Source organism: Caretta caretta, chromosome 15, assembly GCF_965140235.1.
Source record: "Caretta caretta isolate rCarCar2 chromosome 15, rCarCar1.hap1, whole genome shotgun sequence".
NCBI classification, from domain to species: domain Eukaryota; kingdom Metazoa; phylum Chordata; order Testudines; family Cheloniidae; genus Caretta; species Caretta caretta.
The window spans coordinates 4,355,550-4,427,162 of NC_134220.1; the positions used below are offsets into that span (position 1 = coordinate 4,355,550).

The 71,613-nt window shown below is 50.9% G+C and overlaps 1 long non-coding RNA gene across 1 annotated transcript; it reads left to right on the forward strand.

The window, feature by feature from the left end:
* Window positions 1-48,828: 48,828 nt before the first annotated feature.
* On the forward strand, window positions 48,829-50,820 carry LOC142069359 (uncharacterized). The gene is made up of 2 exons (XR_012665151.1): window positions 48,829-49,571; window positions 50,156-50,820. It is a non-coding gene; the product is annotated as an uncharacterized LOC142069359 (long non-coding RNA).
* Window positions 50,821-71,613: the final 20,793 nt, after the last annotated feature.

Consider the following 71,613-nt stretch of genomic DNA (forward strand, 5'->3'; position numbering starts at 1 on the left):
GAAGCGACGTTAAAGCGCTGCCGTGGCAAAGGACCCTGCTTAAAGCGCTGCCCCTTTTGCCCCCCCAGGCTGGCAATGGGGGGGAGGAAAGGAGCAGCTGCCCCAGGGCTCTGGCCACTCCTGCAGTAGTGGCAGCAGAGGCTGGAGCCTCGGGCCCTTTAAATCGCCACTGGAGCCCCAGGCGGCAAGGGCCAGGCAACGTGGAAGGGCTGGCTGGGGGACGCTGACCAGCAGCCCCGCCCCTTCTGCCCGAGGCCCTGCCTCTTCTGGGGGGGCCAGGACCGGCCTCCCATACTGGTAAGTTTTCAATTTTACTTTCACCCCTGGCTTTGAGGCCTGGCTGTGGGGGAAACAGAGCTCAACGCTTCTGAAATAATGTCATGATTAGTTGTGTCTGATCTCTGAAGCCACCAGTGCCTGGAGGGCGCAGGGGAATACGGGGGGGAAGCAGGGACATTAGGAGGGAAGGGAGCTGAGACAGCGCTAGGAAATGGATGGCCACCCCACTGCCGTAGGGGTGAGGAGAGGATGAGTGGAGTCTCTGCTGAGCCGCCAGGGAGAGGCAGGCGTGTTCGGGTGCATTGAGGGCTTGTCTTTTCAGCCTGAAATGATCTCACCTGCTGGTGGAGGGATGGCGGGGAGCGGAAAAGTCAAGTGACTGACTACAAAATATGATTTGGGGGGGTTTAAAATGTCATGGCCTGGGGCCCAGTCTGGTGATGTTTTGGGGTTTGACTCGTGAGTTTGGTCCCTGGCGGCTGGCGATCTGTGTGTGAGGGTGGCTGGTCTGGCCTCGAGCCCCTGCCCACTTCGTTTCTCTGCCTGGCTCCATGCTCTGCCCAGCTCCTGCCGGCTCTTGCCACCTCCAGGAAGGGCTGTAGGCCCAGAAATACACCCACCGTCTCGAGACACATGGGCCCAGCTGCCGGTTCCCGCCCGCCCGCCTGGCACGCTGCCCTGCACCGCGGGGAGGCAGACAGAGCCCTGCTCTTACTGGCTTCGCTGGCTGCAGCATCCTATGACCCTGGCATGGCGGGCTGGCGGTTCCCCTGTGTTCCAGTCACAGGCGCCAATGTTTCCTTTTTCCTGGGGGTGCTTAACCCCTGCTTTGCCCCGAGACCCTGCCCCTACTCCGCCCCCGCACCCACATATTTTTTTCTATGTGTGCTCCAGCCCCAGAGCACCCATGGAGTCAGCACCTGTGGTTCCAGCCATGGAAAGACAAAGCTGCCTACACCAGCTGGAGGAGAGAGTGGCCTAAATGCTCCACAGCCTTATTGCGCCCGCAGCTCAATGGATCAGCCCCCCAGCACCGAATCCAGCCTGCCTACCCTCTCCCCAACCCTGCTGGGAACCCTCCGCAGCCTGCCCCACCCCATCTCTCTCTGTTTGGAACATGCAGTGTGAGCCGTGTGGTGTCCTCATTGGGGTGCACCAGCAGCTTCATGGGCTTCTGTGGGCCTGTGTGAATTCTCCCTAGCTGGGGATCTGGCCGTAGGTTACTTAATGCCACAAACTAGCTTTTCTTGTGACATTCTGCAGCTGCCCCATTCCTGCTTACTCTGAATTCAGCCTGCTCCCCATCACTGACAGCAAGCAGCCTTCTGCAGGAGACAGGTGTATAAACATCTCGGTTTCAGGCTGTTTATCCAAACCCAACGGAGCGGTCTCGGAGGTCAGCCATCACTCAGCACAGTGACCTTAGCACCAAGGAGGAAAGCCCCATATAAAATGCCAGCCCCATCTCCGCATGCTCCCCAGAGACATTCATTTCTCCTCAGCTGCCTTGTCAACGGTCAGTAAAAACATGACAGCCTGATTGAAGGTGGGGGTATTCTAGGTCAGAGCTGCAATCCTTCCCTGCTTAGCTGGACCCCTGGCCTCGCTCGGGAGACCGCGCTGCATGGGGAGAAAGGGGATTTCTGTTCGTCTCGGCTCGTTTGACGTTCTGGCCGGGCCGGCTCTAGGCACCAGCAAAACAAGCAGGTGCTTGGGGCAGCGCATTTCGAGGGGGGCATTCCGGCGCCGGCCAGGCCGCCCCTCGAAATGTGCCCCCGCCGCCCCAGCTCGCCTCCGCTCCACCTCCGCCTGCTCCCCTGAGCGCGCCGCTGGGCTCGGCTTCTCCCCCTCCCTCCCAGGCTTGCCGCGCTCGGGGGAGGCGGCGGTGAGCTGGGGTGGGGAGCGGTTCCTCTACCCCCCCGTTACTTCCTGCACTCCCCCCCGACCCTCGCTCACCTCTGCTCCGCCTGCTCCCCTGAACGCGCTGCCCTCGCCGGAGAGGGAGGGGGAGAAGCGGAGCGGCGGCGTGTTCAGGGGAGCAGGCGGAGCTGCGGGGAGCTAGGGCGGGGGAGCTGCAGGAAGCAATGGGGGGGAGGAAATGGGGAGGAGGAGGCGGGGCCGGGGATTTGGGGAAGGGGTTTGGAAGGGGCGGAGTTCGGGCGGAGGGGGGGACATGAAAAAAAAGCGGGGGCAGCCAAAAATTTTTTTGTAGGGGTGGCAAAAACCCTAGAGCCGGCCCTGCATTCTGGAGACTTGGCTGCGCTTTGAGCAACTGCACAGAAAAGAGGAGAAACTCTATGAATGGGGATCCTACAAGAAACCCCAGCAGGGCTGGGCCAGATGTCGGCTTCAGTGGCTGAGAATCTCTTCAGGAGATTTATCCTCACAGCAGCTTGGGAGGGAGCACAGGGCTATTATTGCCATGGGAACTGAGGCCCAGAGAGACTAAGGCCCAGATTTTTAAAGGTATTTAGGTGCTGCTGCACTCAGTGTTGCAACACCTCAAGGATTTAGGAGCCTAAGTCTCATTTTCCAAAGGGATTTAGACACTTAGGAGCAAAAATCCCAGAAGCTGAAATCCCTTATATGTTTTTGTCCTATTAAATGGTAACTTCCAGTGATGCTCTTAACATCGACTCCTTTTAAAAAAATCCTGTGATGCTTATTGTCTCAGTATCTTGTTGCAGTGAGTTCCACAGGTTAATTATGCACTGTGGTTAAAAGCAAAATAAAAGTGTTGACTTGTATCATTTTGAAGGAGACCTGCCTTTTAATCTCATTGAGTGTCCCCTTGTTCTTGTGTTAGGAAAGAGGGGAATTGAGAGCACCTGATGCGTCTTCTCTAGCCCATTCATTGTTTGACATACATCTGCTCATGTCCCATGTCTACGGTATGGAGTCCCTATCTCCCCTCACATGGGCTTCTCTCCAGGCCTCTATCATTTTGTCTTGTTCTCTGGACTTTTCCCTTTCACTCCTCATGGTGAACCTGCAAGGGGAAGGATCAGAGGGAAGCTCACAGTACCCCTGGCACCCATCCATCTCCATGGCTGCAGCGTGGGAGTGCAGGGTGATCACGCTGCATGGGACAGGTCATGCCGGAGCTCCGTGCTCAGAGGATTTTGCAGGGGGGAAGTGGCAGAGTGAGGATGGGGGCGCTGTGGAAGAAAACGTGTTTGTGGTGAACTGGGTTCACATAGGGCCTGCACATTATGCTGGACGTGTAACGAATGTAGTAGCTTATCAGAAACCTCCCAACTCATTTCCTTAATAGCCTTTGCACCTGCCTAACTGGAATAAATTCCATTAATGCATCAGGATACTATTTATGCTCAATTATGTTCCTGCTAATAAATCGAGCCCTCCGCGAGCGCCCCTGCCCTCTGCCAGACTCTGTTCCAAGGGAGATTAGGGGGCAGGAAGAAACACAACCTGCAGTTTGTTCCTGGAATCTATAATTGCTTGTCTGATGAATGCAGCACTTTAAGGAAGGTGAATGCTCCTGCCAGGGGATGTCTCTCTTGACCATACTGAGGACACACACATCATCAGCCGCAATACTAAGGAGAGATGCCAGCTCTGTTGGTGCTTTTCTGACCACAGGCTGGCTGGGGGCCAGCAGCCAGGGGGCAGAAGGAATGCAACTGCCCCCGGGGACCAGGCTTCCCTGTGCCCATGGTCTCAGGAGGGGCTGCACGTTCCTTCCTGTGGGGTAAGGAGATACCAATACCTCAGTGTCTTTTGAGTGCAGAAGAAAGGATCACAGAGATAAAGCTCATGACAGGTGCCCTTACCCACAGTGCCCTCTCCCAGGGGCACAGCTCACCCTGGAGATGACCTTCAGCCCTGCTGTAAGTGAGAGCACTACAACTGAAGTGAGAGGGAACTGGGGCTGCCTTCCCTAGGAATGAGTTTGGCTCTGTCTTTTTAAAGACAACCTGTGCAAATGCACTGAAGCGTCCATGTGGAGAGCGAGCATGTATAGATGTTTCCTTGGCTCGGTCTGGAAAGCAACCGGCTGCAAATCATGCAGCTGGCTCATGGTGAAGGCGCAGAGGGGCTGGTTGGGTCCACAGGGCAGGGGTCCTATGAAAAGGTCCGGAGGGCCTGGGGTGGAGAGTGGGCGGGGCGTGCCCTCTCGCAGAACCCGGTCAAGGTAAGCCTGAGCAGCAGGCGGTAAAGTGGCCCTCACCTCCTGAAGTACGCGCTGGGGAATATGCGGCCTGGAGAGCCCCATGTGCTGAGCAGGTGGCAGGGGATCCAGCCAGTCTCCCTGGTTGTAGTCCGGGAGGTCTCCGACTCTGGTGACTTCTGCCAGGACCAACCTCTGGTGCACTGAGGGGGACTCTGTCACCTGCACACAGAGCTGGGGATTATGTAGCAGGGGCTCCTTGAGGAGATCTACCCCCTCGGTGGCCGCCACGGGCCTGGTCACCGAGAACAGTTTCCAGGTCCGGAGGACATCCTGGTAGAAGACCGGCAGCCCGGAGAGGTCTCATAGAAGACCTCTCAGATGGAGATAAAGGAACTGCCAGTTGTATCAGAGCCCTCAGACGTGGCGCAGGAAGGCGTGTGCCAGTACTTTCCACGCCGGACTACCTGCACCATAAAGGAGCCTCTGCAGGGCCTGGAGGTGGAAGATGTGGGCCTAAGTGCTCAGGCACTTCAGGCTCTGTCCTCCCTCCTCCAGGGGCAGGTGGAGGACCCCTGCAGAGACCCAGTGCACTCCTGGCCAAAAGAACTCCAGAATCACCATCCGGACGTTGGCCAGGAAGTCGGGGGCCTGGTCCAGGGTGTTGAGCCGGTGCCAGAGCATGGACAGGACTAACTGATTGAGCACCAGTGTCCTCCCTCAAAGGGAGAGGCACCAGAGTATTCCTGTCCATTTCCAGAGCCACTCTGTCACCCTTCCCTCTAAACCGTGCCAGTTCTTCAGCGGAGACAGATGTAGAAAGGTAAATGCCGAGATAGAGCAGCGGACCTGTGCTCCACCGGATGGCCTGAAGCGCGGGTGGGAGGGAGGTCACCTGCCACCCGTCCCCCACCACCAGGCCAGAGCTCTTGACCCAGTTGACTCAGGTGGAGGAGGCTGCTGAGTAGACACCCTGGCAAGCCTCCACCTGCACCAAGTTGCCGGGGTCCTGGACCACAAGGAGCACGCCATTGTCATACGCCGACAGGACCAGACACAGCTCCAGCTCTCGCAGTACCAGTGCCGTCAGCCTCAGACGGAGGAGACAAAGGAAGGGCTTGATCGCCAGAGCATACAGCTGGCCGGAGAGGGGGCACCCCTGCTGTACTCCTTGCCTGAAGCTGACCAGCTCGGTCCGGGTCCAGTTGAGACACTCTAAAGAGGTGTACAGCACCTGGAGAAAGCCTACAGAACCGGAGTCCGAAGCCTAACGCTCGCAGAGTGCCCAGGAGATACCTGTGATCCACCCTGTCAAACGCCTTCTCCTGATCCAAGGACAGGAGGGTGAACGACAGACCAGCCCTACACCCAAGCTCCAGAAGATCCCGGACCAGATACAGATTATCAAAGATGCTACGGCCTGGGATGGTGTAGGTCTGGTCTGGGTGGACCACGTCTGACAGCACGTACCCCAGCCACAGTGAGGTGGCTTTGGCTATGACTTTGTAGTCCGTGCTGAGGAGCAAGATGCGATGCTAATTCCATAAGTCGTGGAGGTCCCCCTTCTTCGGCAATAAGGCAAGCACAGCTCGCCTGCATGAGAGAGGGAGGACCCTGCTCTGCAAGGACTCATGACAGTGATGAGGTCTGGGCCAAGGACGTCCCAGAACACACGGTAGAACTCCACGGTCAGCTCGTCCAAGCCCGGAGATTTATTGGTGGGCATGCAGTGGAGGGCTTCCGAGAACTCAGCGAGTGTGAGAGGCAGCTCTAGCCAGTCTCAGTTGCCTGCACTGACCGTCGGGAGCCCGTCCCAGAGCACTCTGCAAGCATTAGGATTGGTCAGATCTGGGGAGAAAAGGCCTGCGTAGAAGGTCCTGGCTCTCCTGCACATCTCTACCAGATCCGTGACGGAGGTGCCGTCTTCTGCCAGAAGATAGGTGACATGTTTCTTGGCCCCGCTCCTTTTCTCCAGGGCATAGAAGAAGCGGGAGCTGCAATCTATCTCCCAAAGGAGGCGGATGCAGGATCAAACAAAGGCACCCCGGGCCTGATGGTCCTCGAGGGCCCAGAGCTCCTTCCGCTTCTCCCGGCATGCCCTACAGAGGGATGGATCCTTGGGGCTGGTGGCCAGACGCCTCTTCAGCTCTAAGACCTCCAGTTCCAAGTGCCCTATTGCCGCATCCCTCTGTCGGCTGGCGCCCCAGGCATAGTCGTGGCAGAAGAGCTGGGCGTGCACCTTCCCCACGTTCCACCACCACCGTGCCAAGGAAAAGGCATGCTTCTGCTCTCGCCAGGCCAGCCAGAACTCCCAGAAGGATGCCACAAAGCCCACATCCTCCAACAAGCTGTTGTTAAAATGCCAATAGGCCGGCCCCGGCCTCTCCGCGCTGAGAGAGGCAGTCATGGTGGCTAGATGATGATTCAAAAATGGGGCAGGCCGGATGCTGGAGGAGTGGGCCCATGAAAGATGGAAATGTGACAAGTAAATGCGGTCCAACCGGGAGTGGCACGACAATGGGCCTCCACCCGGACAAAGGTGAACGTTGAGAAGTCGTCCAGGTGGTGGTCGCGCTAGATGTCCACCAGGGAGTGATGGTCGACAATCTCCCTGAGGACATCCGCGGCAGTCCTGCTCCTCGAGGGTGGTGTTAAAGTCCCTGCCCAGAACCAGGCACTCGCAAGGATCCAGAGAGCTGAGGAAGGCGGACATCTGCTGAAAGAAACGCAGCCACTCCAGGCCTGATGTCTGGGCATAAGCGTTGACAAAGTTGATCACAAGCCCCTCCATACAGACCCGGAGGTGAAGCAGGCAGCCCGGCACAGCCTCAGCGACCCCCAGCACCTCGGGCTGTAGATTGGGGGAGAACAGGGTAGCCACTCCAGCTGTATGAACTGTGAGATGGCTAAAGTAAACCCTGTCCCCTCATTCCAGCCGCCAGCTATCTTTGGCAGCCGGATCCGTATGGGTCTCCTGCAGGAAAACCACAGAGTACCCCCCCAAAGGAAGGAGAGCACCTGACACCTGCAGAGACCCATCCTACAGCCCCAGGTGTTCAGTGTTGCAAAGATGATGGGTGCCATGAAGAGGGCTGGGGGGGATCCTCGCCGGCAGGGACACTCACGGTCCCCATTGGGCCATGCAGCAAACCGTGTCCTACCCCGTAGATGAGCAAGGAGTCACAGAAGCTGCAGACCTGCTTGTAGGCCACGTCTTCAAGAAACTCCCGTAGCTCTTCTCTCAGTGTACGGGGGTCCAAGGTCACTGGCCCCCGGCCTTCCTCCAGAGGGGCTCCTGGCACAGCCCCGTGGCCCACCGAGACAGGCAGGCAAGGAGCAGACCTCCGGCGTGGCACCCAATAGGCTGGTGCCACGTGGCCCGCCTCAGACTTCGGCTCAATGAGGGGCAACGGAGGGAAAATAGCAGCCCCTAGTGGGTCGGGACAGGGAAATACAAAAGCCGCTCCCTGGGAGGTCAATTGCTCCACACCAACGAGGGGTGCCCCTGGTGGCTCAGCTCCCGGCCACATGGCACTGGCCATCGCCTCAATAGGCTCGGTGGCCGTCAGCAGGGTGCCATCTGCAGCTGGGTCAGTGGAAGAGTCCAGGGGCTCCTTGGAGGTGGGAGCAGAAGCAACAGTTGGGGGAGGGAGCATGGGGAGAGAGGGACCGGGGCGAGGTCACTCAGCTCAAGGCCCGCTGGCAGAGGGTCGTCCTCCCACTGTGTGATGGGTGTCAGACCCCGGGCCTCGATCTCCTCATAGATGGAAGGGAGATCACCACCCACCACCCTGGGATTCTCCCCGCCAGCACCCGAAGCAACGCTCGCCTTGGGGCTTGTGGGGGCTCCAGATGGAGGGATGGCATTTAAAGGGGCAGAAGGGGCTCCATCGAGGGCCTACCCCGTGGAGGGATGGCGCTTCTCTCCGGTGCTGCCATGTCTTCCCCAGCCGGCACCGGTGGATGGAATACACACGGGGCAAGGTAGAAGGCTCGGCATCAGTGCCCCCCTTCCTGGTCTTCCAGGGGGGTCTCCACATCAGATGGAAGGAGTGGAGCTCGAGCCTTCCGCTTGCCCTGCTTCCCCTGTACTAAGGCCCAGCCCTCCATGGTATCATCTGGGGGCTGGTTAACGGGTTGAGTCAGGGGGCAGGGTCAATGGCTCAGGGACTCGGGGAGGTAATGGTGGGGCAGCACAAGGGAGGAAAGATTCCTCCTGGGGCGGGCCCTCTCCCATGCCTGGCGGTACCCCTGCTGAACCCTCCTCCACAGGCCCTGCTAGAGTGCACGTCTGGGCACGCTGGAGGAGGTACCCCTTGGGCCCAAGAGGGAGTGGTGGTGGACTGGGAGAGGGGAGGGGCGGCTTCAGGTGCCAGGCAGTCAGGGGCGTTGGCGATGACGGGCCCAACGCCTTGCCAGGACTCGGGGCTCTCGGACGCTCCTCCTTGCTGGGCCAAGCGGCAGTCCCTCTGGACCTGCCCCATTGCCCGGCAGAGGTAGCACCGGGCATCCCCCATAGAACAATGCACCCGGTAGCAGTCCCCCTGGTAGGGGACCAGGAAGGACCCGTCGAACACCTCTCCACCATGCGCCGCCGCCGGCAGTTGAAGCTGCACCTGCCGGCGGAATGAGAGGATGTGACGGGGGGGTGTCTTTGCAGCCCAGTGGGAGAGGGCTGATAATGGAGAGGGGTTTCCCCAGGGTGTAGAGGTAAGGCAGTAGGGCAGCATTAGGGAGGAAGGGAGGGACAGAGGTTAGGACCACCCGGACACCCAGGTCTTCCAGGGAAACAAACACCCCTCCCCCCACACCGCCAGGCCCTTTCTACCACCTCCTAGGCGGAGGCCTCCCATGCCAGGAAGAAAATGATCTTCCCGTACATTATAGAGGCTGCCACGTTGGCCGTGGGCCCCACCACCCTTGCCAACGCCCTCAAGTAAGTTTCCACGTGGGGTGAGGCGGGCACCAGGAGGCAACGGACGCTGTGCTTCCTGGTCAAGGTGGGAAAGGGGCCTCGGCCGCTATAGATGGTAGCGGAGGTGGTGGGTGGGAGAGATGACATAGCGGCAGATGGGTGGGCTGCCACCACCTGGGCGTACGCCCTGGGGGCCTGGGGAGGGGCACCCGCAGAGCTGGTGGAGGGAGCAGCGGGGAGGGATGCCACGGCCAGTGGTGGGGCTGTGGCAGTGGGGGCAGCCCCTGCCATGGAGGGCTTAGTTTTTTAGCAGGGCCATTACACTTCTTCTTACCCTGGCCCTTCCCGCCGGCTGGGGGTCTCCCCCAGAATCAGAGGGGGCGAGGGACGTGGCAGCAGTGGAGGTCACCCCATTGCCCGCTGTTGCTGGTGCCCCAGCGGGGGCGATAGCAGGTGGCTCGGCAGTGGCAGTCGAGGTAGAGGCTAAGAGGGTTGAGGGGGGGCAATTGGGGGAGGAGTGGCGGAGGTCTGCCAGAGGGGTTCCACCTGCCGTGTCCCCTTCCATAATAAGCAGGGAGGAACGGAAAGGGAAGGGAACACCAGAAGGAGGGGAAATGTGGATCAGGCTGTGCTAGGCTGCAGGCAGGGGAGGAGGATGCTGAAAAGCGGGGGAGCTATTAAGGACTTGTGGGGGCGGGGTCAGTCACCGACTCAGGGAGGGTTTCCGGCTCCTCTAGCTGCAGTAGGGGAGGGGGGGATATAACAACATTGGGGGGCGTGCAGTGAGACAGGGATTCAAACTAAAGTGGGGAGGGGCACAAGCGCATGGGAGGGGGCATGGACGCACGGCGCAAGGGGCTAAAGAGGGCAGGGAGAACCCCAGGGGGAGGGGGACAAGCAGGCTGGAGGTAGGACAGGGAAACCAAGGGGCTAGCTTCAGAGGCTGGGACGGGGCAAACAAACAAAGGCTGCAGAGGGAAAAGGGTGGGGCAGGCAAAAAAACTGAAGCTAGTAAGGGGGGGCTGGGGCAAAGGGGAGAGGGAAATGGGGCAAGTAGCAAGGGGCAAAGCTGTGGGGGGCAGCCTAAGGGGGGAGGGCATGTGCACCCATGTGCGCCTGTAAGAAAGTCTTTGTTTGGGCTGGCTGCTGCTTCAGGCCCAGAAGGTGCTAATAGGGGGCGGCAAGCCAAGCAAGCAGCTGAGTCCCAGAGGCAGGAGCTTGAGGCAGATGGTAAGTGTCCACTGGGGGTGGTGAAGGGGGCAGTGGTGGTGGGGGTTGGGGGGACACAGATGGACCAGTGGGGCGAGCTCCATGCCACACCCCCTGCATCCCCACAAACACAGTCAAAATCCCCACCACAAGAGCACAGTTCGAAAGTTACTCAGTCTTTGAGGGATAACAAGCTAATTCTACAGTGGTCTACAGGGTTAACAAGCTAATTCTTGCAAAAAGCCCGCACATGGTCACGGTCTCAGTCTTGTATCTCAGCCAAAAATGGAATAATTCAGGCCATTACCAGAACTAGCAGGGGGGGGCGAGTGCAATACACAAGCCCCGGAACAGCCAGTGGAGCGGCTCTGGGCAATCGCCGAGGTCATTTAGATGGAAACAAATTCAAGTCTTGTCGGGCTGCACAGCCCCTCTGAGCGACACCCCATTAGATCTCAACAGTTGACACCAGCCAGCTGCACAGCCCCTCTGAGCGACACCCCATTAGATCTCAACAGTTGACACCAGCCAGCTGCAGGTGCCTGATTGCAGTGTAGCCATGCCTTGCGGCGTCTGCTTTAAACACAGGATCATCCAAACCACAAAGTGCAACCATGTCAGGGACTCTTTTAATTCTTAGCAAGCAGGTAGGTGGGTGGCCATGACAGCAAAGGGAGCAGGGGCATGCTGAGGAGTGTCTGGTTGTCTGTCCTGCTGGCATGCCCACCAGCCCTGCGGAGTGGAGGAAAAAGAGTGTGGGAGCTGTGAGACCGACCAACAGAGCTGGTTCTGTGAAAAGAAATGCTTGCAACATGACAGGAGCTATGGGACTATGGGGCCTGATCTAAGCCCATTGAGGTCAGTGGGGTCTTTCCATTGAGTTTGGGGGGTGCTGGACCAGGGCCTGGATCTCTGCAATGGCATCTTAAGATGAAAGTGTTAAGAATACAGTACTTGGAGGTGGGGAGGAAGGAATGCATCGCACCGTAGCCCCTGTGGTGCTCGTTCTGTGTAACTGACCCAGCTCGGCTCCCTGGCAATCTCATGTACGTCTACACTCCGGTGCTGCAGCTGGGCCGCTGTAGTGTAGATGCCTCCTACATCGAGGGATAGGGTTTCCCCTCATCATAGTTATTCCACCTCACGAAAAGGTGGTAGCTGTTCGATGTAAGACTTCTTCTGTCGACCTAGCTGTGTCTGCAGTCAGGGTTAGGTCACTCGAACGACTTCACACAGGGTGCAAGATTGGCCACACTCTGAGTGGTAGAGCTAGGTCAATCTAGTGTTCAGGTGTAGACCAGGCTTAAGACAAGCCTATCTTTAACCACTGCAAGGCATTTCTTCCATAGAGCACATGCCCTGTGCCACATGTAACAAGCAGAGCAGCGTGGGTGACTTTGTTCAGGGTTACCTGGCGTATCCTACAATCACAGGAGTGGTGCCCAGGAGTCAGGTGATGTGTGTTGTACCAAGGCAAATGACAAGTGAGAGAAATGGCCCTTTGTCCTTCTAGCAAAGTGCAGCCAGAAAATGGAGGATCTTTCGATAGCATTTGTCATGGTTCCCTCCCCACTCTGAACTCTAGGGTACAGATGTGGGGACCTGCATGAAAGACCCCTAAGCTTATTTCTACCAGCTTAGGTTAAAATTTCCCCAAGGCACAAAGTCTTTGCCCTTGGATTAGTTAAACGCTGCCACCACCAAGTGATTTAACAAACAATCAGGGAAAGGACCACTTGGAGTTCCTATTTCCCCAAAATCCCGCCACCCCCAAGCCTTTACACCCCCTTTCCTGGGGAGGCTTGAGAATAAAAAAGATGAGCACAAACCAGCCTTGGATTTTTAAGACCCCCCAAAAACAATCAGATTCTTAAAAAACAGAACTTTATTAGAAGAACAAAAAATATAAGAGAACAACTCTGTAAGATCAGAATGGAAGATAATCTTACAGGCAGTCAGATTCAAAACATAGAGAATCCCCCTAGGCAAAACCTTAAGTTACAAAAACAGGAATACACATTCCCTCCAGCACAGCGAATTTCACAAGCCAAAACAAAGAAAACCTAATGCATTTTCTAGCTAGATTACTTACTAACTACAGGAGTTGGAGGGCTTGCATCCTTGATCTGTTCCCGGCAAAGGTATCACACAGACAGACAAAAGCCTCCCCCCCCTCCAGATTTGAAAATATCTTGTCCCCTCATTGGTCATTTTGGGTCAGGTGCCAGCCAGATTACCTGAGCTTCTTAACCCTTTACAGGTAAAAGGACTTTGCCTCTGGCCAGGAGGAATTTTATAGCACTGAATACAGAAAGGTGGTTACCCTTTCCTTTATATTATGACAGCATTGGAGCTGATGGATATGTTCTCTAGAGCCGAAAGAGCATTGGCCTTACCTGCTGTGAAGATGGCTGGCCCACAGAGAACAACGGGGGAATCATACACACGTAGCTGCGTGGCGAAGGCACTGCACCGCAGCCCAAGGGCTGGACCGCTTGGTATGACCGGACTGGGATGAAGCTGTTATCATTCCTGCAGAGCCCCCAGAACACAGCGTACGATGCTCCATCCCAGGCCTCAGGTCATGCTGTGATCAACCCCCATATTATTATTGTGACACCACACCTAGATCAGGGCCTGTTGTGCCAGGCACTGTACAGACTGTAACGCAGTTCCTGCCCCAAAAAGTGGATGCACAAAAGGGGTCAGTGCCTCATTCCCTGTGTTGGGCACGTAAGCCCCAGAGTCAGGACCAATGTGAGGCACAAAACTCATGCTGAGCCCCGCAGGTGCCTAAATTCACTCGACATCGCTGTTTTTGCAAGTTCCCATGGTGTCTTTCTCCTGCCTCTGGGTGTGCGCCCTGCTGACTCCCTGTGGGCGCCTGGGCGTCCGTCTCCCACCTAAGCCCCAATGTGAGTCACAAACCAGGGGAAGACAGGAGACAGGTCGCCTAACTCGCTGGAGGGGCCTGATTGCATAGGTGTGCTCAGTGGCTGCCTCAGGCGAGTTCACTCAAAACAGCTGGCAGGGGAGGAGAATGACAACATCCTTTATCATTCTTAACCCAGTGGTGAGGGCACTCACCTGGGCTGTGGGAGACCCCTGGTTCAAGTCCCCAGGGGGACACGGGATTTGAACAGGAATCTGCCACCTCGCAGGTGAGTGCTCTAACCACTGAGGCGTGGGATAGTCTGTCCCCAGTGATGAGAGAGACAGAGAGAGAGGTACAAACATGTGAATGACTCTCTAGTCTGGTGGCGATCCAGGGCATGGGAGATCCAGTCCCCTGTCCCAACGATGTTTTCATCATTTCTCCACGGTACAACAGCTTCACCAGGACAGATCTGGAGTCTGCGGGTCACTGTGCCAGGGCTCCTGGGACTTTTATGGGTGTTTCACACCAATTTACTTGCTTCCACCCAGGAAATTTCACCAGAGTTTTTTGCTTTTCTTCTGAATTAGTAAATATTTCCTGGGAAGCAGCTGCAGGTGCCCAATTACTGCTGAGTCCCCAAGAGGTCTCTGGGTTAGTTAAGTTAATTAATAAGGAATGCAGCACACTAACCGACTAATGGGAAGGGAATGTATTGCTCTCCTTGACTCTGGCTTTAAACAAGCCTTCGCTCCTCCAGATGCTCCTGACATGCTGATGGAGGAGCAGAGTCTAAAAGAGAGGGAGGGGGAAGGAGACCCAAAGGGGCTGGATTCAGGCTAGGCTGCTAACTAAAAGGTGTTTATGGATGGAGAGAAGCAGGAGATGAAGCAGGGCCTTCAGGCCAGAGCTGCCTAGCTCTGCTCCCCTCCCCTGCTCATGGTTGCGTCAAGCATCCCTTTACTGGTATTGTTTGTGCCGGGAGTCCAGTCCATGGGGAGTCCTCACACATAGCACATGGCAGGCAGGTGCCAACCCATTATCTTTATGTGGGTCACAGACGCCTGGGCCCAGGTTCCTTCCCACAGAGCCACCAGGCAGGATTTCTCTCCTCTTCCTTCTTGCTGGCGGCTCCCTTTCCGTCCTTTCTTCTTGGTTAGCAGCTGGGCTGCTGCCTGTCCCCAGCCTGGCCTCCTTCCGCTCACATGCCCCTTCCGCATTGCCAGATTCATGGCTGGAGGCTTGTCCTTTGCCCCGTCCATTGGGCCAGCAGGTGATATTGGTCGCGTTTCCTTTTCTGTGCTCCAGTCATCCACTGCTGCTTCCTTGATTTTTCCCAGGGGTCTCATAGGCTGCTGGACCCTCTGCCCCTTAATGGAAGGAAGGAGGGCTTGTGGCTAGGGCTCTGGACTAAAGCTGCGTGGAGCTGCTTTCAGTGTCTGGCATTGCTGCTGTCTGCTGGCCTGCTCTCCAGAAACTCACATAGCCATCAACTTTGAAGATTGGCCACTGTTTCTGGGGAACTCAGCATGAGGCCCCATGGATCTGGCTGTGCACCCACGGCTCCCATGGACTGCAGCTGCTGTTCTGAGTGCTCAGTATAACTCAACAGCTGCATCATAAAGAAGGATCCGACATGGCTGCCCCGCTGCATTCAACAACATCCGCTTCTAAATCAGGCGGGAACTGATGTGGGTGGCTGGTGGGAAGAAGCAGGACTGTAATCGGAGGGGTGTGATTTTGCTCTGCCAATGATGCCGACCTATATTGCCTTTTATTCAAACATTGCCTGCTTCCTCCCACGCCACCCCCATAAGAATGTGCAAAGCCATCAAATCCCCCTCCTCAAAACGCACCATTGCTGTGATGCCCACAGAGTGTTTGACATGGCCAGGCAGTTGCAGTACCGTGACATTAATGATTATCTGGTCCTCCCCCGGCTTCTGGCTATGTCCATCCCTGTCTCTCCCCAGCTAATCTGATTGTCAGATCTTTGGGCCAGGGACTCTGTTCATTAGGTGTGTGGGGCCCAATTCCTGACGGGGGCCTCCAGGCGCTGCCACAGCACAAATAGGAAAGAGTAGCAAGGAATGATTTCATGGTCTGCTATCTCTTGATCTGACTGGAGTAAAAGAGAAGGCGTGTATAATATGGCATTCTGAGATTTCTCCCCGGGTTGCACCACTCATATCTAGCCTGGGTGAATCATGAGCTACAGAAACCATAACACTTCCATGGGCTCTTTCGCAGCATGGCAGTGCTATTCAGGCAGTTATCTAGCACTGAATGCACCAAGTCCTGGAGTTCAAGGGTGTCATTTTCAGGCCTGAACCTCTGGTTTTATTGGGTCACAAAACGATCTAGAATGGAAGCAATTTCAGCTAAAGCAACGACCTGGGTTGGCTGGTCTGGCTGTGTGTCCTGATGCCTGCACTAGGCTGCACTCTGCTGATAGTGCAAAAGGGCTGGGGAGTTTTGAAGAGACTCTCCATATCCCCTTGGGATAATTAAACTGATCTGCTCTTTTCCCCCACAGCTGGAGCAGTCAGGCTGGGAGTGATAGGCTGGAAAGCTACAGAACAAGTTTCCAGCAAACACGCGACTGGCAGCATCGACAGGACTCATTAGAGGACTCACTAATCATTAGTGTGTACGCTGCTTTACTGAACACACTGAAATCCTTTGGTGTCAATTAAAAACACCATGAAACTTGTCTGTGTGATCAGGCACCGAACATTGACGGCAGGAGCTCTCCCCACCGCTACAGCTAGCCCAAAGGAGACCCTTGCACACACAACTGGAATGCGAAATTTGCGCGTGCAGTTTAAGAGGCAGGTTGGGACAATTTGACTTCTGTGTCTAAAACATGTGTTCTCCCTGGAGGGGAAGGGGGCCTTGTGCATAGGGCGCTGATCTGGGTCCAGTTCCTGCCTCTGCCATGTAATCATGGGGTGACCAAGTCATGTTATCTTCTGGGCCTCAGCCCCCCACTACGTAGCAGGCCCAGTACAGGTAGTTGCAAGTAGCAGTTAAGAGCCGCAGTCACAGACCAGGACCCAGTGTCCTTGACACAGAACAAAGACGACCTTCCAGTCTGAACAATCATACTCTATAATGATAACAACATTTCCTGGCCCCGCCCTTTGTCTGTCTTGTCGATTTAGGCTGTAAAGCCCGAATGCACTAAAGCAGCTAGGCATTGTAACACTGAGCAGCGCAACATCTACCCGAAAGACACATGTGCGGCAGGGAACTGCCTCAGCTAGCCACTGGGAGCTGCTGACCAGAGGGGGCGTGCTAAGAGAAAGGTGCTTATTTCTGCCTGGAACCCTGTTTGGAGAAGAGGGTGAGGAGATGGGCCACCCTCATAATTCTTAGCCTGGTGGTCAGGATACTCACCTGGGCTATATGAGACCCCCAGGTCACATCCCTCCTCTGCCTGGGAAGAAGGAATTTGAACAGTGAGTGTCCTGGAGATGCTGCAAAGACAGGCATAGCCAGACCTCATTCAATGGGGCTGGGAGCTTTCTCCAGCCAGTGATGAGTGGGGCTCAGATTCACTTTTCTTTCATTCCCTTTCTTCCCCGTTTTCATGTTAAATGCGATTGTCAGCATTTTCATAGAGCAGGCTGAACCAGCAGGATGTGCTTTTCTTGGATGCACATGGCTGAGAGACATGACCAGCACATGAGTCTGCATGGACAGCAGTGCATGGAGCCTGTGCCACAAGAGATGAATTAACTAGCCCAAGTAGGCTGGCCTAGCAGGGAGACTGAACCCTTGGCCTCTGCTGAGGTTCCCAGCTGCAGGGTTTTTTAGCACTGATAGTGATGGAGGTTCTGTGACATGGACACTTGTCTGCTAGGAGCTGGAGTGTGACAACCAAGCAGGTCTCTGGTCATATTTGATCTGTGTGTTCCATTACCAGTCCCCTGAATGACACAGCCCCCAGGACATGCCACCCAACCTTCTAAATGAAGATCGTTGAATGGGAGCCCATGAGCATAGCTCTTAAGCCCGCTGGAGGATTACTGCCTCTACCCTCTGGACCAAGGTTGCTGCCTTCCAGCAACTCCAGCATCTGCCAGCTTGGGATACAGAAGATCATAATTGAGAGTCAAGCCCAGGCCTTATGTTTGGGGCAATAAACAAGGTATTGTTATGCTGGAAGGTGTTGATGGCAGCCATCAAGTTGGTCTTTCATCTAGAGACAATTACAGACCTAGTTAAAGCTGATGAGTGTGCTCAGCATCTTTCATTCAGGCTAACTAGAAAAAGCAATTACATTCTCCCTTTCCATAGTGATAGCTGGGAACAATAAGAAGTCACCCCCAAGGCAGTGGAACACTTGGTGAAGCCTGAGCAGAGGTAAACTGAATGGGCTGAGGGTTTTTCCTGGGACTGATTGCAAATGCAGGAACTCATGGATTGTTTGACTGCAGCAGTGTGTGTCTCTGTGTGTAAGAGACAGAAAGCAACCAGAAAGCCCGCAGTCTCTGGGAGAAGCAGCCATGGGTGTAGCCCTGGGAAGAAGCTGCAAGAGAGGGGTTTTTTGTGTATGGGACTTGCTGGAAAGGCAGACTTGGATTTCTGAGCAAATAAGTTGCCTGCTCTTTGTTTCCACTGTGTTCAGGGAAACAGGACTTTGTGTGTGTTCTTTGTAAACAAACAGGATTATACCAACGACATACCTGACTCGTAGCATCAATTTCTCCACCTAACAGAAACAGCCCAGCAAGTCCCTGCATAGTGGCAAGACTGCTCAGGTATGTTGGGCAAAATACACCTCCCAGTCTTGTCAGCATCGCTCGTGCTTTCAGTGGAATGTAACGCACAGACAGTGCCGTGCTGAGCCCCACTAACGCTGTGGGTGTGTCAGTCCAGGGGACTGTTTTGCAAGCATTGCTCTGCTTGTTCGCTTTTAGAGGGGAAGGGCTAATCTACAAGCCCAGCCCAGGCCCACAGGAAGCTCGGGCTGCAGTGGCTGCTTTGTAAACAGGATAAAAAAGCCAGAGACGATCTGACTGCGGCTGTTTACTAATCTATTCCAAACAGTCCGCGGGAGCTCAAACTGGGCAGCATCATTTCTGGCACACAGAGAGGCTTGCAGCAACTTTGTATTTCTACACAGAAGCTGTCTGGCGTGTGCTCAGCTGGGGATAAGTAAACCCTGGGTTCTGTTAATGAACTATGCTCGCAAAGGGGGTGAGTAAAGATTATCCAGATGACACTGTCTGAGGGTTCCTGGTGGAGCTGTAAAGGAGAGTCGATCAGGCCCAATAGCTGACATGGGCCTGCCAGGACTGGTCCCTTGGGACTACCCAGAGGTGGAGCCTGTGTGCAGGACACCCCATGCACAGCTGCTGCCTGCTAGACTTTCCAACCTGGGTTTGCTCTAGCCTGGCTCAGCCCAAGCTATGCAGCGGGTCATGCCAAGGAGGTGGACACTGGCTAAATTGGTTAGTCTCTAAGGTGCCACAAGTACTCCTTTTCTTTTTGCGAATACAGACTAACACGGCTGCTACTCTGAAAACTGGCTAGGGTTGCCACTCATCTGGGCTTTACCCAGACAGTCCATAGAATCATAGAAGAGCAGGGTTGGAAGGGACCTCAGGAGGTCATCTAGTCCCACCCCCTGCTCAAAGCAGGACCAAGCCCCAATTTTTGCCCCCGATCCCTAAATGGCCCTCTCAAGGATTGAACTCACAACCCTGGGTTTAGCAGGCCCATGCTCAAACCACTGAACTATCCATCCCCCTCCAGTTTTTGGCTTCTGTGTCTGGGTGCCATTTAGGATTGCCAGGTGCATGGTTTGCTACCAGAAAGTTCAGTCCAAAAGGTGACCTGGCAGTGTCCAGTCAGATGTACTGACTGGACACCAGATGCCCAGTTACTACAGGGCGGGGGAAGATGCTAGGTCATTAACCTGCACCAGCCCCTGTTCAGCCAGGGCTGCCTCCTACCTGCAGGCAGGCTCTTTGTCAGGCTGCAGCAGCTCCCGTCTCAGCCCTAGAGCAGAAGGAGCCCAGCAAACCCAGCTGAGGTGGGGGGCAGGAAAGGGAGCTGGAAAGGATCCAGTGAGTGAAGGTGGGTGGTGGGAGAAAGAGCAGCAAGTGATAGGGGTGGGGTCTTGGGGGAAGAGGTTGAGAAGGGGCAGGGCCTCGAGGGAAGAGATGGAGCAGGGGCAGCAAGGCCTTAGGGGGAAGAGGCAGGGTAGGGGTCAGGGCCTTGGTGGTCCGGTTACCAGCAGTTAGAAAGGTGACAACCCTAAGACTGCCTGATGCAGCTGAGATCTTAGCATGTAAGAGCCTGGATAGATCGGGATTGGCTGGAATAAAGCACCTTAAAGGCAGTGAGGTAAACTGAGGGAAATTAGTAGGAGGAGAGGAAAGGCAAGGCAGGGCAGGGCAGGGCAGGGCTGGTCTGGTCTGGTCTGGTCTGGGAATTGGCGTACACTGGTAATAAGGGGAGCGCGCTCCCTGAAGGAGTAACAATTGCCTCACTTTGTCCTGGCCGCATTAAGGAATTAATAGAATAAACCACCCCAATGTCAGGATGGGCTGCCACAAGTGTGTGACATGAGAGACAGCGCGGCGAGCCTGCTCTTCTGCAGGGGAGACCTCGGTGGGGGAAAGCAATCCAGCTGAGGAGAGCCCAGCTTAACTCTGCAAATCAGCATGCTCTAGGAACTGAACAGAGCTGGGTGGCCTGCTCCCTCTCCCCCTCCACTCCCTGCCTCAGTGCAGCTATGTACACACCAGGACAACCAGCACGGAGGGGAGGGAGTCACTGGGAGCAGTCCCGTACGCTGGCAAATGTCCCTCAGCAACACAGGAGCAGACAGGAAGGTTCAGGGGCCTGTGCACAGCATGGAAATGGCTCAGGGATGCATGGCAGTTCTGGGGCCTGGAGCAGGTGTTGTATAGAGGGCTACAGGGGGCTGGTCAGGAAATGGGGGGTGGGGGGTAGCACCCACTGCTTTTCACTGTACGGGGTTCGCAGCCTGGTAATGAGATGGAGAGCACACAGTCTCCTCCCACAGAGATGGGATGCTCACAGCAGCCCCACAATGGCAGGGTCTCTCTGTGCTGGATATAGACCCCCCCCCCCCGCCCTCCAGGTTTGCCTGGGTGCTCAGCAACTGGCAGCTGTGGGAGAAGGCAGCTTCATGGTCCTTTTGGTAGAGGGAGACTGGAGGTGCAGAATGTACAGCACAAATCCCAGCAGAGCTTGCCTAGCTGAGACAGAGAGCCATCGGCGCCAACCCCCAGGGCAAGGGCCTGGAAGCGGCTGGGAAGGCCGTCCTAGTGGATGGGGCAATGGCCTGGGACGCAGGAGGGCTGGCTCAGCCCCTAGGTGCCCTGTGTGACCTTGAATGTTCACTGGGCCTCATCTCCGCTGACTGCAAAATGGGGCCTCCCAGAGGGGCTATGAAGATAAAATCCATGAATCCCCGTGAGGCTCGGGTACCTAGAGAGGAAGACAGGCGCCACCTAAACCAAAATGGAACCAGATTGCTGGCATGTGTAAAAGGTTACAGGGGGTGGTTTAAATTAAGGGCTCGGGGAAAGCTGACAGATGGGGAGAAGCACATGGGTCATACAGAGAAATCCCAAAGGGGAGGATTTATTTATAGGATACTCTATATCCTGGTAAAGAGGAGAGGATAGACGTTGATAAAGTACAGGTAGGAATTGAAGAGAAACAGTCAAATGAAAAAGAGTCCCATTCAATCACATCATGGGAAGATGATGCTTTTTGCTTTTTTTGCCTCTGTCTTCACTAACAAGGTCAGCTCCCAAACTGCTGCGCTGGGCATCACAGCATGGGGAGTAGATGGTCAGCCCTCTGTGGAGAAAGAGGTGGTTAGGGACTATTTAGAAAAGCTGAACGTGCACAAGTCCATGGGGCCGGACGAGTTGCATCCGAGAGTGCTGAAGAAATTGGCGGCGGTGATTGCAGAGCCATTGGCCATTATCTTTGAAAACTCGTGGCAAACGGGGGAAGTCCCGGATGACTGGAAAAAGGCTAATGTAGTGCCCATCTTTAAAAAAGGGAAGAAGGAGGATCCTGGGAACTACAGGTCAGTCAGCCTCACCTCAGTCCCCGGAAAAATCATGGAGCAGGTCCTCAAAGAATCAATCCTGAAGCACTTACGTGAGAGGAAAGTGATCAGGAACAGTCAGCATGGATTCACCAAGGGAAGGTCATGCCTGACTAATCTAATCGCCTTCTATGATGAGATTACTGGTTCTGTGGATGGAGGGAAAGCAGTGGATGTATTGTTTCTTGACTTTAGCAAAGCTTTTGACACGGTCTCCCACAGTATTCTTGTCAGCAAGTTAAAGAAGTATGGGCTGGATGAATGCACTATAAGGTGGGTAGAAAGTTGGCTAGATTGTCCGGCTCAAAGGGTAGTGATCAATGGCTCCATGTCTAGTTGGCAGCTGGTGTCAAGTGGAGTGCCCCAGGGGTCAGTCCTGGGGCTGGTTTTGTTCAATATCTTCATAAATGATCTGGAGGATGGTGTGGATTGCACTCTCAGCAAATTTGCGGATGATACTAAACTAGGAGGAGTGGTAGATACGCTGGAGGGCAGGGATAGGATACAGAGGGACCTAGACAAATTGGAGGATTGGGCCAAAAGAAATCTGATGAGGTTCAATAAGGATAAGTGCAGGGTCCTGCACTTAGGACGGAAGAACCCAATGCACAGCTACAGACTAGGGACCAAATAGCCAGGCAGCAGTTCTGCGGAAAAGGACCTAGGGGTGACAGTGGACGAGAAGCTGGATATGAGTCAGCAGTGTGCCCTTGTTGCCAAGAAGGCCAATGGCATTTTGGGATGTATAAGTAGGGGCATAGCGAGCAGATCAAGGGACGTGATCATCCCCCTCTACTCGGCATTGGTGAGGCCTCATCTGGAGTAGTGTGTCCAGTTTTGGGCCCCACACTACAAGAAGGATGTGGATAAATTGGAGAGAGTCCAGCGAAGGGCAACAGAAATGATTAGGGGACTGGAACACATGACTTATGAGGAGAGGGTGAGGGAACTGGGATTGTTTAGCCTGCAGAAGAGAAGAATGAGGGGGGATTTGATAGCTGCTTTCAACTACCTGAGAGGTGGTTCCAGAGAGGATGGTTCTAGACTATTCTCAGTGGTAGAAGAGGACAGGACAAGGAGTAATGGTCTCAAGTTGCAGTGGAGGAGGTTTAGGTTGGATATTAGGAAAAACTTTTTTACTATGAGGGTGGTGAAACACTGGAATGTGTTACCTAGGGAGGTGGTAGAATCTCCTTCCTTAGAAGTTTTTAAGTTCAGGCTTGACAAAGCCCTGGCTGGGATTGATTTAATTGGGGATTGGTCCTGCTTTGACCAGGGGGTTGGACTAGATGACCTCCTGAGGTCCTTTCCAACCCTGATATTCTATGATTCTATGATTCTAAGATAGACAACTAAATACTGACAAGTTTTATAAGTGCTTGTATACAAATGCTAGAAGTCTAAATACTAAGATGGCTGAACTTGAGTGCCTGGAATTAAATGAGGATATTGATATAATAGACATAACAGAAACTTGGCTGAATGATGATAATCAATGGGACATGGTAATATGGTAAAAAAATATGTAGGAGTGATAGAGCAGGTTGCATTAGTAGGGGAGTGGTGCGATATGTGAAAGAAAGCATAAAGTATAGTAAAAATGTAAAATGAATCAAACTTGTATCACAGAATCTCTATGGATAGAAATTCCATGTTTGAATAATAAGAGTATAGCACAGGGGTGGCCAAACTACGGCCCACACCACATCCAGCCCTCCAGACATTTTAATCCGGCCCTCGAGCTCCAGCCAGGAAGCATGCAGTTCCCAGAAGCAGCAGCATGTCCCTCTTCCTGCTCCTATGTGTAGGGACAGCCAGGGGGCTCCGCACACTGCCCCTGCCCCAAGTGCTGCCCCCACAGCTCCCACTGGCCAGGAACCACAGCCAATGGGAGCTGTGGGGTGGTACCTGCGGGCAACACACAGAGCCACCTGGCCATCCCTCCGTGTAGGAGCCAGAGGGGGGACATGCTGCTGTTTCTGGGAGCTGCTTGAGGTAAGCGTCGCCCGAAGCCTTTACCCCTGACCCGCTCCTGCGCCCCAACCTCCAGTCTGGAGCACTCTCCTGCACCCCTAACACCTTATCCCCAGCCATACCGCAGAGCCTGCACCCCCAGCTGGAGCCCTTACCCCCCTGCCCCTGCACCCAACTCCCTGCCCCAGTCCGGAGCCCCCTCCTGCACCTGAACTCCTCATTTCTGGCCCCATCCTAGAGCCCCGACCCCGCAGCGAGAGCCCTCACCCCCTCCCACACCCCAACCCCCAATTTCTTGAGCATTCATGGCCCGCCGTACAATTTCCATATGCAGATTTGGCCTTCGGACCAAAAAGTTTGCCCACCCCTGGTATAGCAGCACCTGACCAGGTTATGGTGATGGTGAGTGTCAAATGCTCAGGGAGATTAGAGGGGCTACAAAATCAGACAACTCAATAATAATAATAATGGGGGATTTCAACTATCCCAAGATTGACTGGAAACATGTTACCTCAGGATGGAACGCAGAGGTAAAATTTCTATACACCATTAATGTCTGCTTCTTGAAGTAGCTAGTCCTGAAACCCACAAGGGGAGAGGCAATTCTTGATTTAGTCCTAAGTGGAGCAAAGGATCTGGTCCAAGAAGTGAATATAGGTGAACTCCTTGGTAATAGCGACCATAATGTAATAAAATGTAACATCCTTTTTGGGGGAAACAAGCCCACCACAGTAGAATTTAACTTCCAAAAGGGGAGCTACACAAAAATGAGGATGCTGGTTAAATGGAAATAAAAAGGATCAGTCAGAAGTGTAAAATGCCTGCAAACTGCATGGAAACTTGTTGGAAACACCATAATAGAGGCTCAAACTAAACGTATACCCCAAATCAAAAACAAAACAAAACAAATAGTAAGAGGACCCCCCCCCCCCAAAAAATTGGCTAAACAACCGAGTAAAAGATGCAATTAAAGACAAAAAGACAGCTGGCCCTGATAAGGGGGCTGGAGGCCAGGAGCTACAAACTCTCTCTCTCTCTCCCTGTGGAGCGGGAAGGGCCTAGCTGCCTGGAGCTCAGGTTACTGGGAGCAGAACAGTGCTGGGGAAAGGCAAGAAGAGTTGGTGAGCTCCAGCCTGGTAAACCCCCCAGGGTACAGATCTTGTTAAAGGCCAAAGGAGGTACTGGGGTTGCAAAGGTGCAGCCCGGGGTTAGGCAGAGGCAGCAGGTCCAACCCCCTTGCCAATGATGAGTGGCCATTACCTTGCAGTTTGCCCCAGTGAGCGGGGACTAGATGATGACTGGATTCCACTGAATGCATCCGATGAAGTGAGCTGTAGCTCATGAAAGCTTATGCTCAAATAAATTTGTTAGTCTCTAAGGTGCCACAAGTCCTCCTTTTCTCTTTGTGAATACAGACTAACACGGCTGCTACTCTGAAAAAAGTAGCCAGTGAGGCAAGGTGGGTGAGAGGGTTCGGGGTTGGGGAGACCCAGAGTGTGGGGCTACTGCAGGGCAGAATCTCAAGGTAAGGGGCACCGGGGTCCAGGAGGGACAAGGGGGCCTAAGGCAGGTGATGCACTGGCCAGAAGGAGGGGCTCTGGAGCTGGACAAGAGCTAATTCCCAGATGACCAGCAGGAGATGCTGTGCCGGTGAGTCTTGACTTTGCTACAGTAACCTAGCCCTTAAATGAGCCTGTGTACCAGATGACTGTAATGCTAATTTTAAAAATGGGCTCCAGAAGCAATCCTGGCAATTACAGGCTATTAAACTGAACTTCAGTATCAGGCAAATTGGTTGAAACTATAGTAAATAACAGAATTATCAGACACATAGAGGAACAAGATACATTATGGAAGAGTCAACATGACTTTTGTAAAGGGAAATCATGTCTCACCAATCTACTAGAATTCTCTGAGGGGGTCAACAAATATGTGGATGAGGGTGATCCAGTGGATATAGTGTATTTGGACTGTCAGAAAGTCCCTCACCAGAGGCAATTAAGCAAAGTGAGCAGTCATGGGATAAGAGGGAAAGTCCTCTCATGGATTGGTAACTGGTTAAAAGACAGGATAGGAATAAATGATCAGTTTTCACGATGGAAGGAGGTAAATAGCAAGGTTGCCCAAAGATCTGGACTGGGACCGGTGCTGTTCATATTCATAAATAATAATGAATAATAAACACATTCATAAATAATCTGGAAAAACTGGTAAGCAGTGAGGTGCAAAGGCTGAGGATGATACACAATTATTCAAGATAGGCAAGTCCAAAGCTGACTGCGAAGAGTTACAAAGGGATCTCACAAACCTGGGTGACTGGGCAACAAATGGCAGATGATAGTGTTGATAAGTGCAAAGTAATGCACATTGGAACACATAATCCCAACTATACATACAAAATGAGGGAGTCTAAATTAGCTGTTACCACTCAAGAAAGATCCTGGAGTCATTGTGGATAGCTCTCTGAAAACATCCGCTCAATGTGCAGCGGCTGTCAAAATAGCCAACAGAATGTTGGGCACCATTAGGAAAGGGAGAGATAATAATACAGAAAGTATCGCTATATATTGCCACTATATAAATCCATGGTACGCCCACACATTGAATACTGTGTGCAACTCTGGTCGCCCCATCTCAAAAAAGATATATTAGAATTGGAAAAAATACAGAGAAAGATAACAACAATGAGCAGGGGTATGAAACATCTCTCCACATCAGGAGAGATTAAAAAGACAGGGACTGTTCATCTTAGAAACAAGATGACTGAGCAGGGATCTGAGAGGTCTATAAAATCACGACTGGAGGTGGGGAAAATGAACAGGGAAGTGTTATTTACCTCTTCACATAACACGAGAATCAGGGGTCACCCAATGAAATGAATAGGCAGCAGGTTTAAAACAAACAAAAGGAAGTGCTTCTACACACAACACACAGTCAACCTGTGGAACTCCTTGCCAGGAGATGTTGTGGAGGCCAAAAGTATAACTGGGTTGAAAAAAGAATTAGAGAAGTTCATTGAGGGTAGGTCCGTCAATGGCTATTAGCCAAGATGGTCCGGGATGCATCCCTATCCTCTGGCTGTCCTGAAGGTTATGTCTATGCTGCAGTTAGACACCCGTGGCTGGCCTGTGCCAGCTGAGTTGGGCTTGCAGGGCTCAGGGTACGGGGCTAATTGCAGTGTAGACATTTGGGCTGGTGCTGGAGCCTGGGTTCTGGGACCCTGCAAGGGGGAGAGTGCCCACATATGGACAGACACTCAAGAACCCTTAGCTATGTGAGGAGAGGCAGGTACTCAGGAGACACTGTCGATGGTGTGTGTGGATGGGTGCAGAGGACACAGCTGAAAGAAAGAAAGAAAGAAAGAAAGAAAGAAAGAAAGAAAGAAAGAAAGAAGAGAGGCCAAATCATGTTCTTCCTAGGTATGGGAAAGGGTCGGACATCCCCGTTGTCCCAAGGTGACTATGTGAGGGACTATGGAGGGGATGTGTTAAGAGGGATGCATCTGAGGTGAGGTCCAGCTAGCAGAGGCCCAGTGGCTGCAGAGCTCGATGACCAGACTCGCTCTCAGCTTACAACAGACACACACATCCTGGCAGCCGCGGAGAACACCCAGCCCTAGCTTTTCAACGGAGCGGGGCCTGCAGGCTGGAATTGTTAGTAGTAGTGGCAGCCATATTGCCATAGCGGCTAGGAGCCATAGACATAGGCCAGGACCCCACTGCGCCAGGCATTGTACAAACACAGGACAAATCAATAGTCCCTGCCCCTGGCAGCTGACAGTCTAAGTCATGATGGATCTGCAAAGCCGGGCTACAACTGCCATCAGCCCTGTCCCCACTGAACCAGGAGGGGTCCAGGCTCGGTTTGGGAGTGGGAGCCCCATGGCAGGAGGGAGCTGGAGAGAAGCTCCGGGAACTGTGGACAGAGCCACATGTGGAACAGGCCGTGACAGATGGGTGTTACAGCTGGGTGCAGGTCTGTGTGGGGCATATGGGGGAGCATCAGCTGGGCAGGGAGCCAGTGCAGAGGGGCCCCAGTGAGAGATGCTAACTGAGCCTAGCTTGACAACCTGGGAATGCTTCTTAGCTGGAATAGAGACTGGGCTGGAGAGGGCAGCTCAGGCACTGGCCCTGCCAAGACCTGACTTCTGATAGCACTGCCCCAGAGGCCCAAACAGGAACCACTACTCCTCACTTTGAACTGTAACTGCTTAAGCCTCTGCACCTAGGGGATCTGCAACCTTCCCTCCCAGCCCTAGTAACATTGGCTTTCCCTGAGCTGCCTGTCTGAGCGGTTACTGGGACCCGCCTGGGCTGGCGCCTACAAGGCATAGCTGTTGAGGCAGCTACGCTGCTTGCCTCTGAGACATGGTACCCCAGGCACAGTGCTGGCACCACAGGGGCCTGGGGTGCAGAGTAACCCCAATAATTACAAAGAGCAGAGACAACATGTGGGTGCAGACAGACAGCTGGGGGAAGCCAAGGAACCAAGAGGGATCGACGTCCCTCCAGATCCTGAGCCTGGAGAGTGGCGGCAGGGAAGTGAGCAGACCCTCAGCCCGTAGCTTGGACAGAGTGTCCCAGCTGCCTTCCTGCCACATTGGCTGCCCCTGTACCCTGCTGTCTGTTGGACAAACAGTCGGAGGATCCTAGCCAAGATGAGCGAGGCTATCTAACAGAGGGCAGGCAAAGCCAGCTGGGCCACAGAAGTGAGGGGGTGGGGTGGAGGCCAAACACACCCTAGTGCTCTCCAGCTGAGGCTCTGTCAGCCCTTTACATACGTTATTGTACAGACAGACACTGAGCCTGACAGTCCCATTAGCTACCTAATCTACCTGGCTGTCTGCCGTCTCTGCTCCCACTGCCGGCCGCTGGGCTCTTGCTGCAGCCCCAGGCACTGCGGTATCAAGTATTGGTCCCATTTCTGTACTTGGGCAGACTGAGGCACACGGAGTTGGTGTGATAGATAGTGCTGGGACCTGCTCAAGGGCAAACAGCAGGTCAGTGGCAGAGGTAGGAATTGAGTTCTCCTCTCAGCTGTACTGGTTACACCCCAGGGGGGCAGGGCCAAAGGCACTCTTCCCTCTTTCTGGATTGGGTATAATGCCCAGGAGGCCTGGTTCTGCCCCTCCAGCAAGTGGTTAACCACTGGGAGTTACTTGTGCCCTGCAGTGAGAGATGAGGACCACAGCAAGCCTAGAAGCCTGCAACACCTCTGTGACTCCCCGACTCTGTGGAGCTGGGGGGCTGGCTGACCCCCTTCTCCAGAGAAAATAGACGAGCCAATAACAGCATCTCCTTAACGCCTAATACAAGGGGCCGGGGACTGAGAGTGGAGCCAGCAGGGAGGTGGGGAATTGCACAGTGTTCTAATACACTTCTTTGTTCTCCAGTCCATGTGCTGCACATTGTGATGAGGGTCTGGTGGTAGCGAGTAATTTATGTATTTATTATGCCCTCTGGCAGTGCTGGTTTACTAAAGCTGTCCCTTTTTTATGTTGATCTTTTATCCCAATGGGAACCGATCTCATCTATCTTTAAAGGAGGCAGAATTATTTCATATTTCTTAAATAGGAGTTTAAGTGGAATGATGTAGATGGAGGGGAGCTTGCAAACACAATCATGTTTAGGATCTTAAATAAAAAATACCTTTCTCAGGAGCTCATTCTGGAGGTGATTTTTCTCTCAGGCTTCCCACAGAAAGCATTCGTCTCTAAAGGACTTTTTTTTTTAAAATCTCCAACCAATTCAGAACACATTTTTCCTCTGTAATTTCCTCCATCGTAGCTCTGCATTGAAGAGAAAGCTTTTCTCAAGCAGCCGCTATGTATACAGATTGTTTTCATTGACATTAAACTGGGTGCACAGACAACAGCCAGCAAGGAGCAGTTCATGGCATGAACAGGCTGTTGAGGGGAGCTGGTGGGCTCCCTACCTCCCATGCAGGGAGGGGATTTCATGCAAGTTGCAGTGATGCAGGCGCTTGCCCCTTCATGCCTTGATTGTCAGCCTGTTACCCTCCATTCCCCACAGGCCAGGGTTAGATCCCAGCCTGTGCACTGTAGGGCATGTACTGGGACATCTCGGCAGCAATTCGGAACAACACCTAGCTCCTATAGAGATCTCAAAGCACTCTGCAAAGGTCAGTAGCATTATCCTCAAATGGGGAAACTGAGGCACAGAGCAGGGACGGACAAGATGTGCAGGTTCCTAACTTCTGATCATTTTCGTGGCAGGGATCAGGGCCTGCAGCAGAGTCAAGTCTCCTGGCAGCCCAGCAAGCTCCGTGGCCTGCAGCAGTGTTACCTGACTGGGCAGGAAGGGTAGCTGGCTGGCTTTCAGCCCAGCTGCAGCAGCTGCTCCATGTTTCTAGGCCTGCAGCTGGCATTCTCCTTGTGCCTGCTGCCCCTTGCCTTGCTCCTGCTCACTCCTTGCTACCTCAACTTGCTCCTGGCTCTGGCTTTCTCATCCTGACCCTGCTCCTTGACTCCTGTTCTGACCCTTGGCCTGGCTATTAGTTCCTGGTTTTGGCTCTGACTCCTGGCATGACTACTAGTTCCTGAGCTTAGCCCCGAAACTGGATCTGCTTTTTTTAGACTTACATAGAATATCAGGGTTGGAAGGGACCTCAGGAGGTCATCTAGTCCAACCCCCGGCTCAAAGCAGGACCAATCCCCATTTTTCCCCCCAGATCCCTAAATGGCCCCCCTCAAGGATTGCTAGCTAGTAAGTCTGCTGCTATGAAAAATGATATTTGTAAGTCTGTTAATATCACTTTTCACGGCAGCAGACTTGCTAGCTAGCTGGGAGGCAGTGAAACGTGACATTAACAAACATACAAATATCACTTTTCACAGCAAATTTACAAAGCTGGGGGACAAATTAAGCCCTGGATGGGGAGGTGGGTAGTGAGGCAGTGGAGGCCAGAGCGATAGATGGGGGCTGGAGGAGGCAGTGGGGCTGGGGGAGCTCGTGGGGGCCAGCTGGATGGCTGGAGCCTGCCACCCACCGCCCACCACCTGAAACCAAAAAAGCAAAAGAAATAACAACAAAAGACAAGAACATGCAAAGCACCTTATTTTTGTGTCTATTCTGTTGAGGTCCAGTAAAGAACAGAGGCCACAGTCCATTATTTGTATGATTGAGTCTGCCAAAACCCCATCCGTACATGAACAAATGAGAATGACTTGGACATGGATATGTGCATACTTATTTGTTTTTCCTAAAGTTGATTAAATATTTTAGGGAAAATGGTCAGAGCGGCCACCAGCAAGAGTTGGTGGCTGCACTCTGAGGCCACCAAAACAATTGTTGTGAGAACCCCAGGGCTAGAAACTCTTTTTTTTTTTACTCTAAAGGAAGAAAGCTGAGTTTCTCATGCAAGCATGGGACTCCCGGAGCTGGTGCTTTAAAGAAAACACCAAAAATCACGAGACTTGCAATAAAACTAGGAGAGCTGGGAACACTGCCCCTCACCTCATCCCTCCCTTTCAGGTAGCTGGAGCCCTCCTCTGTGCTGCTGGTTGGCTTTCAGGCCAGCTGGGTGACATCCATGCCCTTCACCCACACATGGCCGCACAGGTGCTCAGTGGAATCTGGGCCTCAGCCAGGATAACAGGGAATGTTTCTTTCGCTTGCAGCGATGTCTTTGGCAAGCCAGCTGATCTAATGCAGGTGCTGCCTATGGCTCGGTAGTAACCCCAGCACTGCCAACCTTCAGCAATCAGGAACAAGGGCTCAAAAATCATTAGCGTTTAACAAATCATAACCCAAAGTTTGAGGTTGTTCTTTGCCCCCTGGGTTCTGAGTCTTTAGGATTCACTAGGTGTCCCAGCTTTTCCCTTCAACTACAAGAAACGTGCCTGTTTTCTAAAGGCAAGCAGAGATTCCCATGTATTCCCAGGAATCTGGGCCTTCCAGAAAACCCCCACGTATCACGATAAAATCACCAGAGTTGGCAACACTGTGACAGCACCCTTTCCTAGGCTGATATAGGGCTCAGGGTCCGATTCTCTCCCAGTTAGCTGCCCACTAGCCACCTCTCCTTATGCTGCCCGCTCCCTGCTCAGCCCAGCTCCTCACCACGGTTCAGGCTCCAGCCAGGGCCGGATTAACCTTTTGTGGGCCCGGTGCCAAACATATTTGTGGGCCCCCATGGAGGCAATAGAGCACGGTGCGGGAAGGTCAGTCCCCAGAGCGAGGGGCCAGCCAGGTGCAACGGGGCATGGCATGGCAGGGAAAGCCCCGCTCCGCCCAGTGTGAGGGCACTATTTACAAACCAGCAGTTGCCAGACGCACAGTGGTCTGCATGGCCCTGTGCTGCCAGCATGCTCCTTCCCCTCGGAGGCAAGCCCATGCCACAACACACAGCCCCCCTCCCACCCAACACCCTCCCAACTCCCTATGGCCAGAGGCCCCCAAGACCCACTATTCCCAACGCCCACTCTGTAACGATGCTGGTCCTGGTGGGACCCAACTGAGAGTGCCAATTCAGGACAAATTGCTTAAAGCGGGGCAGTTACAGCCCAAGGCTGGGGTTTCTATGCACACCAAGGCAAAGCAAACCAGCCAAACAGAGCAGACTTTGATTTTACCCCACTGGCTAACCACAAGCCACACAAGCAATTCCCTTAGATGCCCCAGTTTCCCAGTATCACCACCAGTGCCACTCGTTATGGGGATGACTGGTTATGAAAACCAATACCCCAGTAAAAGAAAAGAGGTTTTCTCGATCCCAAAGGACCAAGCCCCAGACCAATATACAAATCAGATCTTACCCACAAATCACGCTGTTGCCAATCCTTTAGCATCTAAAATCTAAAGGTTTATTCATAAAAGGAAAAAAGATAGAGATGAGAGCTAGAATTGGGTAAATGGAATCAATGACATACAGTGATGGCAAAGTTCTTGGTTCAGGCTTGCAGCAGTGATGGAATAAACTGCAGGTTCAAATCCAGCCTCTGGAGAACATCCGCAGCTGGGAGGGGACATTCAGTCCTTGGTTCAGAGCTTCAGTTTGTAGCTAAGTCCCTCCAGAGGTATGGAGCAGGATTGAAGACAAGATGGAGGAGCTGCAGCAGCTTTTTATAGTCTCTTGCCGTGTGATCTGTCTTTCTTTGCTCCAAAGACAAGCTGTCCATCCCATGGCATGGAAACACCTCCGAGTTCGGTCCATAGGCAGGTCCATGCGCACCTTGTTGAGTCCCAAGGCTTGTCTGCCTTCTCTCAGTGGGTCAGTTGAATAGCTGATGGTCCTTAATGGGCCACCAAGCAGGTTAGGCAGAGCTGACACCAACTTGTCTGGGTGTCACCCAGCAGCATAGCATACATTTGAAATACAGACAGTATAGAGCCAATATTCATAGCTTTAACTACAAAAATGATACAAACATATAGACAGCATAATCATAACCAGCAAACCATAACCTTGTCTTAGACACAGGGCTGGCCTTACCATGAGGCAAACTGAGGTGGCTGCCTCAGGTGCCAGACTGGGGTGGGGCCACTAGGACCCAGAGTGTAGAAAATGGTGTCTGCTGCTGGTGCATCTGGATTCTCTCTGCGGGAGATGCACAGAGAGGGGGGAGTGCTGGGCTGAAGGGAGGAGGGCACAAGAGACAGAACAGGCAGGCTGGAGAAAAGGGGAGAGGGAATCACAGAAAGCAGCAGGAGTAGCAAGGGGAGAGAGGAGGAGGAGCCTCTTATGTACCTCTCTAGCCCCCCCAGGGCCTGGACTGATTAACCCCAGCTTCTCAGGGAGCTTCCTGTTTCCTGCTGCTTCCCTGAACCCACCTGAGGAGAACAGGCAGCCAACTGAAGTAGTAGGAGCCAGTTAGGCCCTTAAGATGCTGACATCTTCCCTCACTCAGGCCCTGCTACCAGCCTGCTTATTTGTCCCCTTCAACTGAGTGTTGAGAGCCACTATAGCTGGCCCAAAACAGCAGCCAGGAGTTAAAGAAGAAAACGCCCCTCTGGGGCAGCATTCAGAAAAAGCAAGTGTAACCCTTCTGCCCGTCAGAGTTGGCAGCAACAAGGGCCGGGTTCAATATCTAGGGGATCCATTCCAATAACACAATGCAAACTGGCTCGAGCCCCCACCCAGTGACCTGGGACAAATATATACCACCCCCGCTGGGCGCCTCCAAGAGGCAATACTTCCCCTCTCGCAAGCACCTAGTCTGAGTGTAGCAAAAAGCCTTTTAATAACAGAGAGAAACAATGTGGCATTATGTTGGGGAAACACCACCAACAGGATTCATAACACAACCCATGAACAAAAAACCCACCCCAAGCAAATTGGGGCATGCCCTTTCCCTTTGGTTCTTGAGTCCAGCAACCCCAAATCACCCAAAGTCCCAAAAGTCCAATGACCCAAAAGTCTCTGTCCCTAGTCAGGGCAGCCCCAAAGTTCGAAAGTTTATCTGCAGAGTTTTACCTCCCAACCTGGGTGGAGATGGGGGCGGGGGTAAAAGGCACCTTACATGATCTGAAGCTGACCGTCCCACAGTTCCATAGGCCTTCGCTTCGCTCCGCTCCGCTCCACTCCACCAGCCGCCCCATGAATTGATTTGCTCAGCTCCACGGCCCACAAGCAGCTCCCGCCACCCCACAAACTGCTCCACGTCCCACCAGCAGCTCCCACTGTCCTATGAACTGCTCCACCAGCCTGTCCACAAGACACTCCAGCCATCCCACAAACTGCTCCACAATATATCTTCAGGCTCCCCTACTACTTAACACAACACTCAGTGATTTAACTGGGAATTGGTCCTGCTTTGAGCAGGGGGTTGGACTAGATGACCTTCTGGGGTCCCTTCCAACCCTTATATTCTATGATTCTATGATTTCAGCTCCTTGGTGAATTCAGCTTGTAGTAGGGGAGCCTCAGTGCTGGTGCACCATTAGCCCAAAGTGAGCTCTGCAGCCTGTAACTAGACTCCTAATAAAATCAAAATTAGCTCTGATATTCCACAGTGGAGAAAGTGCAATTAGCATGTAAGGCCCTCACCAAGGGGCCCATACCACCCAACATTAATACTTATCCCCAACCTCTCAATTCACAGAGTTTTGGAACCCATGACCCTTGCCTAGCGAGTGCTACTTAGTTGATGGCGAGTCCCTCCATCATAACAAAAGGCCAAGTACAGTTCCAAGCACAGTTCCCATAATCAAGGTAATAACAATTTATTCTTTCTGGCCCAATAACAGAGACACTGGGGATCCCACAGCAGCCAAAGTGACCATTTGGGCAGCTATGGCCTCATTCTAGGCGGGGTGGGTGTGCCTATGCAAATGAGATCAGCCCCTGAAGTTCTTTTCCACAACTTGCCACACCTCACCACCAGATGTCAGGATGGAGCTCATCCTGACACTGCTTACACAAGCAAGCAAAGGAAGCTTTTCTATCTAAGCAGGAAGGAGCTCTCCTGAGATACATAGACACAAATGTTCACAGTGAGCCTTCTGGCCCCACTGAGGATGTGCGTGGTGAGGAGATGCCTGATATTCCAGTTAGTCAGAGTGCAGGTGACCTGGCAGCTACTGCAGCATCCGTATCTCCATCTCAAATGGATGTAACCATGCACATTCCTGAAGAAAATGGTAGATCAGAGAAGAGTGTGGTGGAGATGCAAGAAACAGCTGCTGCTGAGTTTAGTTCCTTAAGTCTAGATGATCCAGGACTGTGGACCCACTTGAGCAGTAGCCTGAGGGACTTCCTTGTACTGCGTGGGCCACAGCAAGTGAAAAACTTCATGTTCCCCAAAGAAAATACAAGTTTCCATCCAACACGTTACTGGCGTGAAATCCCCAGTGGTGACAAAGTGGAGAGGCCATGGCTTATGTACTCAAAAACCCAGAATGCTGCATACTGGTTTTGTTGCAAACTCTTCCAGTCTAATGTTCCAGCCACATTGGGTTCTACTGGAACAAAGGACTGGAAAAATCTGGCTAGAAATCTGGCATGCCATGAGAAGGCAGCAAATCACCAGAGAGCATTCTTTTGGTGGAAAGAGCTTGAGATGAAACTAAGGTTAAAGTCCACCATAGATGATCAGCATCAAGAGAAGATTGCATTAGAGTCTCTTTACTGGCAAATTTCAGAGTAGCAGCCGTGTTAGTCTGTATTCGCAAAAAGAAAAGGAGTACTTGTGGCACCTTAGAGACTAACCAATTTATTTGAGCATAAGTTTTCATGAGCTACAGCTCACTTATGCATCTGATGAAGTGAGCTGTAGCTCACGAAAGCTTATGCTCAAATAAATTGGTTGGTCTCTAAGGTGCCACAAGTACTCCTTTTCTTTTTACTGCCAAAATGTTCTGAAAAGGCTCATTGCATTGTGAGAATGCTTGCTACCCAAAACCTAGCACTGCGTGGCACTTCAGATCAGTTGTATGTGCCAAACAATGGAAACTTCCTTAAAATTGTGGAGTTGATGGCTGAGTTTGATGCTGTACTTCAGGAGCATCTAAGAAGAGCCACCACCCAAGAAATGTACACACACCACTACTTTGGAAAAAACATTCAAAATGAGATCATACCATTACTGGCAACAAAAGTCAAACAGAAGATTGTGACAGATCTGACTTCAGCAAGATATTACCCTGTTATTCTGGACTGCACACCTGACATCAGCCATATGGAACAAATTACTTTAATGGTGCGTTTTGTAACAACAACAGAACATAGGAAAAATGTCCCTGCAATGGTGACTGTCAGAGACCATTTTCTACAATTTATTGACATTGATGATACTTCAGGAGCTGGTATGACAAGTGTGCTTCTTAAAAAGCTGGAAGATACAGGGACTGCGATAGCTGACATGAGAGGGCAGGGCTACGATAATGGTGCCAACCAGGGCCGGATTAAGACCTTTAGAGGCCCTGGGCACTGAAAAGATTATGGTGTCCCCCCCCATATGTAATTCAAAATAAAAACAATACTATACGGTAAAATAAAATTTTATTTTTCAAAATGACACAAAACTTACATGTATGCTGAAATTAAAATAGCTTCTCTCTAGATTTTTTGATTGCAAAATTCTGGATAAATTCATCGAAGCTGACTCGACGAAGCATGTCTGCTTCCATACACGCTAGGGAAAGTGAATCAAGTCTGTCCTGACACTTTGTTGTTCTCTGAGAGTTTTTTATTCTTTTCAGCGGAGAAAAAGAGCATTCTGCGGAGCAGTTAGTAATCATCACTGTTAGAAAAATACGTAGTGTGATCTCCACATTTGGAAATACACATTGTATTCCATCTTTCAATATCGTGTCATAATGATCAATGTGACCGAATTTTATTTTTCCTGTTTCATTAAACTTTGTGCGCATATAACAGTGGAACTGCCGTACTTCTCCACAGAGATTCATGTTCAAGTCAACAGGGTATGAGTCAACTAGCTTTTGGGAACCTTGTGAATATTGTTCTTCAGATAAGTCCATATCATTTAGAAAAGAAAATCTACTTGATACTTCTTTGTACACTTCAGCTCTCCTCTTCATATGAACTTCAAGTGTATTGATTATAGCGTAGTAAGTAGATATGCGAAATTTGTCTCTAGGATTCAATGCTGTTTCTGTTGCACTGCTATCATTTGCTTGTTTTTTCCTGATTCGCTTGCGGGACTGGGCTACTTTGTAGTTAGTATCAGGCAAGATATCTTTTGATATGTCTTCAAATCTTTCAAAATCATTCCTCAAAGTGTGTAAGTTATCTGCTAATGATTGACAGAGGTCTGCACATGTTTTCAAATCCAATTCTTTTTCTTGGAGAGCTTGACTTGTGTGGTAAAAGTGTTGTAAAATTTCATTCCACATGGTCAACATGAATACAAACTCTAGTTCTTGCATCTTGTTTATAATGTTTTTTGCCTCTCGTATAGTTTCTCCTTTTTGTGATTGGTCTTCAGCTATATTTTCTAATGCATCCACAGTCTTTGAGTAGGACTCCAGAATTGCACTTGTTGCCACTGCATGTGCCTCCCAGCGAGTATTAGAAATAGATTTCAACACACGATCATTGCCCAAGTATGTTTTAAGAACTGCCCATCAGTGTGTTGAGGAAGAGAAAAATGTATAAAGTAACTGGACTGTTGAGAAAAAGCTCACTGCCACCAGGCAACAATCGACAGCACTGCGGCCAACAAGATTGAAAGAGTGGGCAGCACATAGAATCATAGAATCATAGAATATAAGGGTTGGAAGGGACCCCAGAAGGTCATCTAGTCCAACCCCCTGCTCAAAGCAGGACCAATTCCCAGTTAAATCATCCCAGCCAGGGCTTTGTCAAGCCTGACCTTAAAAACCTCTAAGGAAGGAGATTCTACCACCTCCCTAGGTAATGCATTCCAGTGTTTCACCACCCTCATAGTGAAAAAGTTTTTCCTAATATCCAATCTAAACCTCCCGCACTGCAGCTTGAGACCATTACTCCTCGTTCTGTCATCTGATACCATTGAGAACAGTCTAGAGCCATCCTCTTTGGAACCCCCTTTCAGGTAGTTGAAAACAGCTATCAAATCCCCCCTCATTCTTCTCTTCTGCAGGCTAAACAATCCCAGCTCCCTCAGCCTCTCCTCATAACTCATGTGTTCCAGACCCCTAATCATTTTTGTTGCCCTTCGCTGGACTCTCTCCAATTTATCCACATCCTTCTTGAAGTGTGGGGCCCAAAACTGGACACAGTACTCCAGATGAGGCCTCACCAATGTCGAATAGAGGGGAACGATCACGTCCCTCGATCTGCTCGCTATGCCCCTACTTATACATCCCAAAATGCCATTGGCCTTCTTGGCAACAAGGGCACACTGCTGACTCATATCCAGCTTCTCGTCCACTGTCACCCCTAGGTCCTTTTCCGCAGAACTGCTGCCTAGCCATTCGGTCCCTAGTCTGTAGCTGTGCATTGGGTTCTTCCGTCCTAAGTGCAGGACCCTGCACTTATCCTTATTGAACCTCATCAGATTTCTTTTGGCCCAATCCTCCAATTTGTCTAGGTCCTTCTGTATCCTATCCCTCCCCTCCAGCGTATCTACCACTCCTCCCAGTTTAGTATCATCCGCAAATTTGCTGAGAGTGCAATCCACACCATCCTCCAGATCATTTATGAAGATATTGAACAAAACCGGCCCCAGGACCGACCCTTGGGGCACTCCACTTGATACCGGCTGCCAACTAGACATGGAGCCATTGATCACTACCCGTTGAGCCCGACAATCTAGCCAGCTTTCTACCCACCTTGTAGTGCATTCATCCAGCCCATACTTCCTTAACTTGCTGACAAGAATACTGTGGGAGACCGTGTCAAAAGCTTTGCTAAAGTCAAGAAACAATACATCCACTGCTTTCCCTTCATCCACAGAACCAGTAATCTCATCATAGAAGGCGATTAGATTAGTCAGGCATGACCTTCCCTTGGTGAATCCATGCTGGCTGTTCCTGATCACTTTCCTCTCATGCAAGTGCTTCAGGATTGATTCTTTGAGGACCTGCTCCATGATTTTTCCAGGGACTGAAGTGAGGCTGACTGGCCTGTAGTTCCCAGGATCCTCCTTCTTCCCTTTTTTAAAGATTGGCACTACATTAGCCTTTTTCCAGTCATCCGGGACTTCCCCGGTTCGCCACGAGTTTTCAAAGATAATGGCCAATGGCTCTGCAATCACAGCCGCCAGTTCCTTCAGCACTCTCGGATGCAACTCGTCCGGCCCCATGGACTTGTGCACGTCCAGCTTTTCTAAAAAGTCCCTAACCACCTCTATCTCCACAGAGGGCTGGCCATCTCTTCCCCATTTTGTGATGCCCAGCGTAGCAGTCTGGGAGCTGACCTTGTTAGTGAAAACAGAGGCAAAAAAAGCATTGAGTACATTAGCTTTTTCCACATCCTCTGTCACTAGTTTGCCTCCCTCATTCAGTAAGGGGCCCACACATTCCTTGGCTTTCTTCTTGTTGCCAACATACCTGAAGAAACCCTTCTTGTTACTCTTGACATCTCTGGCTAGCTGCAGCTCCAGGTGCGATTTGGCCCTCCTGATAACATTCCTACATACCCGAGCAATATTTTTATACTCTTCCCTGGTCATATGTCCAACCTTCCACTTCTTGTAAGCTTCTTTTTTATGTTTAAGATCCGCTAAGATTTCACCATTAAGCCAAGCTGGTCGCCTGCCATATTTACTATTCTTTCGACTCATCGGGATGGTTTGTCCCTGTAACCTCAACAGGGATTCCTTGAAATACAGCCAGCTCTCCTGGACTCCTTTCCCCTTCAAGTTAGTCCCCCAGGGGATCCTGGCCATCCGTTCCCTGAGGGAGTCGAAGTCTGCTTTCCTGAAGTCCAGGGTCCGTATCGTGCTGCTTACCTTTCTTCCCTGTGTCAGGATCCTGAACTCAACCAACTCATGGTCACTGCCTCCCAGATTCCCATCCACTTTTGCTTCCCCCACTAATTCTACCCGGTTTGTGAGCAGCAGGTCAAGAAAAGCGCCCCCCCTAGTTGGCTCCTCGAGCACTTGCACCAGGAAATTGTCCCCTACGCTTTCCAAAAACTTCCTGGATTGTCTATGCACCGCTGTATTGCTCTCCCAGCAGATATCAGGAAAATTAAAGTCACCCATGAGAATCAGGGCATGCGATCCAGTAGCTTCCGTGAGCTGCCGGAAGAAAGCCTCATCCACCTCATCCCCCTGGTCCGGTGGTCTATAGCAGACTCCCACCACTACATCACTCTTGTTGCACACACTTCTAAACTTAATCCAGAGACACTCAGGTTTTTCTGCAGTTTCGTACCGGAGCTCTGAGCAGTCATACTGCTCCCTTACATACAGTGCTACTCCCCCACCTTTTCTGCCCTGCCTGTCCTTCCTGAACAGTTTATAACCATCCATGACAGTACTCCAGTCATGTGAGTTATCCCACCAAGTCTCTGTTATTCCAATCACGTCATAGTTCCTTGACATCACCAGGACCTCCAGTTCTCCCTGCTTGTTTCCAAGGCTTTGTGCATTTGTATATAAGCACTTGAGATAACCTGTTGATCGCCCCTCATTCCCAGTATGAGGCAGGAGCCCTCCCCTCACAGACATTCCTGCCTGTGCTTCCTCCCGGTATCCCGCTTTCCCACTTACCTCAGGGCTTTGGTCTCCTTCCCCCGGTGAACATGGTGTGAATATGACATATTTGTTCTGTTCTAAAAGCTTCTTCTGCATTCCTTGATAACGCCCTGACATGTTGGCAGCGTTGTCATAAGATTGTCCTCTGCACTTTGAGAACTCTATTTTGCAAAGTTGGCACAGATAATGCAGTACTTGATTTGCCATTTCTTCACCAGTGTGGCTTTTCAAATTGAGGAATGTTATAAATCATTCAACTGGTTTTCCATCTGTGGGAGACACATCTTAGTACAATACTCAATTGATCAATATGTGAAAGATCAGGTGTAGAGTAGACAGATAAACTGAAGTACCCAGCAGTACTTATTTCATCCACAATAGCTGAACGAACTTTGTCACTCATTAGACCAATGAGTTCATCACATATAGTCTTGCATAAGTATGATGGGTTACCTTTGCCAGCATTTCCATATTTTGAGATATGGCCTGCTAAAAATGGGTCAAACTGAGCCACAAGCTCCAACAATCCCAAAAAATTTCCATTCTGCAATGATCCAAATGTGTCATTTGATCCCCAGAAAGGCAGACCACGTTCAGCTAACATTTGAATAACAGCTATAACACGCTGCGAGACATGTTGCCAGTATTCTCGCTCCCCTTTAATTTGTTCTTCCCATTTTTGTGTCAATCCAAAGCCCTGTCTTTGATTTAAATATGTCAACATTGACTCTCTGGGAGTAGTGCTATTTTCATGTTGTTCAATTAAAACAGTATTCCGCCAGTCACTAAATCCATCTGCAGCAAACCGGGATGTTGAAGGTTTATATGCAAAAAGTTTGCAAACAAAACAGTACACAGACCCTGTTGACGGTGAATACAGTAGCCATTCTCGAGTGTATTTCTCACCATTTGCTTTCATGCCGAAAAATATTTTTTGTGGACAATATCTTGTTTGTTTGCCTTTGGTAAAAGTCTGACGTGATTTCTCAAATGGCCCAGTGTGGTGTTGACAGTCATTTGGTCCACGATCTATCCAGTAAGCTATATCATCGGTACTGAAATCAACCCACATACCAGGATCTTTTTCCTATTATGTACAGCATGAACAGGTTCAGTCTCTGACACATCCACACCTTCTAGAACAATGTCTGTTTTACCACCAGGAGTAGGATGATCAGTTACAGTCTCTGACACATCCCCATGTTCTGGAATGGTGTTTGTTTCACCAATAGAAGAAGGGTCAGTCTCTGAGTGTGTAGTGGAGTGTAAGGAAGTCTAACAAAGTTCTGATTTTTCCCATGATGACTATTTCTATTCTTTTTTTGAAATATCAAATTATCAAATTTTTTCCAAAAAAACCCTCATTTTTTTTGGTGCCCCCTGCTTTGCTGGTGCCCTAAGCATGTGCTTAGTCTGCCTATTGGGTAATCCAGCCCTGGTGCCAACCTTAGAGGAAAGAACAGAGGAGTGCAGACATGGATCCGAGAGTTAAACCCTCGAGCTATTTTTGTCCCATGCAGTTCTCATTCATTGAACTTGGTGGTCAGTGATGCAGCATCAGCTTCTCGTGAAGCTGCTGATTTTTTTAATGTAATTCAAAGCATCTATGTATTTTTCTCTGCATCAACTCATCAATGGCAAATTTTGAAGCAACATCTGGGAACATCCTCTCTGACACTGAAACCACTGAGTGCCACATGATGGGAAAGTCGAGTGGAGGCAATAAAGCCTATCAAACACCAAATTGGGAAGCTAGATGATGCCATAGTTGCCATTATGGAGGGTAATGCTATGACAGGAACTGTTCGTGGGAGAACGGTGGCAGAAGGAAATGGAATCACCAGAAACATACATCACTTCAAATTTCTGTGTGGCTTAGTGTTGTGGCATGACATACTGTTTGAAATAAATGTTGTAAGCAAGAGACTCCAAGGTGTTGACCTTGATATATCTGGAGCAATGGAACAACTGGACCAAGCAAAGTCATACGTACAGTCTTACCGGTCAGATGAGGGATTTCAAAATGTTCTGAAGAGTGCACAGAAGTTGGCAGAGGAACTTCACACTGAAGCTATTTTCCCACCCATTCAAGAGTACAAGAGTCACCGAAGAAGACATTACGAGGCATGGGATAATCCCATAAGAGACCCCAAACAACAATTCAAAGTTGAATTCTTTAATCAGGTGCTAGATTGTGCAATACAGTCAAGTGAAGAACATTTCATGCAGCTCAAGGAACACAGAAGTATATTTGGGATGTTGTATGATATTCCAAAACTCCTCACTATACCTGAAGAAGACCTACACCAGCAATGCAGGGCACTAGAGACAGTGTTGATGACACATGATGACATGTGCAATATTGATGCAAGTGATTTAGGGGATGAACTGAAAGCCCTTTCAAGATACATTTCAGCAGGATCAACTCCAAAGGCTGTTCTGGAATATATGTATACAAATAAGATGACCACCCTCTTTCCAAATGCTTTTGTTGCTCTGCGCATACGTCTAACTCTTCCTGTAACAGTTGCCAGTGGAGAACACTGCTTCTCCAAGCTGAAGTTAATAAAAACACATCTACGCTCCACAATGACACAGGAGAGGCTGGTCGGCCTTGCAACCATCTCAATGGAGCATGAGCTGGGCCAGCCTGTGGACCTTCAGGAAGCAGTTCAAATCTTTGCAACCAAGAAGGCACGGAAAGCACCACTTTGATTATTCACACAGCTAAAAATGCCAGTGTTTACTAGGCAGACAAGAAAAGTTACCTTTGCTGTTCAGGCGTTTGAAAGTTAAGTGTTACTTAAAATTTTTGAACAAGGCATTTTAAGTTGTTAGTTCTCCTTTATTGGGGTAGGTAGCAGAGCAGCACCATGAGAGGAGTAGAACAGGAAGAAGGCAGAATTGAGACCTTTCAAAGTTTTGGCCCAAGCGAGGGGGCATGGGGGCGTCATTTGAGCTCCCCACCTCAGGTGCCAAAATGTTGTGGGCGGGCCCTGCTTAAACACCTCTTTTGACCCCCTTTAGTCAAGATTTGGTGCCACTATAGGACCTTGGTTGCAACCATGTTCTATATGGTCCCAGTTCAAGTCAATAATGTGACACCCCCAGACCCACCCACAAATGCACAGTGCCCTGCACAACACCACCCCGGCCCACAGCCCCACCACAACTCTCCAGCACCCCCCCACAGAACCCCTACTCTCTAGTGCCCCAACACACACAGATCTTCCCCACCCCTTCACAGCCTACCACCTCCCCCATACTCCCCACAGACCCACTCCCCCAAGCCCTGCCTCCTGGCCACACTCACCGGCCCTGCTGGGAAGCGACTGTGTCTGCTGGGCTGAGCTGGCAGCACAGCCAGGGCTGGTCCCACGGCCGGGAATCGCTGGTGACTCCCTCGGGAGTGGCATGATCAGCCAGGCCAGGACCTGCCCTGGCTGGGGTCCCTCAAGACGCATTTGCCGGGAGGGGCCCAGCCAAGCTCTCCACACTGTTCCCCCCCACCACACACCCGGCTGAGACTGGCCAGGCTTCTGCACGAGTCCCAGGCGGCTCAGCTCCGGGGAGACAGGGGGGGCCCCACAGGTGGTGGGAAGCAGAGGCAGCCTAGAGCTGGAGGTGCACTGGGGTCCAGCCTGGGGGGCAGAGAGGAGCAGGGGGTGGGGTTGGGGGCGGAGAGGAGTCCTCGGCCAGCCAGTGGGCAGGCCGAGAGGAGGAAGTGGTGGGCTGTGGGAGCCAGCGGGGTCTCGGGGTGTAGTGCAAGCGAAGCAGGCCAGGGCCCCTTCTGAGCATGGGCCCAGCTCCATGGAGCCACTGGAGCCATTGTAAACCTTGCACTGGCTCCAGCCTCTGATCAGTCATGAAATCAAATTATATTCATTTTTAGCTGCACCCCTTCTCCCCTCAACCCCACCCCACCTCAATGGGGAGCAGACAGGAGAAACACCACATCTGCTGGACTGGCATGGAAAGGGTTGCCAGTTTTGACTGGTCGTATTCCTGGAGGTTTCATCACGTGACATAATCTTTAATTAAAGATTAATCTTTAATTCATGGAGACTCCAGGACAATCCTGGAAGGATGGCAACCCTACAGGGAGTGGTGGAGTGGAAGCCTGGGAAAAGCAGAGACCCACGGCTCTAGCACTGGCTCTTAGGGAACGAAGGGGTGGTTTGAAAAGGGCCCCTCTGAGTAGCATTTCACACATAGACTGGAACCACGCAGTCTCCTCTCCTGCTAACATCACTAATGGGGGCTGTCACAGTGCTTCTCTCCTATCAGCTTTTATGGGGAGCTGGAGAGCAGTGAGGTAAGGGGGTGAAAGAGGTGGGGTGCGAGGGGGCAGTTGCTTCCCTTACCAGCAGGAGTTTGAGGAGTGCAGGGTGAAAGAGGTGTGAAGCTGGAGCAGCCACGTTTGTTGTGGGCATATGGCTGGGGCATTCTGAGGGCAGCAGTATGAGCCATGGGATGGGCACACTGGACTTCTCAGTAGCAGTATGGGCAATATGCAAATCCTTGCACTCTGATTGGCTACTGTTGTTCCTTACCCAGTCAGAATGCAGGGATTTGCATATTGTGGGGGGACTAGAGATGCGCAGAAAATTCAAGTAACCTTTTTATTTGTTTTGAAATAAAAAAAAAACAGAAAGAAAATTTCCCGACACCGATTTCTGCAGCAAGAAGCCCGTCCATTTCCGCCACCCACCGGGGGCCTGGAGGTGGCACCGTTCCTCCCTGCCCGGTCTGAGTGGCTCAGACACAGCTGCCATGCTCTGAAGGCGGACACGGCGGCTGGCACTGAAGCATCATCTCCGTTACATTCTGCAGAAGCCACCTCAGTCAATCTAGCTTTATCCCAGATGGCGACGCCACCTCAGCACCAAGCTGTACAGAGCGCAGCCCACGGGCCGGCAGGGAGCCAGAACCGATCCAGCCGCCTGGGTCAGGAAGCCTGCCCCAGAGCTGTTCAGCTCCAGCCAGTCCTTCTCCAGTGGCCATCGCTACAATTGCAGCACCAGTGACCTTGGCTTCACCCTTATGTCAGATACAAGTGACATTAAACCAATGCCAGTGTTCCCGACGTCACTCAGCCAAGAGACCCCGATGAAGGGCCTGCACCCAGCACTGCCTGCCGTCCCCACCAGCTCCCCAACCCTCCTCCTCCTTGGGCTGTCTGCAAGGGGAGCAACCCCAGGCTCTGGGAAGCCAAGCCAGGCAGCTTGTCCCCCAGCTGGGGAGTGTAAGGAAGCCAAGCCAAGCAGCTTGTCCCCAGCTGGGGAGAACCTAGCACCCTGCTGTGCTCCTCAGGCCACCAGGCCCCAAACCAGGCAGGGTGTTATCAGTGAAATCCGACTCTCCAGCCCCCCTGGAAACCAGTGGGGTGCAGTCCCTGGAGGTCTCAGCAGCCCCAGTTCACACCCTGTTGTCTGCAGTAACTCTCCTACCTTTCCCCCTTATCAGGAACCCCATCCACCTCCATTACCCTCCACACAGTAATTCCTGTCCTTGCCCTGCTTCCCTGTCCCTCCATAACACCCAACCTTCCCCATAGCCCTCCCCCATTCTCTGGGCCTTCCCCCTGGTCCCTGCTTTTCTCCCCACCTTGCTAGCTCCCCTCTTCCATCACTAGACTCCCTCTCTCCTGGTAAATTGCATTTCTTCCCGCCCTGCCAGAGCGCTGGTTTGGAATAGCTGCTGAGGCCATTAAATTCAATTTGTATTCAGCAGCACGAAGGGAAAGAGAATCACAGCTCCCTTCCTGGGATAGTGTCAGCTCACTGGGTCGGGGAGGGTGAGCACCAGCATAAAGCAGGCCCATCACAGTGTGACCTGCGCGGCATGTGTCCCCCGTCCACAGGCAGTGCTGAAGGATGAGTCAGCCACATGGGGAACAGAGGCAGCTCTCTGCATCTGGCAGAGCCAGGCACAGTGTGCGTATGGCTCAGGATTATGAAGTGCTTTACTCAGAGAAGCTAAACACCAGCCTGGACTTCCTGCCCCAGCCTTCTCGCTCCAGCTGAATGCCACCCTCACAAGCACGCTGGCAACAAACTACAAACACCAAACCCTGTGGCCAGCCCTAAGGTTAGCCCTGAGTGTATGCCATCCCAAATCAACCCTGCCTCTGTATCAGCTGCTAGCTTACTTTTCCCACTGGCCCATCTCTTTTCCTGGAGCTGTATGGCAGGGGATCCAATGTGAAGGATAAAATGCAGGATGTTTTTATAAGGGAGTGTACAAACACACTAGCCTGGTATGTTTCATGGTGTCCTTCCACCCCAGAATATTTGTTATGACATTAGGATACCATGGCAAGGATGTTATGCACACGGGATCTTTATAGGGGAGAATAAAACAGTTAGCATATGCTTTGCAGTCACACACATTCACATCATGCACACAGTTCTGTCAGTTGATGTTTTTATAGTTACCAGTCTGTTGTAGCTCAAGTCAATCTAATGGCCAGTTAGACTGAACACGAGTGAGGAGCTGGCCTCTGTCAGTCGTGATCTGATGCTCCGAGGTTTTGGCAGGACTGAACCCAGAGTTTCATGGCAAAACACCCCAGCTGTATACTTGTAAATTCCCATTTGAGTCCATGCATTTTGCAATGTCATCCTGTAATCATTAGTCCTTTAGTGGTGGTAATCTTGCGTTTTCCTACTGTTATCATTTGATAGTTATTGTCGGGCTTTCCATCGTTATCTCCTATTTGTTGTCTTACTTTGGGGGAGGGGGGATTGCCTCACCTCTGAGGCCATCAATGCTGCTAACATGTTTAGCATCAAATACAATGGATGTTTTCTGATTGTCTCCTGGTGTCTCCAAGCCCTGGTCTACACTAGGACTTTAGGTCGAATTTAGCAGCGTTAAATCGATGTAAACCTGCACCCATCCACATGATGAAGCTCTTTATTTCGACTTAAAGGGCTCTTAAAATCGATTTCCTTACTCCACCCCTGACAAGTGGATTAGCACTTAAATCGGCCTTGCCGGGTCGAATTTGGGGTACTGTGGACACAATTCAAAGGTATTGGCCTCCGGGAGCTATCCCAGAGTGCTCCATTGTGACCGCTCTGGACAGCACTCTCAACTCAGATGCACTGGCCAGGTAGACAGGAAAAGAACTGTGAACTTTTGAATCTCATTTCCTGTTTGGCCAGCGTGGCAAGCTGCAGGTGACCATGCAGAGCTCATCAGCAGAGGTGACCATGATGGAGTCCCAGAATCGCAAAAGAGCTCCAGCATGGACTGAACAGGAGGTACGGGATCTGATCACTGTATGGGGAGAGGAATCCGTGCTATCAGAACTCCGTTCCAGTTTTCGAAATGCCAAAACCTTTGTCAAAATCTCCCAGGGCATGAAGGACAGAGGCCATAACAGGGACCCGAACCGTACCGCGTGAAACTTAAGGAGCTGAGGCAAGCTAACCAGAAAACCAGAGAGACGAAAGGCCGCTCCGGGTCAGAGCCCCAAACATGCCGCTTCTATGATGAGCTGCATGTCATTACTGGTTCTGTGGATGAAGGGAAAGCAGTGGATGTATTGTTTCTTGACTTTAGCAAAGCTTTTGACATGGTCTCCCACAGTATTCTTGTCAGCAAGTTAAGGAAGTATGGGCTGGATGAATGCACTATAAGGTGGGTAGAAAGCTGGCTAGATTGTCGGGCTCAACGGGTAGTGATCAATGGCTCCATGTCTAGTTGGCAGCCGGTATCAAGTGGAGTGCCCCAAGGGTCGGTCCTGGGGCCAGTTTTGTTCAATATCTTCATAAATGATCTGGAGGATGGTGTGGATTGCACTCTCAGCAAATTTACGGATGATACTAAACTGGGAGGAGTGGTAGATACGCTGGAGGGGAGGGATAGGATACAGAAGGACCTAGACAAATTGGAGGATTGGGCTAAAAGAAATCTGATGAGGTTCAATAAGGATAAGTGCAGGGTCCTGCACTTAGGATGGAAGAATCCAATGCACCGCTACAGAGTAGGGACTGAATGGCTAGGCAGCAGTTCTGCGGAAAAGGACCTAGGGGTGACAGTGGACGAGAAGCTGGATATGAGTCAGCAGTGTGCCCTTGTTGCCAAGAAGGCCAATGGCATTTTGGGATGTATAAGTAGGGGCATAGCGAGCAGATCGAGGGACGTGATCGTTCCCCTCTATTCGACATTGGTGAGGCCTCATCTGGAGTACTGTGTCCAGTTTTGGGCCCCACACTACAAGAAGGATGTGGATAAATTGGAGAGAGTCCAGCGAAGGGCAACAAAAATGATTAGGGGTCTAGAACACATGACTTATGAGGAGAGGCTGAGGGAGCTTGGATTCTTTAGCCTGCAGAAGAGAAGAATGAGGGGGGATTTGATAGCTGCTTTCAACTACCTGAAAGGGGGTTCCAAAGAGGATGGCTCTAGACTGTTCTCAATGGTAGCAGATGACAGAACAAGGAGTAATGGTCTCAAGTTGCAGTGGGAGAGGTTTAGATTGGATATTAGGAAAAACTTTTTCACTAAGAGGGTGGTGAAACACTGGAATGCGTTACCTAGGGAGGTGGTAGAATCTCCTTCCTTAGAGGTTTTTAAGGTCAGGCTTGACAAAGCCCTGGCTGGGATGATTTAACTGGGAATTGGTCCTGCTTCGAGCAGGGGGTTGGACTAGATGACCTTCTGGGGTCCCTTCCAACCCTGATATTCTATGATTCTATGATTCTATGATTTTATGGGGTTCAGCCACCACTACCCCAGCCGTGTTTTTTGACTCCTTCAACGGAGATGGAGGCAACACGGAAGCAGGTTTTGGGGACGAAGATGATGATGATGATGATGAGGTTGTAGATAGCTCACAGCAAGCAAGCAGAGAAACCGCTTTTCCCGACAGCCAGGAACTGTTTCTCACCCTGGACCTGGAGCCAGTACCCTCCGAACCCACCCAAGGCTGTCTCCTGGACCCGGCAGGCGGAGAAGGGACCTCCGGTGAGTGTACCTTTTAAAATACTATACATGGTTTAAAAGCAAGCATGTGAAAGGATTAGTTTGCCCTGGCATTTGTGGCTCTCCTGGATGTACTCCCAAAGCCCTTGCAAAAGGTTTCTGGGGAGGGCAGCATTATTGCGTCCTTCATGGTAGGACACTTTACCACTCCAGGCCAGTAACACATACTCGGGAATCATTGTACAACAAAGCATTGCAGTGTATGTTTGCTGGCGTTCAAACATCTATTCTTTATCTCTCTGTGTTATCCTCAGGAGAGTGAGATATCATTCATGGTCACCTGGTTGAAATAGGGTGCTTTTCTTCAGGGGACACTCAGAGGAGCCCGTTCCTGCTGGGCTGTTTGCCTGCAGCTGAACAGAAATGTTCCCCGCTGTTAGCCACGGGGAGGGGGGAGGGTTGAGGGGTAGCCACGCGGTGGGGGGAGGCAAAATGCAACCTTGTAATGAAAGCACATGTGCAATGTATGTAATGTTAACAGCAAGGTTTACCCTGAAAGACTGTAGCCACTATTTTATAAAATGTGTCTTTTTAAATACCGCTGTCCCTTTTTTTTCCTCCACCAGCTGCATGTGTTTCAATGATCACAGGATCTTCTCCTTCCCAGAGGCTAGTAAAAATTAGAAAGAAAAAAAAAACGCACTCGTGATGAAATGTTCTCTGAGCTCATGCTGTCCTCCCACACTGACAGAGCACAGACGAATGCGTGGAGGCAAATAATGTCAGAGTGCAGGAAAGCACAAAATGACCAGGAGGACAGGTGGCTGGCTGAAGAGAGTAAGTGGCGGGCTGAAGAGAGTAAGTGGCGGGCTGAAGACAGGGCTGAAGCTCAAATGTGGCAGCAGCGTGATGAGAGGAGGCAGGATTCAATGCTGAGGCTGCTGCAGGACCAAACCAGTATGCTCCAGTGTATGGTTGAGCTGCAGCAAAGGCAGCTGGAGCACAGACTGCCACTACAGCCCCTGTGTAACCAACCGCCCTCCTCCCCAAATTCCATAGTCTCCACACTCAGACGCCCAAGAACGCGGTGGGGGGCCACCGTCCAACCAGCCACTCCACCGTAGAATATTGCCCCAAAAAAAGAAGGCTGGCATTCAATACATTTTAAAGTTGTAAACTTTTAAAGTGCTGTATGGCATTTTCCTTCCCTCCTCCACCGCCCCTCCTGGGCTACCTTGGTAGTCATCCCCCTATTTGTGTGATGAATGAATAAAGAATGCATGAATGTGAAGCAACAATGACTTTATTGTCTCTGCAAGCAATGATCGAAGGGAGGAGGGGAGGGTAGTTAGCTTACAGGGAAGTAGAGTGAATCAAGGGGTGGGGGGTTTCATCAAGGAGAAACAAAGAGAACTTTCACACCAGAGCCTGGCCAGTCATGAAACTGGTTTTCAAAGCTTCTCTGATGCATGCCACGCCCTCTTGTGCTCTTCTAACCACCCTGGTGTCTGGCTGCGCGTAACCAGCAGGCAGGTGATTTGCCTCAACCTCCCACCCCGACATAAATGTCTCCCCCTTACTCTCACAGATATTGTGGAGCACACAGCAAGCAGTAATAACAGTGGGAATATTGGTTTCACTGAGGTCTAAGCGAGTCAGTAAACTGCGCCAGCGTGCCTTTAAACATCCAAATGCACATTCTACCACCATTCTGCACTTGCTCAGCCTGTAGTTGAACAGCTCCTGACTACTGTCCAGGCTGCCTGTGTACGGCTTCATGAGCCATGGCATTAAGGGGTAGGCTGGATCCCCAAGGATACATATAGGCATTTCAACGTCCCCAACAGTTATTTTCTGGTCTGGGAATAAAGTCCCTTCCTGCAGCTTTTGAAACAGACCAGAGTTCCTGAAGATGCGAGTGTCATGTACCTTTCCCGGCCATCCCACGTTGATGTTGGTGAAACGTCCCTTGTGATCCACCAGAGCTTGCAGCACTATTGAAAAGTACCCCTTGCGGTTTATGTACTCGCCGGCTTGATGCTCTGGTGCCAAGATAGGGATATGGGTTCCATCTATGGCCCCACCACAGTTAGGGAATCCCATTGCAGCAAAGCCATCCACTATGACCTGCACATTTCCCAGGGTCACTACCCTTGATATCAGCAGATCTTTGATTGCATGGGCTACTTGCATCACAGAAGCCCCCACAGTAGATTTGCCCACTCCAAATTGATTCCCAACTGACCGGTAGCTGTCTGGCGTTGCAAGCTTCCACAGGGCTATCGCCACTCGCTTCTCAACTGTGAGGGCTGCTCTCATCTTGGTATTCATGCGCTTCAGGGCAGGGGAAAGCAAGTCACAAAGTTCCATGAAAGTGCCCTTACACATGCGAAAGTTTCGCAGCCACTGGGAATCGTCCCAGACCTGCAACACTGTGCGGTCCCACCAGGCTGTGCTTGTTTCCCGAGCCCAGAATCGGCGTTCCACAGCTTGAACCTGCCCCATTAGCACCATGATGCATGCATTGGCAGGGCCCATGCTTTCAGAGAAATCTGTGTCCATGTCCTGATCACTCACGCGACCGTGCTGACGTTGCCTCCTTGCCTGGTATCACTCTGCCAGGTTCTGGTGCTGCATATACTGCTGGATAATGCGTGTGGTGTTTAATGTGCTCCTAATTGCCAAAGTGAGTTGAGTGGCATCCATGCTTGCCTTGGTATGGCATCCGCACAGAAAAAAGGCACGGAACGATTGTCTGCCGTTGCTCTGACGGAGGGAGGGGCGACTGACGACACGGCTTACAGGGTTGGCTTCAGGGAGCTAAAATCAACAAAGGGGGTGGCTTTACATCAAGGAGTATTTCAGGCAGGACTTCACGGAGGGTTCCAATAAGAAATGGTGCACCTAAGTTATTGTTCTTATTGGAACAAGGAGGTTAGTCTGGCCTCTGATTGATACATGGCTAGATTTACCTCGCTGCACCTTCTCTGTGAGTGACTACAGTGTGACCTAGAGGAATGAGTCCCCTAGACAGGGGAGGGGGGGAAGCAAATGAGTATAAAACAAATCTGGTGTATTTCTTGTTTTGATCCACTCCATCTATCTTTTACATCTTTGGCTGGCAGCAGACGGTGCAGAAAGACTGCATGGCATCCACATCTCTTGCCTGCCCGGCAGAAGATGGTACAGTACGACTGCTAGCAATCTGTATCGCCTGCCTGCTCACCATAAGACGGTTCAATAGGACTGACTGCAGGACTAAAGAGAATGACCTGGTCAAGTCACTCCAAATTTAGTCCCTGCACCCATGTCTGTCCAGGCGCTCCCGGATGACGTGGCCAGGAGCACCTCAGACATGACGATGACGGCTACCAGTCATATTGCACCGTCTGCTGCCACAAGGCAAGGGGTTGCTGCTACTGTGTAGCAATGACAGGTTTCAGAGTAACAGCCGTGTTAGTCTGTATTTGCAAAAAGAAAAGGAGTACTTGTGGCACCTTAGAGACTAACCAATTTATTTGAGCATAAGCTTTCGTGAGCTACAGCTTACTTGAAGTGAGCTGTAGCTCATGAAAGCTTATGCTCAAATAAATTGGTTAGTCTCTAAGGTGCCACAAGTACTCCTTTTCTTTTTGTGTAGCAATGCAGTCCCACATCTGCCAGCACCTAGGAGACAAACGGTGATGGTTACCTGAGCGGGCTCCATGCTTGCCGTGGTATGGCGTCTGCACAGGTAACTCAGGAAAAAAGACGCGAAACGATTGTCTGCCCTTGCTTTCACGGAGGGAGGGAAGGAACGGGGGCCTGATGATATGTACCCAGAACCACCCACGACATTGTTTTAGCCCCATCAGGCATTGGGATCTCAACCCAGAATTCCAATGGGCAGCGGAGACTGAGGGATAGCCACCCACAGTGCAACACTCCGGAAGTCGACTCTAGCCTCGGTACTGTGGAAGCACTCCGCCGAGTTAATGCACTTAAAGCATTTTCTGTGGGGACACACACACTCGAATATATAAAAACGATTTCTAAAAAACTGACTTCTATAAATTCAACCTAATTCTGTAGTGTAGACATACCCCAAGTCTCTCACTTTTTCTTGACCATCTGGACATTTGCGATGGCTTTCCCACCTTTTCTTTTCCTGATGCATGTGTAAGCAGAGTCAGGATGAGCTCCATGCTGACACCTCGTGGTGAGGTGTGGCAAGTTGTGGAAAAGAACTTCAGGGGCCGATCTCATTTGCATTGGCACACCTACCCCGCCTAGAATGAGGCCATAGCTGCCCAAATGGTCACTTTGGCTGCTGTGGGATCCACAGTGTCTCTGTTATTGGGGCAGGAAGAATAAATTGTTATTACCCTGATTATGGGAACTGTGCTTGGAACTGTACTTGGCCTTTTGTTATGATGGAGGGACTCGCCATCAACTAAGTAGCACTCGCTAGGCAAGGGTCATGGGTTCCAAAACTCTGTGAATTGAGAAAGGCAAGGGATAGGTATTAATACTTGATGGTATGTACACACACCACCACCACCACACCCTCCCCCCCCCGGCTGATGGCCTTACATGCTAATTGCTCTTCTTCTCTCTACTGTAGAATATCAGAGCTAATTTTGATTCTGTGAGGAGCCTAATTACAGGCTGCTGAGCTTACTTTGGGCTAATGGTGCACCAGCTCTGAGGCTCCCCTACTACAAGCTGAATTCACTAAAGAGCTGAACTGACATTACTGAGTGTTGTGTTAAGTAGTAGGGAAGCCTGAAGATATATTGTAGAGCAGTTTGTGGGACGGCTGGTAGAGCAGTTCATGGGATGGCGGGAGCTGAGCGAAGCAGTTTGTGGGGCAGCCGGTGGAGCAGAGCGGAGCGGAGCGAAGGCCTATGGAGCTGTGGGGCGGTCAGCTTCAGATCATGTAAGGTGCCTTTTATCCCCGCCCCCATCTCCACCCAAGTTGGGAGGTAAAACTCTGCAGATAAACTTTCGAACTCTGGGGCTGCCTTGACCAGGGACACAGACTTTTGGGTCATTGGACTTTTGGGACTTTGGGTGATTTGGGGTTGCTGGACTCAAGAACCAAAGGGAAAGGGCATGCCCCAATTTGCTTGGGGTGGGTTTTTTGTTCATGGGTTGTGTTATGAATCCTGTTGGTGGAGTTTCCCCAACATAATGCCACATTGTTTCTCTCTGTTCTTAAAAGGCTTTTTGCTACACTCAGACTAGGTGCTTGCGAGAGGAGAAGTATTACCTCTTGGAGGCGCCCAGCGGGGGTGGTATATATTTGTCCCAGGTCACTGGGTGGGGCTCGAGCCGGTTTTGCATTGTGTTATTGGAATGGAACCCCTAGGTACTGAACCCGGCTCTTGTTGCTGGCAACTCTGACGGGCAGAAGGGTTACACATGCATTCCTCATTCATACAAACAGTCTCTCACAGAGAAGACAGCAGTATTTTATATTCAGCAGACTACATTGTAAATTAAACTTCACTAAATCTTGTGGTCAAAACAGTTTACATTGTGGCTCAGGGTCACATTCCTTTAACATTCCTTTAATCTAATTAACATAGACACAATACAAGAGCCTGTCTTTTACTCACAAAACCTTAAACCAAAGAAATGACTAGAGGGAAGTACTCTGAAACCAGTCTCAGATGGTCATTCCTTTCTGCTATTCAAAAAGGGTGGCTGGCAGAATTAATTCAAAGTTTACATCAATTTTTATAGTACAATTATAAAATCCTGTCCCTACAAGGAACTAAGTGTGTCGGGCAGGCTAAGGGGTGAGGCATACAGTAAACTGAGTCCCGTGGGCCCATTCCCGATGCGGTTGATCTCAGAGCAGGAAATCGGGACAGCTGGAGGCGGCAGAACCGGTTGAGATCATTTCTGGGGTACCTGATTTTCATATCTGAGAGCAGCACTCTACTTGGAGGTTCAGAACAGAGGAGAAAAGCAAAGATCAGAGTGGTACAGGTCAGGAATAGCCAAAGGAGGAGCCAGGAGGCAGAAGAGAGGGATTTGGACCATCTAGAGGACAATTCTAGCCTGGAGGGAGCTGCCAATTGTTTCTGTGGATAGGTTAAGCAGCTCCCATGGCAACACTTTCCAAAGGAGATTAAAAAAGAAAAAGGCAGAGCGGAGCCTGGTGCAACTGCTTGGACACAAAGAATTCAGGACACTCTTCAGAGCTGCAGCCATGTTAGTCTGTATCCGCAGAAAGAACAGGAGGACTTGGGCACCTTAGAGACCAACAAATTTATTTGAGCATAAGCTTTTGTGAGCTACAGCTCACTTCATCGGCTGCATGCAGTGGAAAATACAGTGGGGAGATTTTATTTACACAGAGAACATGAAACAATGGGTGTTACCATACACACTGTAAGGAGAGTGATCAGGTAAGGTGAGCTATTACCAGCAGGAGAGAAAAAAAACCCTTTTGTAATGATAATCAAGGTGGGCCAGTTGACAAGAATGTGTGAGGAACAATGGGGCGTGGGGGGGGGGGGGGAGGATAAACATGGGGAAATAGCGATCAGCTGATCAGAATCCCAGTTCATGCTGGGACTTACTGGGCTTAGGAAAGCAAGCAATTACCAGCAGCAGCTGAGGTGTTTGTGATCCAGGGGAGCCCCTCCTGCCAATCTCTGCTAGAACGGAGCATGAGAGCTCCCTGGAAAATGCCCATTCCTCAGCCAGGCAGTTCCAGGGCTTGCCAGACTGAGCCCCGCACCTCTGGGCCTGGCAGTTCAGAGCCCCGGCACCTCTGGGCTTGCTGCGTCAGTTAGGGGGTGGTCAGAGCCAGCCTTAGCATTAGAAATCGACTTGTGAAACAGGTTTTCAGCTCTCATCTCAGACTGAACTGACTCCTGCCTTCACCTCCCAGCAGACAAGCTGTTTTTCAGGTTGTATAGATTCTCAAAAAGCAAGGATACATGTGAGGGGGAGTCTGAAGGCAGTGGGCTTTGTTGGCCTGAAAGACACCTGATTCTGGTACTGAGCAAGAAAGGATTATTTAGTGCCATTTGGCCGTATCTCATGTGCCATGAGCTGGGCTTATGTAGAGCAACCATCATCCCACTTGCTGTCCATTGCAAGATCCCCGGTTAGAGACCAGGCAGAAACTTGCTGCCCCTTCCCTGGGCATGGTGAGTAATTTCTATCAGGGTAGCTGAGAGGCTGGATGCTCACCTCCTTTCCCAGTGACAGCTTCCCTGTCCATCATTCGAGAACAGACCCCCAGAGCAGCTCAGCAGGCTGCTTGCTGCAGTGTGTGTCTCCTCTCATTCTGCTTTTTAACTCAGCAGCCTCCTCACCTTGCCTTGGTGCTCAGCAAAGGTTTCATGTTGCTTTTCCACTCAGGTCAAAACCCATTCAAATGAGAATAATTTCAGCTGCTTGGGACAGTCAGCTGGCAGAGGCTGGGGTCGGGTGGGGGTGGGGGGTCGGCTGTATTCATGTAGCTGGAATAAACAGGTCCCAAAAGTCAAAGGTGTTAACACAACCCTGCAACTGTCCGACATAAAACTGTTCAACAAGGTTTGGGATTTGGTATGCGGAGTCCTCCACCTGCTTAGTGCCATGGCAAACACACCCCTAAACACCCTTTTCATCCAGTATTAAAGATACAGGAAAGAAGGAAAAGCAATAGAAGCATTTGAAATGTAAAATATTAAATTAGGTTTTCATTTTAACAATGCTTGTTCCCTTTCCCTTTAGCAGGAGAGGATATTTAAAGGGAAAAAAACCAAACAAACCCTTTTTTGACAGTCTCTTGGACAGGGATAATTGTCCTTTTTGGGGGAAAGAGAAGTTCCTTGAGAAAAGTCCCTGGAGCTGTGTTGGTTGCTGTTATTGTTAAAGTTCAATCCCGATTCCTGAAGACAAACGCAAAAGAGAACAAGAGTACTTATGGCACCTTAGAGACTAACAAATTTATTTGAGCATAAGCTTTCGTGAGCTACAGCTCACTTCATTGGATGTCCGATGAAGTGAGCTGTAGCTCATGAAAGCTTATGCTCAAATAAATTGGTTAGTCTCTAAGGTGCCACAAGTCCTCCTTTTCTTTTTGTGAATACAGACTAACACGGCTGCTACTCTGAAACAAGAGAGAACAGAATAGCAAAGATAGAAAATGCAGCTTCTGTCTCTGGTGCTGACTCTCACTTGCAATATCACTGCTGGAAAAACAGGCCCAGCACCCAGTCTGATCAGCTGCTCCAAGACCTGGCACACTTGTACCAACAGCAGGCTGTTCAGGGCAGCGTTTCTCAAATGTGGCCACCATGGGCTTTCTTGTGGCCACAGCCTCCTGGGCGGTGACTGCGGGTAGGGATGGGGGCAAAGCAGCGGTTCCTCCCCTTGGGCTGCAAGGAGGGGTTGGGCCTTGCCCTACCTTGGAGCCACAAGCACCAGAGGAGCAGACAGCTGGTGTGAGTTCCCCACCTTTCCGGGGGTGATAGGGCTCAGACTTCTGGCTTCAGGCCTGGAGTGGCGGGTGGCAGGCAGCAGGCTCCGTCCACAGGCTCCGACCGTGGGGCTTTGGGCTCTGGGTTTTGGCTGTGCAGTGGTGGGCTTTGTTTCCCCGGCTTCTGGGATCACCACCCCTGGCCCCCTCTGCTGTCCCCAGCCCATTCACCCCATCACCCTTGGCCCCCACTGTCTCCCTACCCACCTCCCCATCCAGGGCTTAATTTGTCCCCCGGTTTGCCAGGGCTAAGTCTGCTGTGAAAAGTGGTATGTGTATGTTTGTAAATATCACTCATCATTGCCTCAGAGCTAGATAACAAGTCTGCTGCTGTATATTAACAAATATACAAATATCACTTTTCACAGGAGCAGACTGACTAGCTAGCAAGTAGTAAAAAAAACCCCACACCACAACCAAAATATGTGCATATTTATTTGTTTTTCCTAATTTAATTATTTTAGGGAAAATGGTCATAGTGGCCACCAGCAAGATTTGGTGGCCACACTCCGAGGCCACCAAAAATTTTGTGGTGAGAACCCTTGGTTTAGGGCATTGATTTTAACTGCCTCTTTCTGGTCATAGGCTTACAGCAGTGATGCAAAATATGCAGTCTTGGCCAGCCAAGTCAGGGTTTTATGAGACAGAGGGCAAAAGAAGTGGGATGGGAAAGAGAAGGAATAAGGTGGGGAAGGAAAAGGACACACTCTGTGTGTATGTATGTATTTAGCTGGAGCTGATGGTGTTGGTCTCTCTCTCTGGCTCAGTTTTCCAGTCCCATACTTTTGTTTACCAGGCGTGGTCTGAACACTGTCTTGGAGTTATATCAAGGGACCTTTTCATTGGGACTAATTCTGTCTCTCTCTCTCTTTCACCTCTTCCCATCCACGTTTGTGCTGATGGGCTATTGTGACATGTTATGGGCTTTCACTCACTTCGTACAGTTGAATTTGTAGTTAGTGTAAATTTGTAGGCCCAGTTGTTATAGCAGAGCTTTGCCAATGAGCTCCCGGAGGGCTGGGCCTTGCCATCCGCCCAGCAGGCTGTTGGTACTGAGCCCAGGACCTTACAGAGGCAGGGCAGGATTTCCAATAGGCACAGTAGGCATGTGCCATGGGGCGATGGCGTTCTAGGGGTGCCTAAAAGTTAAAAGTGGGTTAAAAGTTAAAGTTAATACATTCAGCTCCCCTGTGGGTGGCCAGGCTCCTGGCATGGGTTGGTGGCCATCCAGCGTGTGGGGCTGGAGCAGGATGAGCATCCGAGTCAGCCCATATGGGGGTGGCTGGGAAGGGTGGCTGTCAAAGGTGCTGGGAGCATCCTTGCCACTTCCCAGGCTCAGCTGCACTGCTTCCTCCACTCCGTGCCGGGGAGGGAGAGGTATGGCCGGTGCCCCATTCACTTGCATGGACAGAGCCAGAGCGTGGCTGCCGTGCCAGGCTGTGGGAGGATGGAAGACACCTGGGGACCGCTCGCCATGGGGAGAGGTATAGTCCCCCCTTGTGCCTCGCCGGGGGCGGGTGGGCTGCGTCCTGGCTCGAGCCAGGAGCACCGTGAGTGGCGGAGGGTCTTGTGCCTTCCAGGGGGGGCTGTGTTTATATTTCTTTTCGTTTTATTTTTTACAGAAAACACGAAGGTCATCTGTAGGCGGGGGATGGGGTGGGGTGCTTTGAAGATGCTGTGCCTAGGGGCGCGTAAGGTATAAATCCGGCCCCGGTCCTCAGCCTCTCTTCTCCCCATGTCCTACTAAGCTGCTGGCTCTGTGGGGAGGGACATTATCGTTTATTCATCTCTATAGCATCACATACATCTCTATGGCTATGTCATTATCACCATGAAAAGCAGTCACAGCAATGGGTTTGGCTGAGAGCGGATTTAGTGTTTGGCAAGGGAGAAAAGAAATCCTTACAGAGTCTCTCCCTTCTGAAGATGGACTGTGCTACTCTGCCGTGATGCTAACAGAGCCGTTACGGAGCACTGAAGAACAGGCCCTGCTGCAAGGGAACCTTCAGGGCACACTGAGGCAGGAGGCCCGGTCTGAACACGGAGCATCAGGGAAGCTGGGTCTATGGGTGCCACTCCTGAATGCCTGGCATGTCCTGGAGGAGCTCAGGGTGGTCTCAGTCTCTGGCTGTGGGGCTGTTTCACTGCTGTGTAGACGTCTGGGCTTGGGCTGGCGCCCAGGCTCTATAACCCTGGAGCGTCCCAAAGCTCAGGCTCCAGCCCAAGCCCGGAAGTCAGCACTGCAATGAAACAGCCCCGCAGCCTGAGCCCCATGAGCCGGAGGCAGCTGGTATGGGCCAGCCGTGGGCTTTTCTTTGCTGTGCAAACATGCCATATATGAACACGTACATACTGCAAATAATAGTCACTTCCCTTTTTTCAGGGGAGAAAACAGATCTTTTTAAAAAAAATGATTATTACAAATGAACCCTTGGGGTCATTTTGCTGACATTCTCAAGCAGGGGGTCTTGTTAATAACAGTTGGCAGCCACTCCTGGAGGCCCAGGCTGCTGCCGAGTCCCTGCACTGCTCAACAACAGACGCAGATCCCCTGGCCTAGGGAAAGGCAAGGCCGATCCGACGCCAATTTCATTCTAAGAAGGTGTTTCTACAGTTTCCAAGTCCAGTAACATTTGATCCTGTTCTTTGGGTTACTCACCTCCAATCACTTTGCTATTTATGATCAGAAGAGAAGGTGCTGGACTAAGTACCCTTCTTGTTACACCTTTATTCCACTTCCTCCTCTTTCCTTCACTGTGATTTTTTTTAACACCAGTGGTTAAAGATGCCACAAGCCTGTCACCCCATGCTACTCCAAATTTGCATTGCTGAAATCCATGGGGTTTGAACAGCCACACCCTCTGAGCACCCAGTGACTCATCCGTTTCCTGCTTTCATGTCATAGAATCATAGAATATCAGGGTTGGAAGGGACCTCAGGAGGTCATCTAGTCCAACCCCCTGCTCAAAAGCAGGACCATCCCCAATTAAATCATCCCAGCCAGGGCTTTGTCAAGCCTGACCTTAAAAACTTCTAAGGAAGGAGATTCCACCACCTCCCTAGGCAACGCATTCCAGTGTTTCACCACTCTCCTAGTGAAAAAGTTTTTCCTAATATCCAACCTAAACCTCCCCCACTGCAACTTGAGACCATTACTCCTTGTCCTGTCCTCTTCTACCACTGAGAATAGTCTAGAACCATCCTCTCTGGAACCACCTCTCAGGTAGTTGAAAGTAGCTATCAAATCCCCCCTCTTTCTTCGCTTCTGCAGACTAAACAATCCCAGTTTCCTCAGCCTCTCCTCATAAGTCATGTGTTCCAGACCCCTAATCATTTTTGTTGCCCTTTGCTGGACTCTCTCCAATTTATCCACATCCTTCTTGTAGTGTGGGGCCCAAAACTGGACACAGTACTCCAGATGAGGCCTCACCAATGTCGAATAGAGGGGGACGATCACGTCCCTCGATCTGCTCGCTATGCCCCTACTTATACATCCCAAAATGCCATTGGCCTTCTTGGCAACAAGGGCACACTGCTGACTCATATCCAGCTTCTCGTCCACTGCCATCCCTAGGTCCTTTTCCACAGAACTGCTGCCTAGCCATTCGGTCCCTAGTCTGTAGTTGTGCATTGGGTTCTTCCGTCCCAAGTGCAGGACCCTGCACTTATCCTTATTGAACCTCATCAGATTTCTTTTGGCCCAATCCTCCAATTTGTCCAGGTCCCTCTGTATCCTATCCCTGCCCTCCAGCATATCTACCACTCCTCCCAGTTTAGTATAATCCGCAAATTTGCTGAGGGTGCAATCCACACCATACTCCAGATCATTTATGAAGATATTGAACAAAACCGGCCCCAGGACCGACCCCTGGGGCACTCCACTTGACACCGGCTGCCAACTAGACATGGAGCCATTGATCACTACCCGTTGAGCCCGAACAATCTAGCCAACTTTCTACCCACCTTATAGTGCATTCATCCAGCCTGTACTTCTTTAACTTGCTGACAAGAATACTGTGGGAGACCGTGTCAAAAGCTTTGCTAAAGTCAAGAAACAATACATCCACTGCTTTCCCTTCATCCACAGAACCAGTAATCTCATCATAGAAGGCAATTAGATTAGTCAGGCATGACCTTCCCTTGGTGAATCCATGCTGACTGTTTCTGATCACTTTCCTCTCATGTAAGTGCTTCAGGATTGATTCTTTGAGGACCTGCTCCATGATTTTTCCAGGGACTGAAGTGAGGCTGACTGGCCTGTAGTTCCCAGGATCCTCCTCCTTCCCTTTTTTAAAGATTGGCACTACATTAGCCTTTTTCCAGTCATCCGGGACTTCCCCCGTTTGCCACGAGTTTTCAAAGATAATGGCCAATGGTTCTGCAATCACAGCCGCCAGTTCCTTTAGCACTCTCGGATGCAACTCGTCCGGCCCCATGGACTTGTGCACGTTCAGCTTTTCTAAATAGTCCCTAACTACCGCTTTCTCCACAGAGGGCTGGCCATCTATTCCCCATGTTGTGATGCCCAGCGCAGCAGTCTGGGAGCTGACCTTGTTCGTGAAGACAGAGGCAAAAAAAGCATTGAGTAAATTAGCTTTTTCCACATCCTCTGTCACTAGGTTGCCTCCCTCATTCATTAAGGGGCCCACACTCTCCTTGGCTTTCTTCTTGTTGCCAACATACCTGAAGAAACCCTTGTTGTTACTCTTAACATCTCTCGCTAGCTGCAGCTCCAGGTGCGATTTGGCCCTCCTGATTTCATTCCTACATGCCCGAGCAATATTTTTATACTCTTCCCTGGTCATATGTCCAACCTTCCACTTCTTGTAAGCTTCTTTTTTATGTTTTAGATCCGCTAGGATTTCACCGTTAAGCCAAGCTGGTCGCCTGCCATATTTACTATTCTTTCGACACATCGGGATGGTTTGTCCCTGTAACCTCAACAGGGATTCCTTGAAATACAGCCAGCTCTCCTGGACTCCTTTCCCCTTCATGTTAGTCCCCCAGGGGATCCTGGCCATCCGTTCCCTGAGGGAGTCGAAGTCTGCTTTCCTGAAGTCCAGGGTCCGTATCGTGCTGCTTACCTTTCTTCCCTGTGTCAGGATCCTGAACTCAACCAACTCATGGTCACTGCCTCCCAGATTCCCATCCACTTTTGCTTCCCCTACTAATTCTTCCCGGTTTGTGCGCAGCAGGTCAAGAAAAGCTCCCCCCCTAGTTGGCTCCTCTAGCACTTGCGCCAGGAAATTGTCCCCTACGCTTTCCAAAAACTTCCTGGATTGTCTATGCATCGCTGTATTGCTCTCCCAGCAGATATCAGGAAAATTAAAGTCACCCATGAGAACCAGGGCTTGCGATCTAGTAGCTTCCGCGAGCTGCCGGAAGAAAGCCTCATCCACCTCATGCCCCTGGTCCGGTGGTCTATAGCAGACTCCCACCACAACATCACTCTTGTTGCTCACACTTCTAAACTTAATCCAGAGACACTCTGGTTTTTCTGCAGTTTCGTACCGGAGCTCTGAGCAGTCATACTGCTCCCTTACATACAGTGCTACTCCCCCACCTTTTCTGCCCTGCCTGTCCTTCCTTCACTGTTCTTTTTCTTGTGATTTTTTTGGTTCTTTGGTGCTTTAAGGGAAAACTCTTGTTCTAGGACAGGGCTCCAGAAAAAACTCTGCTCACTCCTAGCCCAGCCCTTCCCACACATCCAACCTTGCCCAAGAGCAAATAGCAAGATGATTAACTCATCAGTTACTAGACAAATATCTCCGGGTGTAAAGCACATGCTTAACACCTGCACAGCACTCCTCTGAGGAGGCCCGTAGCACTGGATTCCCAGATGCACAAGTGTTCTTACTGGCAAGGTGACTGCTCTCTTCCTGGGCTGAAATGATTTTTAGTCCAAAAGAAAAGTGAAATCAGACCTCAAGTGCAAAGCTGGTCTCGGGTTTATGGAGGTTTGCAAGTACCAAGGGACAGAATTTTTTTTCCAGCCCCAGAACTGATTTATTAAAAATCAATAGCTTGTTCCCTGCCTGCTGCCCTGGTTCTAATCCAGAAGCACAGCCTTGAGGCTGCCCCTGCCCTGCAGCTCCTAAACTTGCTAACAAACCCTGCTCCATCTGGCCTTCCTGTGCAGGCATGACGGAGCGCATCAATGGTGACATTTCCCACCGAGAAGGAACAGAAACAAAAATCTGATAGTCTTCAAATGGCAAAGGAGAGACGTGCCATTTGCAGGTGTCAGAGAGAATCCCATGATCCGGGCAGGGACTTGAAAGGGCAGTTATGAGGTTTTTGCTGCATTTTGTTTTGAAGTATTGTCCCCACACTGGCTCTGCAAGAGCTGAATTAGCCCAGGTGGGCCCAATTAGGCTGCAAACAGGGGAACTTTAGGTTGGAGGCAGCTAATTAGAGATGCTCACCTGAGAAGGACAGGTGGGGCATCTACAAAGCCAGGGAATTGGAAGCAGAAGGAGCAGCAGGGTAAAGGTTGCAGTCTCTCTCTGGGAGAAGGGAGGAGTGTTGGGGGTTGCAGAGATGAGTTGCCTGCAGTCACTCCCTGGGAGAAGAGGGAAGGGTGTTTGGAGGTTGCAGAGATATATAACCTGCAGTTACTCCCTGGGAGAAGAGAGTGGAGAGACTGGCAAACCCAGAGGAGTGGGGAGGGCCAGGGAAGCAGTTCAGGGAACAGACCTTGGCTGCTGTGTGTCTGCTCAGGGAACAGATCTCGGAGGTCCCTGAGCCGGAACTCAGAGTAAAGGGTGGGCCTGGGTTCTCCTGCCAGCCACTATGGGAATGGCATTGTCAGGCAGTGAAGCAGAAGACTGTCAGTGTCCTCTTCTTGATTCAGCCCTCTGGCCAGGCCACCAGATCTCTATACAGCGCAAGCCAATATAATTTTGGGCTTGCACTCCAGAGGGTGTGTGCACTTGAGTGGCGGGCAATCCCCGAGCTGAGTCTTCCCACACAGACCTGATTGCAGACTCTGATTCTACAGCTGGGTGTGTCCCTACCTGTGTATGTGTGTGTGATAGAGGAGGCTTGAGGGCCGGGCACAGCAGGACAGCGTGAGGGAGGCCAGACTGGTGGAGTGGGCAGGCTCAGTGGGACCCCAGTACGTCCATTGGCACCCTGGAAGGGGGGTCCAACCCATCACACATGTGTCTTACCTCTGACTCTGGTTCTGATCCTCTCACCCACACAGATTAGTTCCTGCCTCTAGAATGCTCTTTCTGAGCTCAGTGGGGTGACCCATAGAGCAAGATGCTGCTAAGTCTGAGCAAAGATCTCAGAATACAAAGCTGCAGTGCTAGCCACACATTTATTATCATCCTCATGGTAAACAGCTGATTGTTTCCCCTTGAGTTCACATTGCCATAGCTACCAACAAGGAGCCCAAATGTCCCCTGAGCCCATCCACATCCTCATGGGCCAGCCATGTGTGTGTTTAAAAAGTTCTTTCCTCTCTACCTCCATCCCACCCCCAGAGCTGCTTGCCTTGTCTCTGCATCACGCCCAGCCTCCACTAGCCTAGGGCCGGTCTGAAGAGCTGGCAATTACTGCAGGTTTAAAGGTTTCCCTTTTCCTCTTGGCCTGCTGGCAGGTAGAATGAGAGGGGATGGCAGACATCCATCCTGGGCTCCCACATAAGAAAATTATGAGAGAAATACAGGATCAATTAATTCTAAAATGATTATTTGGTTCTAAGCAGATGTGTTCTCCTGCCATTTGAATTCAAACTCCCGCACACTCATCCTTCCATCCACCCATCACCCCGTGAAATGAACACACTCAAAAGGTCATCAGCAGCATGGCTTCTCTAGTCTGTTCAGACAAATGGCCTGTCTGTGCCCTACAGCCATGTCACCCAGAGGCATCCATGAGCCGTCAGAAGCACCCTGGACTCCACGCAGCCTAATGGCAGTGATGAAAGCACACACATTGTCACAGCCCTTCGTTATTCATAACTGAGATTCCTGCCTGTCTCACTTCCCTGCCTAATGACTTCTTTATGATGATGCAGCCTTAAAGGATGGTTACTCACTCAGGGGCTCCTGTGCATAAATTATAAGAGGGAAGCATTAAATGGAGAGGTTCAGGGCCCTTGCAGAGCCATCAGCATTTGCATGAGTGTCAGTTAATCCAGGGCGTAATTAACTTCAGGAGCGAACAAACACGGCTGCTCCTTTTAAAGGTGCCCTGGGAGCCGAGCAGGGGATCGGTTTCCGTGTCATCTGCCCAGTGACCTATTGAGCAGCACAGTCTTGGAGGCCCTTGTCTAGCTCTTAGCCTGTGCTTTCTGGTGTTGGCACAAAGGTCTAAACGTAACTCTAGGCCTGCACATAAGTAGGGGCTGCTGACTAGAGCTGAGCAAATAATTTATGTTTCGGTTTGGGAGTGGATCAGAAAAATCTGAAAAAAACCCATTGTTTCAATTCTAACGGAAACTAAAAACCTCAGGTTTCTCACGAAAACGAACCCACCCTCACAAAAATAATTCATTTAGGAAACACCATGTTTACTCCCAAGAATCAGCAGCTACCGAGTAGAAGTGACATTCTTGTCAATTTCACCACTGCACTGCACTGCATTGCACTGCAAAGTATGTGGGGAGCCCTGCCTTGGATTCACTGGAAGTTGTTGAACCCAGATATTTCAGGCTCAATGAATCAGTGTTCGGTGGTGAACTGCCAGCCAGTTCTACTGCAGAGCCTACGCTGTGATACTGGCCCGTAGTTATGCTGGGGCCGGTAAGGTCTTGTTTGATTTTGGTGGAGGGGACAGGTATTACTGCCTAGCAGATGTTCGAGTCCCAGCTGTGTGAAGGGGCAGAAAAGGGGGCTGGCAAAGGCAGGGGTCTTGTTCCTATCTGGTGCCCTAAAGCCAGTTGTTTGTATTTGGCAATAATAGGATTTGAAGCTTAGCATAAAAGCAATGGGCAGCTTTAGTGAACGCCAGGCAATCTCCTGGATGCAGGGCCGGTCAAGGCCATGCCTGGAAGAGCCCGTTACAGGGTCATCAGTAGGGGTGCACGCACTGCCCGCCCTAAGGGGTACTGCAGAGCAGTCCTGGCCATTGTCTGTAGAAGGCCTTGCTGGCGCTTGGTGATCGACCTGGGTTAGCGGCCCGCTCTCAGGGCCAATAAGACAGGTGTTCCCATTCCATCAGTGTTCGGCATTTCTTTGGGGCCATGAGGATAATGACGTCAAGAATTATAACATTCAAATAACAAATCAGACGTCAAGAATTATAACATTCAAAAACCAGTCGGAGAACACTTCAATCTCTTTGGTCACTCGATTACAGACCTCAAAGTGGCAATTCTTCAACAAAAAAACTTCAAAAACAGACTCCAGAGAGACTGCTGAATTGGAATTAATTTGCAGACTGGATACAATTAACTTAGGCTTGAATAAAGACTGGGAGTGGATGGGTCATTACACAAGGTAAAACTATTTCCCCATGTTTATTCCCACACCCCCCCTCTGCCCGCCCCCCGCCACTGTTCCTTACACATTCTTGTCAACTGCTGGAAATGGCCCACCTTGATTATCACTACAAAAGGTTCTCCCCCCACCCCCTCCCCACTCTCCTGCTAGTAATAGCTCACCTTACCTGATCACTCTCCTTACAGTGTGTATGGTAACACCCATTGTTTCATGTTCTCTGTGTATATAAATCTCCCCACTGTATTTTCCACTGAATGCATCCGATGAAGTGAGCTGTAGCTCACAAAAGCTTATGCTCAAATAAATGTGTTAGTCTCTAAGGTGCCACAAGTCCTCCTGTTCTTTTTGCAAATACAGACTAACACGGCTGCTCCTCTGAAACCCGGCATCTGAAAGTGGCTCTGCAGTCGCCCCGTCACTCAGTCCATGGGCCCGATCGGCGTCAATGGCAAAGCTCCCACGTGCTCTGCAGGAAGCAGGCTGTGATCAATTAGAATGCCACAGCCTCAGACCACTCCTGCGCTGACCACCGCAGCATCTGCGTCCCAGCCTGCGCCTGCTATGTCTTGTCCGGGCCCCGGCACAGCTCTTCCCCTGCACGTCTCGGGGGGGGGGGGGGGTAGGAGTTGCTCTGCTGCAGGCTTTTTGGAGAACTCTCCTGCCAACACAGCCTCCTGCAGGGAGCCCTGCGTCCTGAGCTCAGCTGTGGCTTTTTATTTCCTCATCTGTAATATTGATGTCTGACCTGGGCCAGCCAGACGTGTGCGCACGAGTCGGTGCGGGAAAAACTGATGAAAAACTCTGGAGTCCTTCAGGGACCCTTGGTGTACCGTGTAGGAGAGAAGTTTATTAGAGTGCCATTGATTTCCTCAGGGATCCCCGGGGCTCAGGCATGGGCTCACCAGTTTCAGAGAGAATTAATGGTCTCTTTCTTCTGCTATCTGGGTGAGGAACTTGCCTTGCTAACAGTTTTCTCACCCTGACATGACAGATGCCTAAGATCTTTGCCTGGTTTTAAATAGGACACATGCCACATTAGTCTAGTGAGATCCATTCTATTCCTGAATGTTGTTAGGGAGAGGGAGTAAGCCACAGTCTATCATGAAGATGGCCTTATAAGACAGCAGGTCCCATCTGTACCAAAGCACCAGGCAAAACCTGAATCCTCCCATTCCAGTTTATGTGCGTGGAATTGCTCGAGCATCATTCACACGCAGTGAAGCAGGCCAGCATTAGTGGTGCACTGAGGCCCAGTGAGGGGAGAGTGCAGTACTAGTGCAAAAGTGAGCAGTGTAGGGCACGTCCCAGCTGCCGGGAACCACTCCCCTAGGACGTTTGCTCTTGTATTCATGTCACCCTTCCCCTTCCCCGCTGCACAGAGTCAGTGATTCTAATATATTCCCGTGCACTCAGCTGTTTATTCCAAATATGTGAAACATTTATTTCCCACTGTTCCTTCCTTCCCACAAGGCATATCACCATGTATGCTACCCCAGGACTAGTTTGGCACACTGGGCTAGTTTCACAAAGGGACTTAGGCATTGCAGTGATGAGCATCACAATGCCGAATGTTTAGGCTCTTAGAAAATCACAGGAACCCACTGTGATTCCCAAAGCCTGAGGTAGGTGTCTTGGCTTCGTATACACTGAATGGGAAGAGATAGACACTGTAAGGTATGTCTACATTGCAAAGTAAGCCCAGGGTTAGTAGAACTGGAGTTAGCAGACCCTAGGGATTCCATGTCTCCACTCATTTGTAGTAGGAACACATAAATGATCTGTAACCCAAGGCTAGAGCCGGTCCGGTCTGAAGACAGATGCATGGTATTGGTGTGGAAAAGGGCTCCATTCTCCTTCTGATTGTGATTTAAAGACACATATTGCAGAAGCTGTATTCAAAATGGTCATCGCCTTTTACAGCTGTTTGTTGAACTAAGAGAAAAAAGGAAGAGACCCAATTAGGGTATAGAAACAGGAATATCAATATCCACCCCATGCTCGCTCTGAAGGGGTTAATGGAGGCCAGATGGGCCTATTAATTTATTTATAAGAGAAAAGTCCTGATTAGGAGAATCTCACCTGTTTGGGAACAGGTGGGGCTTCTATTCAGCCAGGGAGCTGAAGGCAGGAAGGGGGCAGCAGGGAGGTAGTCTGCAGCCACTCCCTGGGAGGAGGGAGATGTGTTTGGGGACTCTAGAGACAAGCAGGATGCGGTTTCTCTCTGGGAGATGGAGCAAACCCCAGAGAGGGGTGTGCCAGGGTAGGAAGCAGCCCAGAGAGTGAGCAGCAAGGTTGGGGACTGAACACAAGGATCACTAAAGCATCATCAAGCTGGCAATGCCCCCACCCCTTCCCTGCCTTTCCTCTAGCAGCTGCAGGTAGTTTGGGAGAGATGCTGCAAGCTCTGCCCTGAGTCAGCTCGTCATTCTGAGTGAGCCAGCACTGGGGCAGAGAACAGTTGGAAAGGGGATCAGGTTCCCCTTGGCTTTGGGGACATTAATAGGAGGCCATCACTGGGAGCTGTGAAAGGGACGTGTAGGATGAGGATTATTGTGTAAGGAGGGGGCTGGGTGCAGAGGGCTTTCCAAACCACCGCCTCCCTGTCCCCATACCAACAATCTCCTTGTGCTACCCACAGGTCAATCACCGCTTACCATCCATTCCACAGCCTGCAGCTCAGAGCACTGAGTCCCTGCAGGCCCCTTTGGGATATAATCACAAACTCTCTGTTTCATGCTGGATGAGGACAGGAGAGGATCCCATCCTCATAAAGTTAAACTGGCTGGCTTTTCAGTAACAGAACTATTTACAGAGTTGTGGCCCTGTGGCAAGCACTGTAGCCATGTACACACAGACTGACTTCCTGATGCCTCCTACAACCTGCACTCCTGCCTCCAAGTTCCATGCAGGTTGCGAGGTGATCAGAGCCCAGGAGCCATCAATGCAAATATACAAAGTCATAGGGCTGCTCCAGCCAGTGAGGCCAATGTGGGGGTGGGTCTCTCCATGGACAGCGGTGCACTGGGGACTGTGCCCTTAATGAATAAAACATATCCCTTCATTGATATTGTCATGCTGGCTGACCAGGTGATGCTAGAGTATATTCAGGTCAATTCACTTGTATAGATCAAAGCAATGGTTAGATGTGTAAGTGTGCATTCAGCTGTTTAAAGTTCATGAAAACGTTACTTCTATTGTTTTCGCTTATCTGTTCCTGTCATAGTGTAATAGCAAACATTTACATGGTAGGTTTCAGAGTAGCAGCCGTGTTAGTCTGTATCCACAAAAAGAAAAGGAGTACTTGTGGCACCTTAGAGACTAACCAATTTATTTGAGCATAAGTTTTCGTGAGCTACAGCTCACTTCATCAGATGCATTCAGTGGAACACTATCTATAGCTGTAGCTCACGAAAGCTTATGCTCAAATAAATTGGTTAGTCTCTAAGGTGCCACAAGTCCTCCTTTTCTATTTACATGGTAAATACCCTTGCAACTAAATTATCTATCAGAGAAATCTTGTGAAATGCTAATGAAGGAATTAGAGACTTTAACAGAAAAAGCTCATTTCAAAGCAAGTGGCCATTACGTATATGGTCGGAGATCAAAAGTCTAAGTGCGTTCCTCACCCACCATCACCAAAGAAAAAGCCCACATGGGTAGAGACACTGACAGCTAGTTTTCTGTGGGAAGAGACTATGAATATGGATTCAAAGAAAAATCCTTTCTCCTGGGACCGTTTAGAATCTAACGGGGCAGAATAACTGAATGAGAAGATGGAGATCCTCAGAATTATTCTGGGTAGCCCTGAAAGACTTTTGAGAAACTGGCAGATTACTACATCTCTGCTACCACTTGGAATTATAAACTGTAACTCACCTGTACATATATTTCACCTGCTTTAACCTCTAAGTAACTCTCATTCTTTTTTCTTAGCTAATAAACCTTTAGTTCGTTTACAATAGAATTGGCCCCCAGCATTGTCTTCGGTGTAAGATTTAAAGTACCAATTGATCTGGGGCAAGTGGCTGATCTCTTGGGACTGGAAGCAACCTGGTGTGGTGTGATTTCTTCATTTAAGTGACCTTTTATCACAAAGTCCAGTTTGTCTTGGTGCCGAGATAGACTGGAGAGTCTAAGGGGGACTGTCTGTGGCTGCATGGTGCGA